Raw genomic sequence first — 72,089 nt, 5'->3', positions numbered from 1 at the left:
TGATAGCTATAGGATCCAAGGAAATGTTTGTTAATTGAATGAATATGTAGTAATTTACTGATCAAGTCTCTGAGGATTTATTTATTTAATACAATTTTAAAATATGTGGTATGGGATAATGTGCTAGACATCAAGAATACAGAGATAAGATATAGTCTGAGTCCTCAATGAACTTCCAGTAGAGTAGAAGAAATATCAAGGTAAGACAACTAAAAGCTATAACATTAGATGAGTACTGTGATAGAAGTCTGTGTAAAGTATAATAGGGGCCTGTAGGTACAGCAGAACTTGGCCAAAATGTCCATGCTTTTCCAACATTTCATTGACAAAATTTTCAAATATAGAGAAAAAATTTAAAGAATTATACAATAAGCATCTACATACTGGCGCTTATACTCTCCAATTAATATTTTGTTATATTTGCTTTATCACCTCTCTAGCATCTATTCATTCCTCGATCCAGTCACAAAATCTATCTTATTTTTAATGCATTTCAAAGTAAGTTGCAACTATCAGTACACTTTACTCTGCAAAATACATGTCATTAACTAAAGTTCAATATTGGCTTATGTCCTATTTTATGAGGTAAAATTTACATACTGAAATTTACACACCTTAAGTGTAATGCTTAAGGACTTTTGACAAAATGTAATACCTATGTAACCTAAGCCCTATTGAGATCAAGAACATTGCTATTACCCTATAAAGTTCCCTAAGGTAATTCCCAGTTAATCTCTTCCCATAATGCTAACTCGCCATTCCCCAACTCCAAATATGGTTCCGAATTTTATAGAGGAGAAAAGTAATATTTTTCCTTACCCATCACAAAGTTCTTGGCTGAGACCTCTATAACAAAAGACATATTAACAAGAGAAAAGCATACATATTTATTTGACATATATTTTATGTGACACAAGAGCCTTCATAAATGAAGACCTGAAGAAACAGGGAAATCTGTATATTTTTATGGACAGTCATGCAGAAGTATGATTGGAGAACAAAAGGATATGATGTAATGGTAATGAATTGGGCTGGGGGAGCGTGATTTAGCAAGGCCTATTTGTTCAGATTCTTCTCTGTGTCTCTGTGTCTTTATTACTTTCCTCTGGGTCTAGGGAGGACCTCTCTGGAATGAGAGTCCTGTGACCTGTTGCAGGGGTTTCATTTATTTATGATTTATTATTATTTTAATAGATTTGTGGGGTACAAGTGTTCTTAGTTACATAGATTCTTAGTTACATAGATTAATTGTATAATGGTGAAGTCAGGGCTTTCAGTGTAGCTGTCGCCAGAATAGTGTACATTGTACCCAATAAGTAATTTTGTTGGTGAGAATGTACAACCTCTGTGGAAAACAGTATGAAAATTCCTCAAAGAACTAAAAGTAGACCTGCCATTCAATCTGGCAGTTCTACTACTCAGTGTCTACCCAAAGGAAAAAAGGTTAGCTAGGTTTTATGGACCACTTTCAGGGGAAAAATAGTGAGGGGAATTACAGTTTCAGTGGCTCACTTCAGGAGAGGGAGGGTGGGAGAAGATCAGAGAGACCTTTCTGCTTTCTGTTTCTGGAGTTTTCTCAGTTTTTTTCAGCTTAAAATACTCAGTATGGCTTGAAGTCTGGTAAATCGATGGCTTCTAATTTTTTTTTTTGTTTGTTTAAGATTGCTTTTGCTATACATGTCTTCTCTGGTTCCATACGAAGCATAGAATTATTTTTTCTAGATCTGTGAAAAATGATGTTGGTATTTTAATAGGGATTGCAACCAGGGGAAAAAATGGCAGAGTAAAGGTAACCTCCTGGATTCTTGCTCTCAGAGATAGAGGCGTAGATCTTGGTCTGCTACACGTGAGTGGATTGCTTTCCTGCAAGAACAGCATTGTGAATCGGCAGAGAATCAGCGTGGAACACAGAAAACAGAGGGGAAAATGTGAACAGGAGATAGGATCATGAAATATGGACAATGTGAAACAAACAATAGAGAATGGAGCATAGTATGGCTGTGCTCACCTGGCTAGTGAGTGAAGTGGGATCAGACCCACAGGAGAACTTCTTGCTTCCCCACTGACTTCCACACCCACTCAGAAAGGGACCTGCCTAAAGTTGGTGCAAAATCACAGCAGGAGATGTGGGGCTCTGTGGAGAGGGGACAATAGTGGGAAGCATCTTGAACTCCCCAGAGCTCTGTGCCAGGACTGTGCTAGGTGGGGGAGTGACTGGTCTGAGCTACCCCTAGAGGTAGTTAGGAGACAGGAAGCTTGCCTCTGGCACTCAGCAGGTCCAGATCAACAGAGGTGATCACTAAGTAGAGGACTCTAACCTGGAAACCGCTGTGGACAAATAGGCCCACTCAGCGTGGGTTAGTAAGAGCGAGAGCTCCTGCTAGACAGGTGTGATATTGTGGGAGGGTGACATAAAAGAGACAATGGGGCATCCTGATGATTCAGCTCCCCAATCCGGCACCTGCGAACTCCTGAACAGTTGCCCCCAGTGCTAGAGCTCTGCTGGCCGGCCATAGTCAGGGGACAGAACCCAGCCCCTGCGGTGTGATATGCTTGAAGCTTTGACTCAGCGGGGGAAGGGGGGACAAGGGCAACATACATAACCTAAACGTTTGTACCCCCATAATATGGTGAAATAAAAAAATAGAGATTGGATTGAATCTGTAGATCACTTTGGGTCGTATAGACATTTTAACAATGTTGATTCTACGGACCCATGAGCATGATATGGTTTTCCACTTTTTTATGTTCTCTGCTATTTCCTTCCTCAACAGGTCTTTTGTCTCCTTAGTTAAATATATTCCTAGGTATTTTATTTTCTTTGTTGCTATTGTGAAGGGTAATGAGTCTTTGATTTTGTTCTCAGATTGACTGTTGTTGGCGTATAGGAATGCTACTGATTTGTGTACATTGATTTTGTAACCTGAGACTTTGCTGAATTTATTTATCAATTTCAGTAGTCTTATGGCAGAATCTTTGGGGTTTTCTAGATATAAGATCATATCGTCAGCAAAGAGTAATATTTTGACCTCTTCTGCCACCATTTGGATGCCCTTGATTTCTTTCTCTTGTCTGATTGCTCTGGCTAGGATTTCCAGCACTGTGTTGAATAGAAGCAGTGATAGAGGGCAACCTTTTTTGATTCCAGTTCTAAGTGGGAATACTTTCAATTTTTCCCCATTCAGTATGATGTTGGCAGTGTGAGATACTGCAAAGAGCAGCAAGTAGAACTACCATTTAATCCAACAATCCCATTACTAGGCATCTGCCCAAAAGAACAAAAGACATTCTATAAAAAAGACATCTGCATTTGTACCCCCATAATATGCTGAAATAAAAAGAAAAGAAAAGGAAAAAAACATCTGCAGTTGAATGTTTATAGCAGCAGAATTCACAATTGCAAACATGTGGAAACAACGCAAGTGCTCATCAATTCATGAGTGTATTAATAAAATGTGGTCTATGTATACTATGGAGTACTATTCATCTATAAGAAAGAATGGTGATTTAGCACCTCTTGTATTTTCCTGGATAGAGCTGGAAGCCAGTCTACTAAGCGAATTAACCCAAGAATGGAAAAAATAAGCACCACATGTACTCACCATCAAATTGGTATTAACTGATCAGCACTTAAATGCACATATAGTAATAACATTCATCAGGTTTCAGGCAGATGGGAGGAGGTTTTTTGGTGTTGAGTTGTAGCGGTTCTTTACGTATTCCGGATGTTAACCCCTAATCAGATACATGGTTTGCAGAGGTTTTCTTGTATTCCATAGGTTTCTTTTTCATTTCTTTGATTATGTCCTTTTATGCACAGAAGTTGTTTAATTTGTTGTAGTCTCATATATTTCTGCTTTTGTTGCTTGTGCTTTTTGTATCAGATCTAAGAAATCATTGCTAAATCCAATGTTATAAAGCTTTTCCTCTATGCTTTTTTTCTAGATTTAGAGTTTTAGCTTTTACATTTGGACTTTAATCTATTTTAGCTAACTTTTGTATGTGGTATAAGATAAGGACCCAACTTCATTCTTTCTTTTAGACATGGATGTTCAGTTTTCCCAGCACCATTTTTTTGAAAATACACCCCTTGACCATTGAATGGCTAGTAACAGCAACAATAATAATAGTTGCTTTTTTCTGTCATTGCTTTAAAAATCCATGCCTCCTGGTGAACTTAATGGAAGTTTGCATATGCCTTCCATCTGTCTAAAGGATTATTCATTTGTAACTCAGCTATGTGCTCAGTAGCACATAGCACCTGTGGGCACCTCTTGGGTATTAGTATTTGTTGTTCATTCATTTATTCTCTGTTCATCCACTTACAGATCCTCACTGAGCACCCACTATGTATCTTTGGACATAAAATGGTGACTAAAACATACCTCATGTCCTAAGCTTATATTCTAGTGAGAGAGATAGATATCAATCTAAGTAATTATACAAATATATAGTTACAGGCTGAACTAACAAAAGCCAAAAATACTGGGAACTGTTGTAATACATACCACTGGGACATAATTTTTTGGGGGAGGGGATTCAGAATAGATTTCACCAAAAAATTGACATTTCAGATGAAATTTGAATACTGAGTAGAAATTAAGCAGGTGAAGCAGAGGAAGGGTGCAGGAGTACAATCTAGGCAGAAAGAATAGCACAGGCAAAACCCCTGAGATATAAAGGAGCATGGGGTGTGCAAAAACTGACAGAAGCTCTTTGTGGCTGGAGCACAAAGAACTGTGGGAAGAGTAAGAAAGTCAGGCTGGTGAGCTAGGCAGACACATTTAGGGCCTTCATATGGCAGATTAAGGGTCTGGGTTTTATTCTAGGAACAACTAGAAGTCATTAAAGTATTTGTGTTTCTAAAATACCACTGTAGTTGTAATATGGGTATTAGATTGTAATGGACACATGTAGGTACAGGGAGAAGATTTAGGAGGCTGAGGCTGTGTTGCGGTTTGATCATGGATGGAGAAGTAGACAGAATCAGCATTTAATTGGAAAGTCAGACTGATGGGATTTGGTGTTGAGATGTGGCTATGGATTGTAGGGGGTGTTAAAGATTATCTCTAGGGTTTCGGCTTGCATGAATGCGCGGTGATAGCGCTGTTTACTTTCACACATGGTAACCACTGTTTGCATGGTATTGCACATACACTTATATATCCAATCCTGATGCAAGCAAACTTCATCCCAGATAGGCTTTCTATCTTTTAAAGTTGTGGGGAAAATTGTGCAAATGTACTATAAGGTTGTTAGACTCCTGGTTATGTGAGCTGGAACACTGCCAGGATGTAACAATGTACTTTATGTTGCCTTAACCCAAAGTCACTTTAGGAAGAACTGGACAAAAGACCCTGAGCCCTATCTTAGGGAGTTCAGGGAAGTGTCGCATGCATAATACTTTAAAGACTTTTTGTTTGTTTGTTTTTAAAGCCATAGCTTGGCTCTAGAGAGCCTTGAGCAATTTTGTAAAAGAGTAATTCCTTGAGATATCTGAGAAATTTGGTAGTTGCTCTACAGTTCAGCTGGGAGTTTGTTATGCATGAGCTGCCTCCTAGTGGTCTCTTAAGGAAATTGGCCAATTGTTTATGGGAAAGGGAATTTTATGCAGTGGAAGAGGTCAATCCTTCAAGAATAGCTGAACCAGAGACTGCATTTGGGAATTGTGAAAGAAGGTGGTGAATTCCAAACTAAAAGGAATATAAGGAACTACTAGATAAGTTATTAGGCTAAGGAAGCCCTTCACAGCCTGGAGGTTTAAGTCCTGTTCTATCACAGAAGTGATTACCTTCAAGGAAATAGATGTGTCATCTGGGGAAGCAAGTTAGCTTTAATTATAAGTGTCCAAATCAATATCCATGTTATACAATACATCGTCAAACTTTGTACCTGCAGAGACTTTGTTGGCAATGTATGAATGTCACCAAGATTCACTCTTTCTTATTTCACTATGATTCTTGCTTTCTTCTGGATTACTTTTTATCCTTTTTCTCAAGGGGAAAACGCATGATAGGAAAGATCATGAGGTTTCTGAAAAGCCCATCTGTTCTCTACTTTTTTTCCTTAGACAACCTGGTTACTTTCAAACTGATACTGAAACAAGACAGGCATCCAGGTTTACCTATGCCATCAGCCTCAACATTGTTAACATAAGTCAAAAGGTTATGAGTCACAGCAGGAAATTTATTCATCTGTTTAAAAAAACAGAGAATGCATTTGCAATTTATATCAGGGCTAGAAATTCAAGTTTAAGAGCAGTATTTGAAATTCTTATTATTTAAAATCAATAGGGGCAATAGTAATCAACCAGGTTCATTTTGCTAGCTCCCCCAAGGTGTTCAGATGCTTAAGGCAGATGCCAATTTAGTGCTACCTGAATCCAGGCAATGCCACAGGAATTAAAGATATCTTACAATCATGCACTAGTTAGTTCACTGAAAGAATTGATTCCCTAAGCATGTAACTTGCTACCAGGCAGGGTATAGAACACAGAATAGCTCATGGAAGAAACACTCTTAATGAGCTAAATAATCCCACTGCACAATTAATGGCCCTTTCCAGAGCTGCTCTTCTAATACATTTTCAGCAGGAAATGTCCCCATCACCTTGAACAACTGTCAAGAGAATTTGTTTGAGAATTATGATTTTGGACTTGATTGGTGCTTGTCTTTATTCATTGTAACTTCTTCGTATATTGGAAGGAGTCACCTTTAAAATCTAATCTTTTATGTTCTTCAGACACAAGAATATATAAATTATTCGAAAGGATATTTAGAAGTTGTTTTCTATGTTAAAATACGGTAAAATTTTCAAAATATTACAACTGTATTATCTATTCAGGAAATTTATATGAACAGTGGGTGAAAAACATGCCTTGAGGCATATTTCAAATGAAGCACATTCAGCACCTCTACAAGAGATATTGGGGTTACTTCAGCCAGCAGTGTGCCTAGTCTCACATTTTCCTCACAACTGGTCTTCTAAACGCCTGTTGCAAAGACACCTACATTTTCTCCCACACATAGAACTGTGACAGGTTTTAAAGCTCAGGGCACAAATGTCTATCCCTGTTTTATGATTCACATTTTTATCATCTTAATTAGCTAAGTTTCACTTTCACAGGTAAGGACTTCTTAGAATTGAAGACTCCCTGGCCATATGGCCATTCCCTCCACTGGAACCACAGAACAAAGTTGACAAGTGAAATGCACTTATTTCAATATAGGACTTCTATTTGTGACAGCTAGATTTTGCCTGCAGGTTGCCCTGTAGGGTGTTGGGAGTAGGTTGATAGATTTCCTTTTACCTTTGAATCAAAATCTTTTCTTCAAATAGACAGAACCCTTTTAAAATGGGAAAATCTTTCAGATAATAAATTTGATTTCACAAATGACCCTCTCTTCAGTGGAGATAGTGTATTTATAATATAATGTGATTACTGGAACAAAGAAGTGATTTTGTGCTATGTAATTATAATTTCATTCTCTGCAATGCAGGTACTTCTCTTTATTTTCCATGGGAATTAATAATTTTGATATCTGATACTGATGAGATGATATTTGCCATGGTTGAAGCCAACAACAGAATTGGTTCACCCACGATCTATCTTATTTCCCAATTTAAATTTCTTTCCATCCTATGGGAAAATTACTGAGTAATTCATAGGTATCACATCAGTATATTTCTTCCTTTTCTATTCTATAATATGATCACATATAGTAAATCTTGAGTTATAATGCAGGCAGTCTAATAGTTGCTGTGTGATAGGAGATATATACATCACCTTGAAAGAAGAATTCCAAGACATAAAAGCACTGGCATATATTGCTAGAGGAATAGCATTATGCAATAATGACAATTAATTTTCCTGTTTTAAAGGCTTCATAGAAATTCTCCAAAATCATAGAACTAAATAAAGTGACACTAGACCCACACCATGAAAACAAATGATTATTCTACTTAGAACACATTGAAAAAAGTTTGAGATGGTCACAAATACACTGTAAATTTAAGGCAGCTTATGTATTTGTGCCTCTGATTTGCTTTGTTTGATAAACTTAGTGTGCAATGTCTTCCCATGGGAGAAATTGAGGATTGGACAAACAGTGCTTCTATTGAACAATGGTTTGCCCTTGCCTAGTAGACAGTGTGAATCATGTAACTATATATCCTTCATGGTGCATGCCAGAAACCTGAGAACATTATGGCCCACCTTTTCCTATTTTATAGGACTTTATGGAATGCTTTTCCTAGCTTTCTTCACACATTTATTTCTCTCCTACTTCATTGCTTTAATTTCTCCTTTGCCTGGTAGTCTCACTTATTATCAATTGATATTATCTTACTGTATTGTATGCATCTTTATAAACTGCTAAACTGCCTTATAACATTTTTGGGAACAAGGTATGGTAGAGAGAGGGAAAAAGAAAGAGAGGGAGGGGGTGGGATGAGGGAGAAGTGGGGAAGATGGGGGGATAGAGAGGGAGAGAAAGAGAGATGGGGAAAAAGAGAAAGAGAAAATGAGGCTGATTGAGTGAAAGCAGCCTGTCTGATCAATACACTTTATCTGTGTGGTAAATTCAAATTGCTGAGAAGAAGACATTATGGCAATTACAGTAACACACAGACACACAGACACACACACACACACACACACACACACACACACACACACACACACACACAACCTGAATCAGGCCCACTGCTATTCAACCTGACACCCTAGTCAGTTGCAAATTCTTTAAAAAAACAAAATGTTGGGACATATTTTATGTACTGTTGTTAGATTCATCCATCCCCTGCTAATTCATTGTTGTTGCCTAAACCTTTAATTATTCAGACCCCTCAATTAATTGGCATTGTTCTTTATTTGACTTTTGGTGAAAATGGCAGATAATAAGAAAACAAGCTAATTTCCATTATTTGTTTCTCAAAACTTAGTTTCTACGCTATATGGTCTTATGTGTATCACCTTCAACCCAGTGTTCATGCCATCCCTGAGCTCTGCTTATTTACTCTGCTTTGAATAATCTACTCCCTTACCCAGCAGATTAGCAAACTACTAATCTTTCAAGCCTTGGCTCAAATTATTCTCTCTCAGGAAATCTTTGGGAATATCTCCAAGCTGGGTTGGATGCCTGCCTAAAGTATGAACTGTCATAAGATCTTGTGTCTATTCTATTGGCAAACACTATATTGAATCTAATTATATGTCTGTCCCCATACTAGATTCTAAGTGACTTGAGGAGGAAAAAATGTGTCTTATTTTTCATTGTTGTGTCCCCAGCACCTTTCATATTATTTCTTTGTAACAGGTATTTAATTGAATGAATTGATGAAAGAATTGTCTATATCCATTGTTTAGTAGTATAAATGACCAGAACTTCAGATGATCTGAACATATTGAGAAAACGATTGTCTCTTTGACCATTTTATGATTTGACTTATTTTGAAATGGAAACAGCTGGAATTTCACCTCTGTAAATATATCTGTCTATATGTCTCATTTAGTGGTTGTGCAGCTGGAAAAATAATGTGATAGCCCCTAGTTGTTAGGTAAGCTTACAAGGGCATTCTTCTGTGGGTGACAGCTGTCCCACAGAGCACTTGCTTTTGGTCTATCTTCACTAAGCTCCAAATCACTGGGTAATTTTCTCTCCTATGTCTGCCTACATTGAAAAACTCTCAGTAATTGTTTTCAACCCTGTGGAGGTAGTTAAACTCTTCAGATGGTAAGGACACAACCCAATTATACTGAGAACTGCTGAATCCTTCAGATAAAATCAGTAATGCAGAGACGAAGGCACTGGATGCTTCGATTCTGCACTACACTCCAGATGAATTTCTTGTTATCCTCAGCATAGTGTTATAAGATCATTTCTGAAATGCAAATGTCATGAGATGCCCTGATATATCAAGTACTCAAGTATCACTACGTTTTTAATGGAAATCTAAAATTCTAAATTTCTCATGCAAATGGACAAAAAGAAGCCATCATTATTTTAAAGCTAGCTCACATAGGCCAGGTGTCAGAGTTCATCTCCTTGGTGAATTTCAGAAAACACTTGTCATTTACTATGGTCACATAATTGTATAGCTAGAAAATAATTTTTCTGAACATGTGGCAGAGAAAATTATTACACAGGAGGGGGTTAATGAAATTGTCTGCCAGTGGAGTAAATAATTGAGGGACAGAGAGCTGGGTATTAGGTTGATTAGAGGTTTGGTGCCCTAAATTATGCCTTGTTAGAGGTAGGGAGTCTACACAATGTGTTTAAATGGAAATAGATGACTTGAATTTAAGCAACACTGCACACCTAATACTTTGATGACTATGAGATAGTTTGTGTTGTTTCTCTCTGAAATTGTGTGATTAAAGCTATAAACCTATAGTAACACTAAAACACTTTATTTCTGATCCTGTCATAAGCTATCCACCATGTAATGAGTGACAGCTTTTTAGAGCAAATTTTAAAAGCATCATGGCATATAGTCTGCTAAAGACCATATCTTCCGATTATGTATTCCATAATTTTCAAAACCAAAGTGAAAGAAAGCATGTGATTAAGAGTCAAAAAGTAGAGATTTTTGTAATTTAGAGCTTAAATGAACTTTAGAAGTCCTCTAGTATATTCTTTCCTCCCCTTCCTTTAGAAAATGGAGAGAATGAAGTTAAGTCCTTTTCACCAACTCACATACCTCACTGATCCCACACAGGCAGCCACAGAATAAATTTTTCTTTCTTGAAACACACAGATCTTAATTTTTTTCATATGTATTTATTTATTATTTGAAGTATCATCCTTCTATCCCTCTACTAATGTGGAGGCCTAAAATACAGGGGTAATATTTGTGAACACATGCAGCATTAAAATATATTTGGTTTATAATATCAGTCCATTCCTGAAGTGAAATTGAATTTTTAAAGGTTGAAATGAAATGAAAATTTTAAAGGTTGTTGGATTATTTCTAGAGAGAAAGGAAACTTGAGGGATGCTTTAACATCGGCCCTGTAATCTCCAAAGGTGTTTTAACATGAAGAACAGAGGCCAATTATTCTTATATTTTATTGAGGGAATGCATTTTTTCAAAGAAATTAGTTTAATTATCAGTATGACAATTAAAATGTGAAATATTTGCTGACAGTGAGTTATTAAACATTAGAATGAATTAATAAAGTGATATGTAATTTGAGAGGCTTTCAAATTAGAGAAAATTTTTATCTGTTTGGCAAAAATCTATTTACATGTTTAATTGAAATAATATTTTTTCATGCATCTACATAGAGAAACAACAATGACTCAACAATAATTTGGGCTAAGTATTTGACAAATAAATGAAACACTTTAGTGTCTTTATGAGGAAAAATCTCTATCTGTGACGTTAGAGGTCAATTAAAAGAGACAGTTAAGATAGAGAATATGACATAGGAAAGTAAATATGGGCTTTTGAGGAAGAAAGACCTGTGTTTGCTATCTTATTTGGATAAATAATAGCTCTATAATCCTGGACAAATCATTTAACCACCCTTGAATGTACGATCTCGTCTGTAAAATGGAGGTAATATGTCTACATTGCATTGCTATCTTCATGATTAGTGATAATGCTTGTAAATTACTTGACACATAGTAAATGATCAATAAATAGTAAATATTATTAATTTAGAAGTAATAGGAGCTATGGCCAAAGAAACAAGTTGATTATTAAACTTTATGAATGACAGTAGTCCTAAGAAAATATAATATTAGGAGATTCTGTCTTGGGGGAAGAGAGAAAGAGTAAGATTATAGAGAGAAGTCACTAGTTAAACTATATAGCTATTGCATAATTTATTTAGCCATTCAACAAATATTATATATTCAGTTTCTACTCAGAGTGGTATTCACTGTACTGAATTCTAGGAATTCAGCAGCAAACAATATAGAAAATGAGTCAATCAGCAAATAAGAGGCCTCTAAAGCATTTTTTTGATTCTTTTATTTCAGCATTGGTAAATCATGTAATCAGTATTTATTTAGTTTCAGTAAGAGATCTGTATTTAGCGGAATACACTTTTCAAAGTAGGAACCCATGTTTTATGTTTGAGAGTTAGCTATACCTGAAGTCTCTTTTATGTTTGAGAGTTAGCTAGACCAAAGTCTCTCAGTCATTATTTCATAAAATGATACCTCCACCAGCTCATGGCAAGTATCTTGAATTTTAGGTACTAAAATGGTAACTAAAAGTAAGTTATCCATGCATTGATATATTTAACCAAGTATTTTAAGTGGTTTTTAATGTTCAGGTTCTGGATTTATACTGACAAATAAAGATAACCTCTATTTTACCATGTAATGTGGAAAATAAACATTAACACATTAATGCATATGTTTATATGTGGGTAAAAATTTTATGAAATCATAGAAAGAAAGAAAATCAAAGGCTATGAAAAAGAATAGTAAGTGGGAGCTGATTTATAGTGTGATGATGAGCAGCATTCCTTCAGAGGAAGTGCTATTTAACTTGAGAACTAATGAATGAATAAGCATTAGCTCGGCAAACAGTGCATGTGTACTTGTGGGGCATATTCTGGGAGAGGGAAGAACATACATGTGAAGGTTTTGAGGCAGGAAAGAATATGAGCCATTTGAAGAACTCAAAGAAAATGAGCATTTTAGGCAGTACCAGAAGAACAAAGCTGATTGGCAATCAACACAACTTTAGTTACAAAACTATCATATGCTCCCTTAAGAAGAGCCTGAATAGCCAAAGCAACCTTAAACCATAGGAACAAATCTGGAGTCATCACGTTACCAGACTTTAATCTATACTACTAGGTACAGTAACTGAGATATAAAACCATCCACATATCGCTATCTGATTTTTGACAAAGCATACATGGGAGAAAAGAATCCCTATTCAATAAATGGTGCTGGGAAAATTGGATAGCCACATGTACAAGACTGAAACAGGATCCATATCTCTCACCACTCACTAAAATTAATTCAAGATGGATAATAGAATTAAACCTAAGATATGAAACCATAAGAATTTTAGAGGAAAATGTTGAGAAAACTCTCCTAGTTATTGGCCCAGGAAACAATTTATGAATAAGACCTCAATGGTAATCACAGCAACAAGAAAAATAAACAAATGGGACTTGATTAAATTAAAACACTTCTACCTAGCCAAGCAAACAGTCAACAGAGTGAATAGACAACCTACAGAATGGGAGAAAATATTCTCATGCTATACATCTAACACAGGGATAATAACCAGTACTTCTACAAAAAAGTCAAGCAATTCTGTAAGAAAAACTCAAATAATTCCATTAAAAAGTGGTTAAAGTCATGAACAGAAGCTTTTCAAATGAGGATAGACTAATGGCCAATAAATAAATATATCAAAACAGGCCTAATGTTATTAATCATCAGGGAAACACAAATCAAAACCACAATGAGATATAATTTTACCGCTGTCCCAATGGACACTATTAAAAAGTGAGAAAGCAATAGATGGTACTATTGATGCAGACAGAAAGGAACACTTGTACACTTGTTGCAACTGCAAACTGGTACAACCTCTATGGAAAATATTATGCAGATTCCTCAAAGAACTAAAAGTAGTCCCACTATTTGATCCAGCAATCCTACTACTGGATATGTACCCAAAGGAAAAGAAGTCATTTTATCAAAAAGACACCTGCACTTGAATGTTTATTGTAGCACAGTTCACAATTGCAAAGATGTGAAATGAACCTAAGTGCCCTTTTTTTTCATGAATAGAAAAAAAGGAATAAAATAATGTCTTTTGCAGCAACTTCAATGGAACTGGAGATCATTATTCTAAGTGGAGTATCTTAGGAATAGAAATACAAACACCACATGCACTCTCTAATAATTGAGAGCTAAACAGTGGGTTCGCATGTGCACAAAGAGATGTAAAGAACTTTGGAAACCAAGAAGGGCATGGAGTGTGGCAAGGGGTGAGTGGTAAAAACTTACCTGTTGGGTACAATGAGCACCATTCTGGTGATGAGCACTCTAAAAGGTACAAATTAAGCATTATTCATGGTATACGTGTAACAAAATTATTTGTACCCACCCCCTAGTATTTTGAAACAACAACAACAATAACAAATAAAATCTACATGATAAGACTGTAGTGGGCTGGGTACGGTGGCTCATGCCTGTAATCCTAGCACTCTAGGAGGCTGAGGCAGGAGGGTAGCTTGAGCTCAGGAGTTCGAAACCAGCATGAGGAAGATTGAGACCCCATCTCTTCTAAAATTAGAAAAAAAAAGCCACAATGTCACCTGCCTACCTTTACTTCCAGCTACACAGGTGGCTGAAGCAGGGGGATTGACTGCCTGAGCCCAGGAGTTTGAGGTTGCAGTTAGCTATCATGATGCCATTGCACTCTAGCTGAGGTGACAGAGTGAGAGGAAGGGAGGGAGGAAGGAAGGAAGGAAGGAAGGAAGGAAGGAAGGAAGGAAGGGAGGGAGGGAGGGAGGGAGGGAGGGAGGGAGGGAGGAAGGAAGGAAGGAAGGAAGGAAGGAAGGAAGGAAGGAAGGAAGGAAGGAAGGAAGGGAGGAAAGGAGGAAGGAAGGAAGGAAGGAAGGGAGGGAGGGAGGGAGGGAGGGAGGGAGGGAAGGAGGAAGGAAAGGAGGGAGGGAGGGAGGGAGGGAGGAAGGGAGGAAGGGAGGAAGGAAGGAAGGAAGGAAGGAAGGAAGGAAGGAAGGAAGGAAGGAGGGAGGGAGGGAGGGAGGGAGGGAGGGAGGAAGGAAGGAAGGAAGGAAGGAAGGAAGGAAGGAAGGAAGGAAGGAAGGAAGGAAGGAAGGAAGGAAGGAAGGAAGGAAGGGAGGGAGGGAGGGAGGGAAGACAGGCTGTAGGAATCCATTATCATACAAGACTTAATAAAAATGTAACGTCAACAGTCAATGAATATGGAACTTAGATAATAAGACACAGTGAGAGGTGCAGCACTTTATTAGATATTCTTCAGGATACTTTTTAGTTTTGACTGATGGAGCAAATTAAGGATATTGTCTGTATTCTGTTTATCATCTATTCACTGTGTTCTAATTGTAAAACTTTTATGCCTATTATTCTGCAGTCTACTTTCATTAAAATTTTATTTGTTTATCTACTATGAAACAACTGGCCTTTCTATTGAGCTTGGCTGCAGACTAGAAAAGTAATAGGACAAATATAATATTCCAAAAGGGAAAACCTACAGAACTATGCAGCTAGGGTTACCCACAGATGATACATATCTGGGGTAAACCTAGCAGATTATGAGATTCAGCATTTATGAAGCAAAAGGAAAACTTTTTGAAGCATTATCACCACTCCCTGAAATGCCCACCCATTCCCATAAGTTTAATTCATCACTGGATTATATAATGGTTAATATTTATTCCTGTTCTTCATTCCTTAACACTTTTAAGAATTACCAAATTATTAAACAATAAAGACTTTATATCAAAACATCTCCTAGGGTAGGTCAACTGAACATTTCCCAGAGCATATAAATCTATTTGAAGGAGCTAACGTAAATCACCAATATGTCTATCAGACCTCAAGGAGAGTGAAAAGTAAATCAAGTAATTCTATGAAATATGGACGTTTACTTTGCTGGCTTGACCTTCCTCTTTGCTATTTAACCTTTCTGCCCTTGAAAACTCAAAGAATATGTATGCAACAGAGGTTCTTATAAAATTCTACTCTGTTGCATCAAGCAAGGATAATGAGTTATGATTCTCCCAATAATAATGATTGGATATAAGGAAATGGGATGCAATTATAAACAATATTGCTTGAATATTTTTTATTTCACAGATGTAACTATTAAATCAGAGATATTAGGAATGCTTGAAATATAAACAGAAAAATGATGTTATAGAAAATATAAAAAGAGAAACTTTAACAGGAGAATGCTTTACAAAACATATTTATATTTATTGGAATATTAAAATGTGTTTCTTTGTCTTATAGTCTGGCAGTGTTTAGTTACCCTTTGCTGCTGTTTAATATTTTCAAATGTTTGTCTTAAGAAGATGAAGAAGAATTTCTTGCTTTATTATAATTATATACAACTGTATTTGTACTATATTCACAATCCTGCCAAAATATAGTGTATTCTGTATCTTTTTGTTGTTCTGAATGTTTTAAACATACAAAGCAAAAAAAGAGTAGGTGAACATGATTTAGTAACCATCTCCTGAAATTTGCATTAGACTTGAACTAAGGTCAAATCATGATTCTTTTTATAATTTCAGAATATTACAGGAGTACAAACGTTTAGTTTACATATATTACCTTTGCACGGCCGGAGTCAGAGCTACAAACATGTCAGTCTTCCAGACAGTGTGCACCACATCCATTAGGTGTGAATATACCCATCCCCTCCACCCTCTCCCACTTGAAGGACACCATGGTTCTTGATTTCAGGCAGTCTACAACCAAAGGGGTGTTTCAGCTTGTACTACCTCTACATTATTTTGGACAAATTGATGTGTATGAGATATAATTCCTCTGGGGCAGTAGAGAAGTCAATTCATATACATTAGAAAGCAATGATGGTAGTTTATTTTGAAAATAGGAAACAATTAGCTGATATAAGTTATTAGCGATGCAGACTATTTTTATTCCTAAATCACTGACTCACTGAATAGAAAAACAGCTAAGGCTGCATAGTCAGATGGCCCTGGGTGAAAATTCAAGCTTTCAAATATCACTGGCTATGTGATCTTGGGCAGATACTTGACTTTCATGATCTGAATTGTCTTGTATACCTTCCTCTCCCCCAAATTTGTGTGTTGAAGTTCTAACCCCTAGTACCTCAGAATGTGGTTGTATTTGGAGATAAGGTCTTTAAAGATGTAATTAAAATTAGGGCATTAGGGTGGGTACTAACCCAATATGATTGATGTCCTCATAAGAAGAGGAAATTTGGACACAGGAAAATACAAAGGGAAGACCATGTGAAGACAAGGAGAGGATGGCCACCTGCAAGCGAAGGAAAAAGGCCACAGAAGAAACCAACCCTGCTGACATACTGATCTCAGACTTCTAGCCTCCAAAATTAATGAGAAAATAAATTTCTGTTGTTAAAACCACCTAGTCTATGTTACTTTGTTATGCCAGCCCTAGCAACTAATATAGATTTTATACTTGTGAGCTTCAATTTTCTATATTAAATAAGGATTATAAAGCACCTGGCCCACAGTAGGTACTCAACAAATGTTTGTTGTTTTCTCACTATGTATGCTTTTTCTTGTTTTGTTTTTACCAACTCAAAAGGGATGGTATGCTTATTGGTAATAAATTTGTAAGATTGTTCTTTGAAAGTCATAAAAGAAACTCCAATCAGGATATTTCCACTACAATTGGGTTATTGGAGCCAAATAACCTTTACCTCTTCTATACTGCTTGCTCCTATACCTTTAATTGCCAGTTTACTGGGATGCTCCAGATCCCAATAGAGCAAACTCTTTAATAGTATAGCAGAATTGTTTCATAAGTTAGCGAATTGTGGCAAAACAACCTCACAAAAATTATAAGCTCTTGAGACTTGAAATATATGGTTAGAACATAAACAAATTATATGGTTAGAACAGAAATATATGGTTAGAACATAAACAGATTACCAAATAGTAAAAGCCATTCCATATCTTTCCTTTTAGCTTGGAACAGACTGAGGAAATAAGAAGAAAAAAGAAAGTTATGTTTTTTCCCATCTTATATTTACCCTGAAGTAACCACTACTTTTTTCACCTGAAATGAGCTTTTGGTACTCAGTTAAGTGGAAAATCAGACATTAAATCCAGTCAAGTTCAATAATTTTCCACAGTGCAAGAGAAAGGATAGAAACTTGGGCAGATCAGAAGAGATGCTCTGGAAAGAGTCCAATATAAATCATACCACAACCCTGAGATATGATACTACCAGGGCATTAATCTGATATAATGCATTGAGAGCTACCTCAGTTCTATTTGAACCTTATGTTTGTAGTAAATAATTTCTTATGGGAAATGGCTTACATTTTTTGATTTATCTATGCTTTAGATAAATGAAGAGAAAGAGAAGGCTAGCATGTTACCCAAAAAGCCAAGTTATGTTTTAGTACAGAGTCTGTAACAGTAACCAGTAGTGTTCTGAACTGAGTGTTCTCTCAACAAACATTTATGTAAAGAAAAAAGAGGAAAAGAGTGAAGCAAAGTAGGTTACTTTCAAAAGGATTTACCTGACAAATTAAATTCATATACAGTGACCTCATATTCATACTCTAATCTTTAGGCCATTTGGTTGTAGATTCTGGGATCTGAAGTGGAGGGATTCAATTATTACTACACTTGAAGAATACACCATTGGCATTAATGCTAGTGTTCCCTTGACAGTGGCTAGTCCTGCATTACAATTAGTGATCAAGAAGGTTTGCTGGCCGGGCACAGTGGCTCATTCTTGTAATCCCAGCACTTTGGGAGGCCAAGGCTGAAGGATTGCTTGAGGCCAGGAGTTCAAGACCAGCCTGGGCAACATAGGGAGATCCTATCTCTACAAAAAACAACAACAAAAAATTAGCTGGGCACAGTGGTGCATGTAGTCTCAGCTACTTGGTAGGCAAAGATGGGAGGATTGATTGAGTCCAGAAGTTTGAAGTTACAGTGAGCTATGATCATGCCATTGTACTCCAGCCTGGGTAACAAAGTGAAATCCTATCTCAAAAAGAAAACAAACAAACAAACAAAAACCAAAGAAATATTTGTTGATAATGTGAGGATGAATTTAGGAAAATATATTCACCTTAAAGATCAATATAAATCATAGTATAAGGTGCTCTATAATCAATGTTTGGTTAATTAAAAACATGAAAAAACACAGCTTCCACATTTTTTTCTGCTTTCATGAGGCTACTCTTTTCTTCACAGTACTTCAAGACTCAGCTACTGCTTTGTGATATTTAATTCATATTCTTTTTTTTTGTTAAGAAATATTAGTTTATTTAACCAGTTTTCACAGCTGAATATTTATTCTATAAAAACTTTACAGATTGTACAGTTTATATATACTTCAAACTACTGTAATTCATATTCTTTATCAACATATTCCTTCCTATAAACAAAATAATCAAATATGTGTAGTGTTATACTTAATATTAATTACAATTTTCAATCTTTTTAAAAGAAAATACGTAAGTACAGGTAATTTTGGGGGTTATACATTTGGTAGATGTTTCATCAAGGGAACTATAAGTATTTTCAACTTCTCACAAAAATAGAAATGTAAACTCTCCCCTTCTTTAATGCATAATGCTGTTTTAGAATGGAGGGGCAAAGTGTTGTAGCTTTAAGTATCTTTATTTAAAAAGAAGCTAAAAAGATGAATAAATGTTAGTTGATTTGAAATATATCTCTTTGAAACATGGCTTTATTTTGTCTCCAGTGTGCTTTTTATTCAACTTCCATTTTCATTTCTACAACCAATTAGAAAAACAAACCATCCTGGTTATAATTATTTAACATAGATTTCATAGCTTCACATTGTGATTGGTGTTTTTGATGATGTGGATTATAGTGGGAACACACTGAAAGATAAATTCAGAGAAGATAAATGACTCAGGTTGTATCTATATATACAAAATACACCAGTTGAAGGTTAAAAGGCTACCAAGCAGAGCCACTAAACCAAATTATTATTCCGACTCATTTTTTCACTAAATTGTGTGATTTATTTAACTTTATTGAAATCTCCAAATCAATCATGCCTTGGCATCATATAGACACAGTCATATAATATTTTCCTGGAGAAACGAGACCACTTTAATAGCTTCATTTTTCCACATTCAGTAAAAAGCACTCATTTGGACTGTGAAAGAGATATTTTCCTCTTACAAATCCATGAGAATTCAAAATATTGGAATGCTCAACTGTCACAATGTCATTTCCGTTCACACTTTTCACTATTGTGGTGCTTCTCATTGCCAAGTAAAGATTAGCACTAGATATTCTACAGAATTATTATCTTTTCTGATCTTTTGTGAATGTAAAGAGACATTTTCAAGTGTATTTTCCCAGAAATACATTGAAATAAGACCTAAGAGGAATTTAGTAACTCTCTTCAAGAATTTGGTGTATATTATCACAAATGGCCGGTCTAAAAAGGCATTCTGTTATCACTTTGAGATGACTGAAAGCAAAGAGACTCACTTTAACAATTCTGTAAATAAAAAAATTTTGTATATTAAATGGAATTGTTAAAGTTTAATGGAAAATATATACATCTGTTGGAATAGCTTTTTAAATAATTTCATCACAGTGAGAAATTATTTTTAGATTTATGAATAAAAGATCTCCAAACCAATTCCTGTAAAAGTGGATGCCTCTAGTGTGGTAAAAGCTTTAAAGAGTGACTTTTATTTGAAATTTTAGAATAATGAAAGATCAATGAATTTACCATCATTAATAGATCCAAAGAAAATAATGCTATTTACCAGTAACAAAAAACAAAAGTGCCTGCAAATTATAAATATGTAACACAACATAGCAGTAAAGAGCACAAACTTTAGATTAAACAGGCCTAGAATGAATGCAAAAGTTGTGTAGTTTCTCTTAGTCTCAGCTTCTTTATCTGCAAAATAAGGATAATAGTTTCCATTTTAAAGTATTGTATACAATTATGTGTATTATGAGATACTGTATATATGATAGGTTTCAGATTAAGAGCTCAACAAGAATTAGATATTATGAGCACCATGGTTTCTTGTTTGCTTGTCTTCCTCAAATTTATGTTAATATGAAGATGTAGAATATATAAAGTAAAATGGAAAGTTCATATGAATTTGAAAGATAAGAGATGTGTATGTGTTTATGTTTGTATGTGTGTGTTCATGTCCTTTGGCTGGCTATTTTTAGGCTACACCTGTTAGATTCCTAGGGATAGGTGCTTACTTTCTTTTGCTATTAAGGATGTATTGATAGAAAAAAATGTGTCACTCACAGGTCTGATATTTAACAAATTTGATAGTTGATTTTTGGATTCTCAGCATCCATTCACTCTTCTTAAATGATCCCTATTTTCTTTTGAAGTATTACTTCCCGACTGGATACAGTCTGTTGGTACTCTAATTGGGTCCCACTTTTCCAGACTCAAGGGCAGCCATATAAACCAAGCTAGACACATCAGATGCTTTCTTCCTAGAATTTGAATTTTGAATAGAGGGTAACAGAAATGAAAGTCAGTTGACGTTCACTCACTCCTAACAGTGGTGAGGCCCTGACTGGATTGTTTCTGCAGTTTGCTTCCACGCTGTCAAGAGCAACCCTTGTTCCCAGTTCTTTCCTGCTCCTGCTCTCTTCCCAAGAAAATTTCCTTTTGCTTAAATTACCCACAGTAATTTTCTATTACCAAATAATTGTAACAGATAGAGGATAATGACTAGATTATTGAAGGGACCGTGGTGTCACTAGCACATTATCACTAACTTGCTCATTAGAACCTAAACAACGTGACTGGCATAAGAGGGGTTTGATAAATATTTATTAACTCATTAATTGCCCTGAGAGCAAAAAAAACAAAATATTAGTGGCTTTGTGGTTTTAATGACGTAAGTGTTAACTATGTGCATGTGTACCCATATTTGGTTTGAGTTGGGTACTATGTGGAACACTTGCAGCACTCCTTATATGAATGAGGCCAGGTAGGCATGAAGGTTCTCCACATGCACTCCAGCACTGTTTTGAATTACTTTCAGATGGATATGATGTTTGATAACCCTAGTTTGCATTACTTCCCAAGACATCACCCTGTTTCAGGAAATCCATTCTCCTCCCTATTCTTCAAACACAATATTCTCATTCACAAACTAATACATACCAGTTTCCTATATTGATCTCTTCTGCTTCTTGAATAAGCAGAAAAGTTGTCATGTCTATCAGCATAGCAGAGTACTTAAGAAACAGAATACTTGAACCAGTTTCCCTAGGGTTTATATCCTAATTAAAAACCATTTACTAGACATATGTCTTTGGACAAGCTACTTAACGTTGCTATGTCTGTTTCTGCATCTGTAATATAGGACTAACAATAGTGCCTAACTCATTAGGTCTTTTGTAAGTATTAAAGAAGTTAATATTTACAAAAGACTTAGCTTAGTGCTTGGCATGTAATGTTGTAGATATTACAGCTATTCACCAATATTTGGTTCCTTTACACTTTGGGGCATCCAGAAGAACCACAGTTCTCTGATGTTGCCCACACTACCACCATCTCAAAGTCAACTTCCTGACTTTCTCTTCTAGGAAAGAGGAAGTACCCTAAGACAAACATTATCAAAATATAGACATCCTGTTGAAGGCATCATTCTGGAGAGTTGAATAGACCTGCAGCAGAAGTTTATTGGGTTAAGTCACAGCGTCAGATAGCCTATCCAGACTAAAACAGTTTGAATATCCCTTATCCAAAATGCTTGGGTTAAAAAATGCTTTGGACTTTGGATTTTATCAGATTTTGGAATATTTGCATAGACATAATGAGGTATCTTAGGGAAGAGACCTTATGCATATAGACTGAAGGTAATTTTACATGATAGTTTAAATAATTTGTGCATGAAACAAAGTTTTGACAGTGTTTTGACTGTGACTTGCTAGATGAAGTCAAGTGTGGAATTTTTCAGTTGTGGAGTCATGTCGCTGCTCCAGTTTTGGATTTTAGTGCATTTTGTATTTCAGATTTTTAGAAAAGAGACACTCAACCTGTATATATACTAATATGCTACTACACTGTAAAAGTGTTAGCTGATTTTGCTATATATTTGCATATTCTGGCAATCACTACTGTTATGTATTTTTAGGTTTTTATCTTTTGTCCTCACTGTTAGAGGGGAGATGCCATAGTTTATACTTCTTTTTCTTATCCTTCCCCAATGCCTAACACCATATGGGAACAATGCACCCTGTGAATGTTAATCAAATGAAAAAGGTATTCCAATATTCTATCTCTATAGGAGACTTTGTAGTTTCCCCATGGGATGTTTTAAAAAGGCCAATAGCAGTTCACCAAAGAGGAATACAGCAGGTATGTATAAATCCATAAGCTCCAAAATCTTTCTCTCAATATCAATTTTTGTACTCACCAGGGGTCTGAGCCAGAGACCTAAAAGTCATACTTGAATTTTTCCTCTTCTCCACCCCCTCATATTCAGTTTCCAAGACCTGTCATTTCTATAATAAGTTTCAAATATCTCTCAAATCTGTTTCTTTCTCTGCATATTCACAGTAACTCTTTTAATAACTATAATTGCTTGCTTCTATGGATAATCCAAACAGCCTCCTAACTATTCTTATTTCAAGTCTTGCTCCTCTCCAATCTATTTTGTCCTTTTGATCCAGAGTAGATTTTATCTAAAACATAAATCTGATCATGTCACTCCCATGCTTAATATGGGTTTGTCATTTTCTTCTTGATAAATTTTGAATTCTCTAACTTGGCAAATAAGGTTTTCCATGATCTCTTAATCTTTTCATGATGATTTCCCCTCACTACATCTCATGCATTAAGCTTCACTCATATTGAATTATTCACAGTTCTTAAAAGAAACCCTATTTTTTTCTTTATGCCTTCTTATAGTTTTCCTTTAGCCTAGAACATTCTTATTCCTGCATTGCTTGACTAACTCCCATTTGTCCTTCAGATCTCGGCTTAGATGATAATCTCTTCTGGGAAGTTCTGCAGATCTCTCCAAAACTGTTCATCCATAGGACCTCCTGCTTGCCTTCATATGATGATTGTCAGATTGACCTAGGTTTGAGTATCTGCTCAGCCAATTATTAAGGGACTGACCTTGGGCAAGTTATATGGTGATAATAGTAAGGTCAAAAGCTTTTAGCACAGTGCTTAGAATGTAGTAAGTGCTTAATAAATGCTAGCTACCATTGTTGTTGTGTCACTTAACAGAGACTACCCTCCCCAGAGTCCTAAGTAATCCACTCCACTCTTAGGTCTAAGAAACAAGTTTATCCTCTTTTGTAAAATCCAACTCTTTAAAATGAATAAAAGGATCCCGATTTTTTTAATGACATATAAAGTCTTTTTCCTAAAACCACTGGAGTTTTCACTCAATTCCTTTGGGAGAATGGTTAGTGAAACTGAGTGAGAATAACTTTGAATAAAATTTTCTAAAAATATAATTATTAAATTCAACTCGTACATTTTGAGGGGATCAGATCATTGACACATCATTTAAATAGGGAAGACATTATTTTTTCTTATGCAGGGATGTCAGGATACCACACTGAGTGATTGTCTTGATGCATTACGTCTGTTTGTTCTTTAAAGGGTAATTTTCCTGTGCTTAAGAAAATCCACAGAAGCTCTGTTACTGGATATATAGAGACCACCTGGTTAGTCAACACTCAGGGAAAATCTGTACCTAAAAGAGTCAAGGATGTTTGTCTTACTTTAAGAGATCTAAAGTGGAAGGGAATTCCTTTTAAGATGTCCTTTTAAGGGGATGATTCCTTTTAAGAATTCTTTTTAAGACTTCCATTGCTGACAGTTAAACACATGTCCCAAGTGTGCTAGTTCTTTCCAACATCCATGTAATGAATAATTTTAATGGTGACAGTGAGTTATTGACATTATCCTATGCTCTCAGCCTTCTGAAAACCATATCATGTAAGTTCTTTTGATTGTTTATCATCCACCATTTCTTTTCTGAATATAAGCATATGGTTCAATACTACAGAATAAGAGATATACTTGTACACATATGTAGCATTTTTACCTTTTAAAAACTTAATAGATTCTTATTTTTCAGTATTTCATTATTAATATATCATAAAAGAACTATGATTAATGCTGTTGGGATAAGACAAGATTGTAAATAAGTGACTGTTCCTAGCTAGATTTCAGGGACTCAGAAATTTCTCTTACATTCAGTGTATCCTCTTTCTCAATTTATTTTCAATTTGGATTTAATGCTTGACACAGATATGAAGAATCCTAATGCAAATTCTCTCTCTCTCTCAACAGGCAATTCAGGCTTTATTCACTGCTTTGAAATCATCAAATGGCAAGAAGTGAACCCCCTATACTCATTGATGGAGATAGTATAGTTTCCTTAAGTTATTCATATTACAGCTCATGTCTCACAACTCTAGTGAAAGGGAGCAAACTTGGAGAGGTCACATTCAAATTACCCAGATGCCACGGTGGGGCCCAGCCCTGCACTCAGGTCCAGAGTGAAAGAGTTACCCCTATAGAGATGAGGGCTATAGATAGCTCTAGAGCAAAATCTCTATAGTTACCACCTGGTAGCCCCTCCATACACTCCTTCAGCTTCATTTCATGATATATAAAAATCTATCAAATGGGGCTCTTCAAAAAATATATGCTGATTTGGTATGTCCTTGGGAAGGACATAGTTGCTTTGTAAAAGCTTTATCATGGACAGAGAAGAAAAATGTCTCGTCTCATTCTCCCTCTAAAACAGCAAAATCTAATATAGAAGCTCAAATCATCCACTTTTATTTTTACTGTGGTTTCATAGATCTAGGGGGATGGACTTACTAAATAACTGCTATCAAAAGCACCTAGATGAAATAGTCTGGAGGAAACACTAGTGCAAATGGTTACATATTGCTTTTCCCCCTAGAAACTAATAATTGTAAGGGCAAAAGCAAGGATTTTGCACTGCTGTCCATCAAAACTTCACTACCAGTTTGCAGTCCAACCAGCAGCGTAGGAGTGTTCCTATCTCTCCGCATCCACACCAACATTTATTGTTTTGGGACTTTGTGATAAAGGCCATTCTCACTAGAGATAAGTGATACCTTATTGTGGTTTTAATTTGCATTTCACTGGTAATTAGAGATGGTGAGCATTTTTTCATGTTTCTTGGCCATTAGTTTATCTTCTTTTGAAAACTTTCTGCTCATGTCCTTTGCCCACTTTTTGATAGGGTTGTTTGATTTTTTTCTTGGTGATTTTTCTGAGTTCCATATAGATTGTAGTTATCAGCAGTCTCTGTGGAAAGTAATACAGAGATACCTCAAAGAGCTACAAGAAGATTACTACAAGTTGATCCAGCAATCCCATTACTGGGCATCTACTGAAAAGAACAAAAGTCATTCTATAGAAAAGACACTTGCACTAGAATGTTTACAGCAGCACAATTCACAATTGCAAAGATATGGAAACAGCCCAAGTGCCCATCAATACCTGAATGGATTAATAAAATGTGGTATATGTATACCATGGAGTTCTATTCAGCTACAAGAAACGATGGTGATATAGCATCTCTTCTATTATCCTAGATAGAGCTGGAGCTCATTCTATACTAAGTGAAGTATCGCAAGAATGGAACAACAAGCACCCCATGTACTCACCACCAAATTTTTATTAACTGACTTAATTGACCAACACTTATGTGTACATATAGCAGTAACATTCATCAGGTGTCGCGAGGTAGATGGGATTGGGAAGGAGGGGATGGGTATATTCACACCTAAAGGGTGTGGTGTGCACTGTCTGGGAGATGGACATGCTTGAAGCTCTGACTCGGGTGGCGAAAGGGAAATATATGTAACCTAAACATTTGCACCCCTGCAATATGCTGAAATAAATAAAAATAAATTTTAAAAAAGTCACTTCTAAAGTGAAATGAGCTTTAGGAACATTTCTATCCTTGTTTGCGTTTTAAAACCGGCAATGTTTCAGATTTACCAATAGGTGGCACCGTAAGATAAGGAAGATGAATTAGCTTCCACCAAGAAACAAAAAATTATTATGGAAAATAACCTAAGTAAAAATATCAGAAATATAAAGGTGAACTCTGTATTTAAATCTTATTATTTTCCTACTAGATAAAGCAAAAATATTTTTCAAGGTAAACTTCCGAAGCTATGAGGACATACACATTTCTTTCAGAAATTAACAGCAGTGCTAGTCAGTACAGAAATCCCCTATTCTGTGAGTCATTTAACTTTATACCCAGGATTATATTATTAAGAGCTCTGTGTAGAATTTTAGCAATTTGGAACATGTTGAGCTTTTGAAAATGTGAAACTATCAAATGAACATGCACAGACACATGCACACACACATTATGTCAAAGATGACCTTGGCAGCTTTGACATTCAAAGAAATGACTTACAAGCTAAGAGATACAGGCAGGAAGATGTGTTACTTAGTCATCCATTTCAGAAGGACATCTTTTCTTCCTTTATAATTTGGGACATGAGATTTTTTTCTAGGGTCAGACTTGCCCACATTTATATTCTACATCTTCTTGCTTTTTCCACAAATTTGTTATTCACTTGTAATCATTCTTTAACCAGTCAGCTTTGTGTATGAGTTTGATGCTATTTCACAGAAATATGTAATCAATAAAATGGAATGGGCTACATATTTTTAAAATTTGTTTCTTACACACATTCTTAGCAATAATGCCATTTAATTGAAAAGAATATGTACAAAACACACTTCATGCTGGATGCACACAGCCAGCTATCAGAACTGAAAAAATATATTTATTCACGAGGAATACTACTGGAAAAGTACCCTTAGTTTAAAAACCACTTTGTAAGTATTTTGGTTCCATGGTCTCATGGCTATGAGAGAACTCCCCCTGATACCTTTTTCTGCTATGCCTTTTGAAATAGTTCTTTCTCTCTCTTTTTCTTTCTTTCTTTCTTTCTTTCTTTCTTTCTTTCTTTCTTTCTTTCTTTCTTTCTTTCTTTCTTTCTTTCTTTCTTTCTTTCTCTCTTTCTTTCTCTCTTTCTTTCTCTCTTTCTTTCTCTCTTTCTTTCTCTCTCTCTTTCTCTCCTTCCTTCCTTCCTTCCTTCCTTCCTTCCTTCCTTCCTTCCTTCCTTCCTTCCTTCCTTCCTTCCTTCCTTCTCTCTCTCTCTCTCTCTCTCTCTCTCTCTCTCTCTCTCTCTCTCTCTCTGTCTTTCTGTCTTTTTCTGTTGTGTTCGGGAAAACTGGCATGTGAGAAAAAAGTTAAAACAACTTAAATAATTAAGTATTAATCCGTCTTAAACTTCTAAAAATAAACTCAGTTTATTTCTTTATATGAAGGAACTTTTACAAAGGGAACATTTCATACAGTTTTGGAAAGGCATGTCAGAATGTTAAGCCCTCCTATATTTTTATAATCCCAATTCTTCAGGAACTGGATCTTGAGAAATTACTCCCCTGGAAGTTGAATGGAAGTGGATTGGGGCAACCATTTTAGCTGGTTTTCTTTGTCTTATGGTACCAATTTCTGGAAGTATCATTCTTCTCTTGGAGCTAAAAAGAAAAAAAAATAAAATTATGATGTGTAGCAATGGATTCCCTTTGCCTATTCGTTCTCCACATGTCATAATGCAATAGCCCTTTAAGGGCAGTTGCTGCTTCTGTTTTGCTTTATGCTTTTTGGGTTCTTTTTAATTCTTTTTCTTCCTCCTGCTTGCTTGTCTGTCTGTCTGTCTGTCTGTCTGTCTCTTTCTTTTGTTTCATTCAAGCCCTGTCTTCTCAGCATCTAACATAGTTCCTGGCACATAGAAGTGACTCAGTAAATATCTGATGAATTAATATGTAAATGGATTAAAAATTGTCTATTCCACTATCAAATCTATTATTTTTCTTTTTTATTTCAAAATATTAAGGGGATACAAATATTTTTGTTACTGGATAGCCACCTGTAGAAGGCTAAAACAGGACCCACACCTTTCACCTCTCACAAAAACCAACTCACGCTGGATAACAGACTTAAACCTAAGGTATGAAACTATTAGAACTCTAGAGGAAAAAGTTGGAAACACTTTCCTAGACATTGGCCTGGGCAAAGAGTTTATGAAGAAGTCCCCAAAGGCAATCACAGCAGCAACAAAAATAAATAAATGGGACATGATAAAACTACAAAGCTTCTGCACAGCCAAAGAAATAGTCATGAAAGTAAACAGACAACCTACAGAATGGGAGAAAATTTTTGCATCCTATGCATCGATAAGGGATTGATAACTAGAATATACTTAGAACTCACGAAAATCAGGAAGAAAAAAATCAAATAACCCCATTAAAAAGTGGGCAAAGGACTTGAACAGAAATTTTTCTAAAGAAGACAGAAGCATGGCCAACAAACATATGAAAAAATGCTCAACATCTCTAATCATCAGGGAAATGCAAATCAAAACCACAATGAGATATCACTTAACCCCAGTGAGAATGGCCTTTATCAAAAAATCTCCAAACAATAAATGCTGGCGTGGTTGCGAAGAGAGAGGAACACTCCTACACTGCTGGTGGGACTGCAAACTAGTTCAACCTCTGTGGAAAGCAATATGGAGATACCTTAAAGCGATACAAGTGAATCTACCATTTGATCCAGCAATCCCATTGCTGGGCATCTACCCAAATGATCCAATGACACTCTACAAAAAAGACACCTGCACTCGAATGTTTATAGCAGCACAATTCATAATCGCAAGGCTGTGGAAACAGCCCAAGTGCCCATCAATCCAAGAATGGATTAATAAAATGTGGTATATGTATACCATGGAGTACTATTCAGCTCTAAGAAACAGTGGTGATATAGCACATCTTATATTTTCCTGGTTAGAGCTGGAACCCATACTACTAAGTGAAGTATCCCAAGAATGGAAAAACAAGCACCAGATATATTCTCCAGCAAACTGGTATTAACTGAGTAGCACCTAAGTGGACACATAGGTACTACAGTAATAGGGTATTGGGCAGGTGGGAGGGGGGCGGGTATATACATACATAATGAGTGAGATGTGCACCATCTGGGGGATGGTCATGATGGAGACTCAGACTTTTGGGGGGAAGGGGGGAAATGGGCATTTATTGAAACCTTAAAATCTGTACCCCCATAATATGCCTAAATAAAAAAAAAATTAAAGGCCGGGCGCTGTGGCTCACGCCTGTAATCCTAGCTCTTGGGAGGCCGAGGCGGGCGGATTGCTCAAGGTCAGGAGTTCGAAACCAGCCTGAGCAAGAGCGAGACCCCGTCTCTACTATAAATAGAAAGAAATTAATTGGCCAACTGATATATATATAAAAAATTAGCCGGGCATGGTGGCGCATGCCTGTAGTCCCAGCTACCCGGGAGGCTGAGGCAGAAGGATCACTCGAGCCCAGGAGTTTGAGGTTGCTGTGAGCTAGGCTGACGCCACGGCACTCACTCTAGCCTGGGCAACAAAGCGAGACTCTGTCTCAAAAAAAAAAAAAAATATTTTTGTTACATGGATACACTGTATAATGCTGAAATCATGGCTTTCAGTGTGTCTGTCACCTGGACATTTTTCTATTGCAAAGAGCTGATGTTGTACATGTTGCTAACTGAGACAAGAGAAAATAAACTTACCTGGAGTACAGTGGATATGTATGGAACATATCTTGCCCCCAAACAACCAGAAACAGAAATTTAAATGACCAATCCTCAGCAAAATTGTGAATATAATCAAATTGATCTTTGTCACTCCATCTTCCCTATCAGTATCCATTTCTCTTCACCTAAGAAACAAAGTAGTATATTTGGAAGGTGCATGGGCTTTGGCCACTTACTAACCTGTATCCTTGAGTAACTCACTTATCTCTGAACTTCAGTTTCTTCATTTGTAAAATAAGGATACAAATACTTATTTTACAGGGTTGGCAAGAGGACTCAATGAGAATCTAAGTACCTGGTACAGTACCTAGCATATAGATATTCAATAAATGCTTTTTCTTTCCTGTACTTGCTGCTAGTTTCTCTCAAAACAACTTTATAAGGTAAATATTATTATTATTATTACCATATTATAGCAGGAGAAATGGAGGCTTACTGAGGTTAATTAACTTGGCCAGGTATATAAAAGTAAAAGATGGAAGAGCTGGGACTCCATCCTTGACAATCCAGAGTCTATACTTCTAACCACTGCATTGTATTAATTCAGAATTTTATTTTGCATTAGTGTTAGGAAAAAAAGCCATGACATATTTGTTGTCATGGTAACTTTTAAATTTGTCACATACATATATGTATAGCCAGTAAAGGAGACAATACTTAAAGGTGCAAGTTGTTTAGTAGAGTCACATGGCATACTACTTGGATTAAAAATATGGATGTTACTTATTATCTGTGAATTTAGCTAAGTTACTGACTCTCTGTGCTTCTATACCCTCAACTATAAAATCAGGGATATTAACTGTTCTTATTTCTTAGGGAAGTTGTGAAGATTCTATAAAAACATATGCAAGGTGTTATCCCTGGCACATAGTGTTCCATAAATGTTTTAACTATTATGATTATTGTTAGGAATAGACATGTGAATGAAAAGAGGTAGATAGCGAGGAAAAAATTCAGTTATTTTCCAAAAAAAGCTTGGGGAAATTTTTATAAATATTATCACATCATTTAATACATTTAAATTTATGTATTGTTTTCAAGAAGCCCTCCCAATAATATTTTTCCCACTTTGTTAGGCAACTATTATATCAACCTAGCCTGAAGTATTGGAGATTCAAAAGCTGTTAGAATATCATTAATGTTTTCTAGCTTGACTCCATTGCTAACATCTTTTAACCCAGTAACTTAATGCACATTCCTTGCATAAATTTAATGAGGACAGACTTCTGTAAACTAAAATTACATCACATTTGTTTACTGGAGTGTAAGGTAGCCATTAGGCAAACCAATCTAATTTAAAGAATGTAGAAAGACCCAAAGTTTAGAACTGAGGATAAGTGTGAGTCAGCAAATGTAAAGACTCTAATACAGAAAAAATATTTTAGAAATAACAGATGCATGCAGTATGAAATCTTGAATTTTTTAAAAGTTCTGTTAATACCTAAGCTTCCAGATTATCATTAGAAAAAATGGAACAGTGCATTAGAAAATAAACACAATGATTCAGTGAATATAATTTTGGGCTATGAATATTTTTATTAATAGTTCTCTGAAAGACCAGACCAGTGAGCTCCAAAAGAATAAATATATAGGGCAAATTTTTGGACTGTCCAAGTGGTTTTATAGTATAATTCCATTATACTATGCTTCCAGAAATTGTATTTCTAGTTAGAATTTCTAGAGATAAGCATATAAAACATCTCCATCAATAATAAATTAGTGAGCTAAAAGAAAAACTTTTTGGACACTTCATAGGGCAGTTGGCAAGATTCTATGAAATATATGTGAGTTAAAGTAGGATATGTGCAAAGTAAGTTGGGTTAGAGTAAGATGTTCAAGAAAGAAGGAGTGTTTGAGGTGACATTCACTTTTCTTTGCCAAACCCTACATTAAGTAACTGACTCTTATTTATAAGGCAGAAGGTGATAGATTTAAAACTCCAAGAAACAGGTATCAGTCAAATGGTATTTTCAAAGAAAGCCCTTTATTTTTCTACTCAAGCTTTCAAATTAATATAAAATAGTAAGTATTAATCAGATAACATCTGTCTTGGTTTCTCAGTTTTCTCCTAATAACTTATCTTTCTTTGAACTATTTCAGAAGTTCAATCACTGAACACACTCCCACTATGCTCCATCCTTTCTGTCTTAGGTTGGGAAGACAAAGGGATTGTTAGTGGACACAACCTAGTCACTGCTTTTTTTGGGAACAAGGTCATCTGCTTCCCTCATGCTTGAGAAAATTGACAGTGATACTAACAGCACAGAGTACTAACAGCACTCTCTTTCTCACTTGGGGTACAGATCTTTCTTTGGTCTTCCTACGGTGTCTAAGAAATATAACGAAGTAGGAAGAGTGCAAATATTCTCAGAACCTAGAACAAGATATCAAGATTTTGAAGACCATGTTAGGTTTATTTCTTTCATGCTTATAATATTAAATTGTCAACTGTGAGTGAAACGGCCTATGTACAAAGCTCCCTTACTAACACTTTATATCAAGATTAGTTATTAGGTTATTAAATATGAAATGTCCAATTTCCTTAAGTACTAAGTTTGACAATTGATATCTCTGACATTTCACTTTGACATTTATTGTTTTATGTTTATTGTGAAGATACATTCTACGTCTTTTTGTTTATTTTATTTTATTTTTTTATTTCAGTATGTTATGGGGGTATAAACATTTTGGTTATACATGAAATGAATTTGGCCCTGCCCTGCCTTGCCTTGCCTTGCCTTGCCTTGCCTTTTTCCCTTTCCTATTTCCTTTCCTTTCCTATTTCCTTTCCTTTCCTTTCCTTTCCTTTCCTTTCCTTTCCTTTCCTTTCCTTTCCTTTCCTTTCCTTTCCTTTCCTTTTTCCTTTCCTTTTTCTTTTCCTTTTTCCTTTCCTTTCTTTTCCTTTCCTGCCTCCCTCCCTCCCCTCATGGTTTAACTCTGTCATCCAGGCTGGAGTACAGAAGTGCAGAGGCAGAGGCATGCTCACAGGTCACTGCAACCTCAAACTCCTGGGCTCAAGTGATTTTCCTGCCTCAGCCTCCCAAGTAGCTGGGACTACAGAATCCTGCTTCTCTCTGAAATGCAGTTAACACATCAGCTGGACCTATTTCCTGAAGGCAGGATGACCCTCCTGTTATTTAAAGATGTAAAAAATGCAGGAGACTTGAGGAAAAAGGCCATGGAAGGCACCATTGATTGTTCGTTGATAAATCCAGTAGTGATTGTTGATCCGTTTCAGATACTTGTGGCAGCAAACAAAGCAGTTGACCTCTACAAACCAGGAAAAATGAAGACTCTATCTACTGAAATTATTTTCAACCTTTCCCCAAATAACAATATTTCTGAGGCTTTGAAAAAAATTGGTATCTCAGCCAATGACACCTCAGTTCTAATTGTTTACATTGAAGAGGGAGAAAAACGAATAAATCAAGAATCCCTGATATCTCAAGTGGAAGGTCCTCAGGTTTCTCTGAGAAATCTTCCTGAAATAACAAATATTACAGAAGTCAAAAAGATATATAAACTCTCTTCACAAGAAGAATGTATTGGGACTTTATTGAATGGTAACATTTGTAGGATGTCAACAAAAGATGTTTTGTGATATGTTGGAAATAGTAACAGAAATTTCAGCATTGAAGAAGCCATTGCTTTTATTTGTATGTAATTGGAATAAAAATTGCAAAAACTTAAAAAAAAAAAAAAAAAGAAACGAATTTGCCCTGCTCAAGCCAGGGCCACAAGTATGACCTTTCCCCTATACAGTGCTCCCCATCTCCATTAGCTGTGGGTTTACCCACCCCACCTGCTCTATCCCCCACCCTCCCACTCCCCCTACCTGAATGGCACCCAGTGAGTATTATCCTGAATCTTTCAAAGGCACGTTCTGGCTTGTGATTATCTTTCAAATTTTTTTAGAGCAACTTTTTTAAAACCATGGATAAGTAAAAATTCATGTTATTTTAAAATATGAGTTCCGTCATGAAACCAATGCAGTGGACAGTTTGATGTATCAACAAAGTGTTCAGGAAGAATAAGGCTAATGAACGCACAGTACATTGATGGTTTCAGAAGTTCTGTTCTGGTGATTTTTATCTTGAAAATCAGCCAAGTGGGCAACCTGAGACCAAGGTGGAAAATGATGAGCTAAAAGCTCTAGTGAAAGTGAGTCCATCTCAACCTACCCATGAATTAGCAGCAAGGTTTGACATTACTATTCCAACAATATTGGACCATTTGAAACTAATTAGCAAGGTAAAGAAGTTGGATAGATGTGTATCATGTGAATTAAATGAGCGTCAGAAGAGAAGTTGTCTGGAAGCTTGCCTTTCTTTGCTGTCAACAACATAAATGTGAACCATTTCTACACCATATTGTTACGTGTGATGAAAAATGGATTCTTTTTGACAATGGTTGGATAACGATGAAGTGCTGAAACATAGTCTAAAACTGAATATTCATCAGAAAAAGCTAATGGTGTCTGTTTGGTAGTCCAGCACTGGTATTATCCATACAGCTACATGAATCCTGGTCAATCAATTACAGCAGATGTCTACTGCAACCAATTGGATGAAATGATGAGGATGAATGCAATTAAGCTGCCAAGATTAATTGAGAGAGACAGGCCAATCTTCTTGCAAGGCAATGCTCGACCACACGTCACATAAACAATGCTGTTCAAACTTCACAAGCTGGACTTGGAAACTCTCTGTCATCCACTGTATTCACCAGACCTTATACCAACTGTAGTACTACATTTACCAACTTTCTCTTGAAATTTAATCTGTCATAATATATTATATTCTGAAGAGCACCTAGTTTCATAGGATCAATGAGGTAACATCCTGGAAACAGAGACGTAGTAAAAAATAAATAACCCCTGGAGAACTAACCTTGCCTTTTCAAAATGAACCATTCAAAGTTTCAGAGCAGTGGTTCTCAGTGAGCAAAACTGTCATTTGGAAACTTGCTAAAAATGTCCCAACCCTTGATTTAGTAAGTGTGAGGTGGGATCCAGGATTTTGCATTTTTAATAAATACTCCAGGCGATTCTGATACAGGTGGTCCAGAGATGACGGAGTGAGAAGCAATGTTTAATGGGCGGTTTTCAACTGTGGCTTCACATTAGAATCATCTGACGATAGGCACCGGTTCTTCCTTGTAGGTCTGGTAAAATTCGGGTGTGAAACTATCTAATCTGGAACTTTTCTTTTTAGGAAGTTTTTTTTTTTTTTTTTTTTTTTTATTGCTGTTTCAGTTTGGGGCATCCGGCAGATGGGAGGGGTGAGGAGGGGATGGGTATATTCACACATAATGGGTGAGGGGTGCACCGTCTGGGGGATGGACACGCCTTAAGCTCTGACTCAGGTGGGGCAAAGACAATATAGGTAACGTAAACATTTGTGCCCCTGTAATATGCTGAAATTAAAAAAAATAAAAAAAGAATCATCTGAGGAGATTAAAAATCATAAAGTTTGAGCCCCATCCCAGGCCAATGAAGTAAAATCTCTGGGGGTGAGGAACAGGAATTGGTATTTTTAGAAGCTCTCCAGGTTATTTCAAAGTGCAACTATGATTGAAAACCAAGAGCATAAAGGTGGATAGTGCCTTTATCTTCTGATTCTGAAGGATATGAAAGACAATGGGACAGGAACAAAAAAAGAAAATGTTTCTGTCTATCTCTGCATTGGCTATGCTTTGTTAGCAAGAGGCAAAGTGTGATGCTTTTGAAAACTCTAGGATGATTACATTTTCCAAATTTTCTTTCTTGGGAGCTTATAAAAATAAGCTGTAAAGATCTATACCCCAACTGGTCCCAGATGATTTAGACTATTATGTTGTGCATGCAGTTGCGTAATATTTCCTCCTAATCTAACTGTAATGTTGAGCTTGGTTCCCAGCCCATGCAGCCCTTCTAGCATTTCAGGGTCACTTATGAACATATATAGTCAGAATTGTGGACTTAACTTGTCACTAGGCAGAAGCACTATACAGAACCTTACAATAGTAATTTACTTTCTCATCACTGAATTAACTCTGCTGCTGGTTTTCTTTTGACTTTACACTATGGTTTTGTCAATTGAGTTCTTGCTTTGTTCCTTGCTAACTGGTCTTTATTTTATACCCTGATTCTAAAAACTTGGTTTCTTTATCATCCACTGCAGGCCTGGGCACCTAGATTCTAGATTCAGTGCCCTCATATACACTGGATGTTGAAAAGCATTCAAGCTTCCAAGATGGAATTCCAAGAATCTTGCTTGAGGTTTTTTGTTTGTTTTGATGTAAATTCATATTTACAGAAAAGTTGCAAGAATAGTACAAGGAACTCTCATATATCCTATATCCAGATTCACCAATTGTTTATATATTGCTTTTCTCTCTCTTTCTGTGTCTGTAAACACACACACACACACACACACACACACACACACACACACACACAATCTCAGATCAAAAATATTTGAAAAAATAGTTTCACTTGTCCTGAACATTACAGACTATTTTCCTTGTCATTCTTCCCTAAACAACACAGTATAATAATTATTTATATAGCATTTATATTGTATGTAGGTTATATGCAAATACTATGCCATTTTATATCAGGGACTTGAGCATCCATGGCTTTGGTATCCCAGGGAGGTCTTAGAACCAATCCTCTTCAGATACCAAGGGGTGCATATATAAACACATGTATATGCATATATATATATACACATACATTTTATTTACATATATACACACAGAGAGTATATATAGTTTCTCAATCTATCTCACATGAGTTCATACTGATACTTTCAATTCCACTTTAGTGCCACAGGGTATATTTTAGTATCACCCCCTTTCTATATTTGTAAGTCCCCCAAGAGTGAGAAACTTAGCTCCCATCTTCCTCAATATATTTACTCATTTGATCAAGCCCGGAATATACAAAAGATAGTTTCAAAATTGCTCAACCATGCCACTGTATAAAACCTTGCTTGGGTTTTAAATTGAAGTTTCAAGCCTCTAAAAGTGGGGCCGAGGTGAACAACATTCAAGTTTGCTCTCCTAGAGTCTTTCCTGAGATTGGAGTCTTCTTAAATATAGTGTTCAAGTCCTAACTCCCACCATTTGCTGATAGATTTGTCTGAAGTTGAAGATTTGTTTCCTTGAATCTTTGACTACTGCTTATTTTCAATAGCACTCTCAATCCTCTAGCACCATATTCCAGATTATATTTGTTAGGGCCTCTCCATATCTTCAGTAAGTTTGAGCCATCTCCGACCCAGTTCACTTCCAACCTAGCCTTGATTTAGACCAATACATGGAAAAATTGCCAGTCTACACTTACGTGCTTAAAAGTTAAATTGTAGCACGTGTGTGCATGTGCTCACGCGCCTGCACATAGAGAGAAGGGATGGTGAATGTATACAGACATGATATGTTGACAGGCATTTATGAAAGTCAGAGTTAGCAACTATTGTCAAACCATTCATTTTTCTCAGCATTACAAATGTATACTATATTCAGGTGATTTTCAAAATATGAGGCTTTTTTTCTTGGAAAAAATTACATTCTTTTGCAGCATCATAAATTGTATCTTTTTTTTTAAACCAACTGTATGTAGCCTTCTAATGCTCCCTCTCACTTTGAAACGTCAAAATCATCCTTCTGAAAAGTCACACCATTGGGTCAAATATATTGTCTAATAAAAATATTTCAGTTTCTCAATGACCACTCAGACAAAGATAAGAGGCCTTTTAAGAACCACTTACATAGGATATGGCCTGGGTCTTCTAATTTGAATATGCAGAGTCTTATTGATTCAAAATCTACTTTAAAAACCAAACACTACTCTTGGGGAAGACATTGAGAAGAGACTACGTAGCATTAAATATTATGAATCTGGAGTCAGACTGAGGTAGGCGTAAGTTACTTTACTAAGATTCAATTTCTTCATCTGTAAAATGAGTATAATAATAGTATTTCACTAGCAAGGTTGCTGCATTAAATAATATATTGCAATAAAACATTTAATTTAATATATATAATACCTAGGAAATAATAAATATTAGCTCTTTTTATGAATATTATTCAGATCCATAATTCTCTTCTGTGCTTTTAGTTCTTGGTTGCATTTCCTTTCCCCTTGTAAACTTTTTACGATTCTGCTCCTTACCCTTCTTTGAAGGGAGATTGTTTGGTGATTTGTATGCTGCACCTGTTTCTGTTGTGTTGCTTGTGCACAAGGTATTGGCTTGAGGGTTATTGACTTTTCTAATATAGCTCAGGTTGTGCCCACAGAGATGCCAGGTCTTCAAAGGCACTGTATTGAGGCATTAGTATGCATTTACCTGCTTCTCATAGCTAATGTGATATTAGTGAGGTGCAGGGCACTGTCAACCATTATTCCTCCCCTAACTATTCTGCCAAGAAGTTTTGTCTTTGTTTATTTATTGTTGGCTATCACATTTCTAATATTTGTTGTTTCTGTTACTTGCACCTCCCAACTGCTTCAAGTCTGTGCCACATTCTGTTCTATTTCTTCCTTTACTTGGTTCTCTAATATTTCCTTCTTTCTTTTTTATTTGCATGAAAAGTCTTAGGCTGATATTTTATATAAATCACCAACCAAGAGAATATTCTTCATATTGTATGGTAAATTGACCAATCATCATATACTAGTTGTTATCTTTGGGTCTCTGGCATTTGCCTTTATTCATTTGTTGATGGCTATTCAGAGGCTACTCCTTTGATCTTTAATATGATTTTGTTTTATTTGTATAACTTTTAATATATGTATTTATTGCAATAGATGGAAGCTGTTAGACAGCTAGTCTTACCATACCTTGAACCAAGAAAATATTTCCTATAACATATTTAAAAAACCAGGATCTGCTCTTTCTGAGAAGACATCAGGAAAAGGTAATACAGGATTTAAGAGTGTGGCTTCTGGAGTCAGACAGAGTTGTCCTTGGGAAGGGACAGATACTACCTTTTAAAATCTATATTATTTTCTTAAATTTTATATCTAAAGAAGTTATTCATGTAGAACCACAGACTTCTGAAATCAAGTAGAGCCATAATAGCTTTATTTTTCTGTTCCTAAAAAAGCTTAGAAATGTTTCAGAAGCAAGAATATCATATTGGCTACAACACTGGTTTCTGCCCCTCTTCAGAGCTGAGCTATCTACCTAGGTTTGCACAGGTCATCAGGCATGTGCTTGAATCATGAAGAATAACATGAGAACCTGCAGAGGGCTTCCTCTAATGATTTTTATAACTATATAGGAATAAAGATAATAAATATTCCTACAAAAGCAGCATTTATTGAGAGTTGACCATGTACCAGGCATTCATAAGCACATTTAGTTCTGCAAAAATTTTGAGTTAATATTATCCTCATTTTTATAATTGAGGGAACTGAAGTCCAGAGAGTCTAATGAACTTGTCCCAAGTCACAAAGGTACAAAATTGCAGAGCAGGATTCAAATTCATCTCCATCTCACTATAAAGCCCATGCTTCTCATCACACTAGGCTGCTTCCCTTAGAGACTTACATGAGCCTTGCATATTCTGTCCTACCCTATATTCACACACAGAGAAAGAATCAGACTGGCTCTTGTTTACAGAAGGAAAGTTCCAGATGACTAGCTGAAAAAAACACATTTATTATCCATTCATGTTCAGAACCAATTAAATAAAAATAGTGGCCAGAAGATAGAGACCAAAAGATCACATTTATAGCTAAGTTATATTCGAGGCAGTGGCTTATCATCCCCTCCCCCTGGGCAATCTTGAAACTGCCCGTCTGTGGGAAAATTTGTGTCTGTAGAGAATACTACTTACCCAGAGTTGCTGCCTCACACTGGTCGGGTCTAATGTGAAGAGGGAAGAATGCTTACAGATTTAGATTATTGGCCCACTGATATATATTTAGACCAATAGCTATAACCTACTGCCAGGTAACTCACTACACCTCAGTGGAATGGAGTAAGGAGTGAGGCAAGAGCCATAGAAGTTTAAACCCTCCTCAGGGAAACCAAAGGATTAGGGAATAAGCCTTCCCCTTAATATCACTAAAGTTTAGAGATTTTTACCCAGTAACTGATACATTTAAAATGACAGATTGAGACCATAGTCAATCTGTAGCTTTGTTTGAAAGAAAAATAAAGGCTATGTGGAAAGAGGTCAAAGATTTTCTTCTTTTGAGAAATATAACATTTTCTATGGTCCATGCAGATATGATTTGAGGTCAATTTTCTTTTCAAATCAATGAAACTTACCTAAGTGTTTCTCAGCTGAATTTTTTGTTTATTTTACAGGATTAATCCATTTTCACGAGAGTCATATTTTAGAAACGCATCCTGTTATTCTTCTCAAAGTATATATGATCAAGCCCATGGAGTTACGGAGGACAAACAGGGCAAATAGCAGCAGAACAACAATGAGAATGTACATAAAGCTCTTTTGTCCATCATCACAGAAGTGAATGGATGTATTTGTACAAATAAATGGAAATCAAACTCAATAGGTTTCAGTGAATGACAATTTTTATGAAGTACAAAAGGAATGGAGATTTTAATCTTGTCTGTACAGCTTTTGAAAGGAATTTCATGACTTTAGCACTTGTATACTAAATCAAATGTTGGCACTACAACATCAATAGTAGTGATGACATCATTGATAATAATGCTGACAGTAACTATATTAGGTACCATGCCCCAATTTTTTCATATATTATCTTATTTAATACTCTCAACAACCTTGTAATGTATATACTATTGTTATGCACATTGTACCTAGAAAACTAAGGGTCAGAGAGTTTAAGTGGATTTCCTAAGGTTACTAATCTAAGTGACTTACTGGTAAGTCATTCAAGTCTTTCTCATTTTCAAAGCCTGTACTCTAGAGCACTATGCTCTGCGTCTTCATATTTTGTGATATACAATTATCATCTTCTAATGTTTCTCCACTTTAAAAATCTGGAAAGTTTAGGTATAATTTGTTTTGTATTTATTTATTCTAGAGATTTATTCATATTTTTCTAGAACTTACTATGCTCAGCCCTAGCAAAACCAGAACAGTCTGTGCCTTTATGTACCTCACAGTCTAGTGCACTATGATACTCATTCTGCTAGGAAAGTTTATTTGTCCTGATCCACCTATGGATTGGGAGGAGGAGGGGGCTTTATGAAATACTATAAATGAACTAATTCTTTGAGACACACTTTCCCTTTATTGTTTGCCCAAATTTATATGAATTAGCCAGATTCTTTGACTTGAAAGCAAGTGATTCTGCACAGGAAAATCATACCCAGGTGATGTTGCAGGTGAGAGTGGGATGATGAATACAGAGAGAAGAACTCCTGCCAACTCTGGTTTAGCAATGGATGGAGAAGCACAGTATGTGGTGGCTCGATGCTGTTTTTTGCCAAGGGTACAGCCAGATCACTGGCATCATCATCAGGAATTTCCTTAGGAGCAGACTGGCAGCTGCCACACAGCAGTGGCACTCCTCAGTGCTGGCTTGGGGAAGTATCTGGGCCAGTCCCAACAATCAGAGAGCGTGGAGGAACAAGGTGGTTTTTGGCTGTTGGGTGCTGGATTTGAAGTGTCAGAAGTATGGAGGGCGAATAGAATACAACAAATAAATATGGAGGTCATGTATTAACATAGCCCAACTTTCATCCAAGTGGACTGTAGCTTCTGTTCTGCCTTTTTACCTCACTGAGGCAAAATTGCACTGATACTTATGCTTCCCACCACCTGCCTTTATTTATTATTATATAAACATTATCCTATGGCTGGTCCTACTAGTTTTCCTTTCAATGCAGTAATTTCAAAATGAGATCTAAAATTTTAATTTTGAATATTTAAAGAATAGCATAGGCTAAAGTGATTTTCTGTTAATACATAGGCTATAATATTAAATAATCTATTCTTTTAGTAGATGTTAATAGTTCTGTTACCATGGAACATTTCCTTTAATTTCATGTAAATTTAAATTTTATGATGTTTGCTTCTCCAAGATTATATAATCCTTTTTTACTATTGAAAAGAATCACAATTGTATAAATGATTATATCTAAGGAGACAAGCAGCAATTAACTGTGAAAGACAGCATGTTACTGTAAGAATTGTATTCACACTGAATGGATTTAGACTTTTCTGAAAATAAACCTTTAATAAGAAAACTCAGTTGGTACAGATTTTAAAGGCAAGCAGTTCATTGCGATGAGTTTGTACTCTTGCCATAATTTTTGCATTTTAATATTTATAGTTTTCTTTTACTCTAGTATGCTTTTAGCTCTTGACATAAAAAAATGACTGCCTCAGCAAGTAAGAAATATGTGTGGGAAAAATCTCACTCAGGTTTATATTACTTTACTCTATTCACTATTATTATTAAGAAAACTGGGCAATAATAACCATTTAAAATGTTTTTGAAACCTAAATGTGCTTCATTTTTATTTATGGCTTTTCTAAAATTAAAACTCATTTTCATTATGATTCTTCAACTTGTATTGAGCCAGAATTTCCTTTGGGATTACTCTTTGGTAGTAAATTGGGCATAGAGGGAAAGGCTTTTACTGCTTTAAGTGGTACAGCTCCATTTACAGCATTTCTTTGGCTGCCATCACTATTCACAAGTGTTCAACAAGACTCTAAGGTGATGTAGCATGCTTCTTAAAAGCACAGATTGCTATTTTAGAATCTGACAAACCTGGGTTCAAATCCTGGTACTTTCACTTGTTAATTATGTGGCCTTGAGCAAATTTCTTAACCTCTTGGGTCTCCGTGTCCCTATTTGCACAAAAGTTTTAATAATAGAATCTGCTTTAATAAAATTAACTAAGTCAATCCAAGTTTAGCACAGTGTCAGGCACAGAGTAAATACTCATCATGGTAACTGCTATTATTGTTATGACCTACTTTACTGAGTAATGTGCATTTGGAGAATTCTGTCTAATATGGCACATTCTAGTAGCTCTCTTTGGTGAAAAGCAGAGATGAGATGATGAACCAAAGTTTGTAGTCAGACTGAACTTCTTAGTGAATCTATTTGCTTACATTCAGACAGTGATTTTTCAGGTTTGCAAGGGAGGGAAGGAGAACAAAAAGAAAATATGATGAAGAAATCTGTCATCTATTGCATCAAGTCACCCTAAGTAAAACAAGATGACTGCGTATGTTGATTAGTACAAGCAAATCATACAGCACTGATCAGCGCACTTGAATTGGCATTTAAATACTCATTGGTCCTGGGTAGCTTAACTGGAAGGAATTGCAAAGGTAGGCACATATGGTGATAATTTAGTTCAGAGGCTTCTTTTTAAATTGAGAGCTCTCAGGTTTTCATGAGTCTCAGGTTAGGGGATATCAGTTTTAGAATGACATGTATCAGGACAAAAGCCACTGTGTGTGTGCTTTCCCCCCCTTTTATTCCTAATCTTTTATATCTTGACGCCTGGGTTCTAGTCCCAGCTCTGCCACTAACTAACTCTGCCCATGGGCAAGTCAATCACGACACCGCTTAGTTCCCTCTTCTATAGACTGACAGGGCAGAATCTTTAAGGTCCCTCCCAGTCCTGACAGGTTTTGATTCTAGAAGATTAAGATGAAAAAAAGAAACATGAGATTAGAAAGAAAGAGTTGGTGTATGAATGTGGATAGCTCTCTAAAATGGCTTCTAGGGGTATGATAGTGACTCTTCTTCCCCAAAGAGGATTATTCTCACTTGACAACTGTATTGACATCTGTACTGGCAATGGTGGTGTGTATGCATGAAAAGAAAGAAAGAGACAGAGAGGTGGAGAGAGAGAGAAACAATGGAGAAACACAGTGAAAAGGTGAGAGAAGAGAAAGAGCACACAAATGTACATATTGGAGGAAAATGGGGGCTGGGGAAATTCAGGCTGAGAATCTTTTGAAATGTTTCCTCTTACACTGCTATTCCTTCTGGGTCCCTCTAGCAGCTCTAATTTTAGAATCACGCGCAAATTTAATTAGTTTTTTCCAAATTATTAATAAATTATTCAAATCAAACCAGATCGTCAAGCCCAGTGAGCTTCCCCAGACAACTGCTACTTCAGAAGAGTCCTCCAGCCTAATCAAAGAGAAGCAACAGAAGTACTCCAGGGCTTCTGCCCCTCATCCACGAATGGACCTATCTGTGTGCTTTTAAACAAGACCAATTCATTAACAGAGAAAACTGTTAACAGCACTGGATTAGCTACCTGAGATAGCATCTGAGTCTCTTAATGCTGAGGCAACTGAAAATGGCTGAGTTGGGAGAGCTTTATCATTTTTATATAGGTGAGAGTCAAGGCCTAAGAAAATTAAATACTTGAGACTGCTCTTCCTCAATATTTACTTAAGATTACCTTTGTCTCTCTCAAGTCAGCAGTCTTAAAATCATATACTCTTTCAAAGTATTTGCTTTCATAGCTGTTGACTGAACTCTCATAAACTGTGACATGGCTACAAAAGATGGTATGCTTATTTGTAGGAATGTCTTTAGACATTCGTATCTTAGGATAATTACAGTCAGATTATATTATGCTTTAGCTGACTCCAACTCTCTTTGATATGAGGTCTCAAAAGCCAAAAATGTCAAACCCATCCTCATCCCATGTTGTTGGGAGGCACTTTAGTATACTGGTTATATACAGTACTTGGAGTGTTTAATCCTTGGAGTCAGACAGACATGGGTTCAAATTCTATCTTAGTTACTGAATTTGGAGCCTGTTCCTTTATCTGTAAAATGGTATAATAACAATATCAGACTTATAAGGATGAAATAAGATGTAAGAATTCAATAAGATAATATTCATGAAGAACTTAATAATGTATTGGTCATAATATAATAATACATCAGCTTTTATTATTACTGCCATAAATTATTTGTAGTGAACCTATAATTTAAAAATATGTTGGAATATTTTAAACATAAAAAAATAAGATTGTTGGATATGAGATGGCAGGGCCTTCAAATGAGCTTTTTAAATATTTTATTTTCTTATTTATTTAATGTTTGTTTTTAATTAAACTTTTATTTAATTAAACAAACAGATGCAAAGGACTTCCATTACTATAAGGATCCCCCATGTTGGCCTTTTATAGCCATGCCCATCTCCCTCAACATTCCATGTCCCTAACCCCTGACAACCAATAATCTCTTCACCCTTTCTATAATTTTGTCAATTCAAGAATATTATGTAAATGAGATCACATAGTAGGTAACCTTTTGGCATTAGCTTTTTACTCTCAGACTAATTCCCTAGAGATTAATTTATTGAGTGTATCAACTTTTGGTTTTTTGTACTGCTGAGTAGTATTCCATGATATGGATATACAAACATTTTCTAACCATCCACCGTTTCAGGAACACCTAGGCTGTTTCTAGTTTTTGGCTATCATAAATAAAGTTGCTTGAACATTATTGAATAAGTTTTCATGTAAACATAGTTTTCATTTCTCTGGGATGAATGCCCAAATGTGCAATTGCTGGATCATATGCTGGTTGCATATTTAGTTTTATATGAAATTGCCAAACTGTTTTTCAAAGTGGCTGTACCATTTTACTTTCCCACAATGTGTCAGTGATCCAGTTTATCTGTATCTTTGTCATCATTTGTATTTTCATTATTTTTAATTTTAGCCATTCCAATAGTTGTGTAATAATATTTCATTGCAGTTTTAATTTACATTTCCCTAGTGGCTAATGATGAACATCTTTTCATGTACCTATTTGCCATCTGTATATCTTTTCTGGTGAACTCTGTACATATCTTTAGCCCATTTTCAAATTGGATCATTTTCTTATTATTGAATTTTAGAATTCTTTATATATTCTGGATACAAATCCTGTTGTTGGATATGTAAATGTTTTTCTCACTCTGTACATTATCTTTTTATCATCTTAAGAGAGTCTTTCACAAAGGAAGAGGATTAGATTTTGATTATACCCAATTTACCAGTTTTTTCTTTCATCAATGTTGCTTTTGGTGTCAAGTCAAAGAACTCTTTGCTTAGCCTTAGATCCTGACAATTGTCTCCTATTTTCCCTAAAAGTTTTTAAAGTTTTATGTTTTACATTTAAGTCTGTGACCTATTTTGAAATAGTTTGTTCATTTATACATAACATATGAAGTTTAGGGCAAAGCTTGCTTGCTTTCTTTCTTTCTTTCTTTCTTTCTTTCTTTCTCTCTCTCTCTTTTCTTTTTTCTCTCTCTCTTCTCTTTCTTTCTCCTTTCTTCTTTTCGTTCTTTTCTTTCTCTCATTTTTTTTTACTTAGTCGATGTACACTTGCTCCAGAAACATTTGTTGAAAGGCTATCCCTCCTCCATTAAATTTCTTTTGTCCCCTTTAAGAAAATCAGTTGAGCATATTTGTTTCACATGGGTCTATTTCTGAATCCTCTATTCTGTTCAATTGATCTATATGTTTATCCCTCCACCAATAGCATACTGTTTTGAATGCTATAGATATATAATATGTCTTAATATCCCACTTGATTCCTCTTTTTTCAAGATTGTTTTAGCTATTCTGGGGACTGTGATTTAAGAAAAATATTATCTATGTCTACAAAATACCTTGCTGGGATTTTGATAGGGATTGCATTAACACAATACCCGATTAACACTTTAGGCCATGAGGATTCTGCCCTCATGTATGCATTAATGCTTTTATTTATTGAAAGAGTGGGTTTCTAATAAATGAATGAGTTGTCCCCCCTGCCACCCTCCTTCATGCTCTCTTGCCCTTCCACTTTCTGCCATGGGATGATGCATTAAGAAGACCCTTGCCAGATGAAGACCCCTTGGCCTTGGACTTCCCAGTCTCCCTAACTGTAAGAAATAAACTTCTGTTCCTTATAAATTATCCAGTCTCAGGTTTTATATTATAGCAGCACAAAACAAACTAAGACAATACATAATTACATACTTTGATAAATTCAATGAGAAAAAAAATGCAAGGTGCAATGAGAGAATTTAATAGATGGGCCTAAGATTAGGAGACCAAAGAAGATACCTTTTGGGCAAGCTCATGTACTCTGAGATTTGAGGAAAAGGAGGGAAATAATAAGGCTAAGAGTGATAAGGTATGGAGTCAGCACTGAGGGGCTGAGCGTTGCAGGCAGAAGGATTAGCAGGCACAAAGGCTATGTGGTAGGAAGAGCTTGGGGGTTTTAGTAAACAGAGAGAAAGCTAGTGAGCCTGAAGGGTTTTACTTTCAATTAATAGAGTCCTCTCTATTAATGAGGTGAAAATCCTGCCTATAGCTACTTGTTCTCCTGTATGATACACTGGGTATTATCCCACTACATACATCTTTTTCCTAATAGAGTTTATTAGGGCTATATTTTTCTTAATGCAGACTACTTTCAACTAGGCCTACCTGGCACCATGTTAATCTTGGGGCATTTAGGCAGTGCTTTCTATGTGAGAACTCTAAAAAAAAAAAAATGATTGTCTTTGATTTTCATATCAGTCCTAGGAGATATTATTGTCACAGTCATTTTACAGAGGAGGAAACCAAGGTTCAGGAATTAAATGACTTGCCCAAGATAAAAAAGGATTCACATTTGGCACCATGTGTATTCTTTCCACCTCTCTGCTATAATGTATGCTTTAAACTGGAATTCAATTTCAAAGCCAAATTTCATCCAATTAGGTCTCTATACAACAACATATAAGAATACATCTTCAGTTTATAGAGTTTAACAGAGTAGTCTTAGTCTTTTAGTGGTTGACATTTTATTGGTGAAACAGTGGCTGAACTCTCATGTTTTAAGAAAATGCCAACCTTGCTGACAAATAATAATATTGGGAAATTATCAAGGAAGATGTGACAGTGTCTCATTTAAAATGTTAATCATCCCAGTGATATCAGCAAGAGGTCCCCCACTGTTAACCTTACACAGCAACAATAATTTTCCAGCTATCCTTGAACAAAAGGGCCTCTGTGTCAGTTCTGAGGTTTAAGTAGGAGGTTGTGAAGACTTGGTGAAGTCCAGGATGTAGGCAGGCCATTTTAAGGCACAGATCCACACTCAGAAAACTTGTTGACTGTGGCACAAGCCTAAGACCTGAGAATGGCCTTATTTCCCTATCTACTCAATTACAGCCCATTTAGTCTTGTTCCTGCTACCAGAAACAACTGCCAAGGGACCCAGGAGAAGTCACATCTGCTCTTTGCTTGAGTGAGAGGCCTGATGATCTCCATCCTGGTTGCAAACTCTGAAATTGCCCTGAAACTTAACTCTACTCCCTCTCAGTTTCAGTCTAGAACAGGCCTACATGCAAAGGGGCCTGCTAGGGGACACATATATCTGAGTTCTTGGGGAAGGCTACTGACTTTGGACCCAAAACATCCCAGAGATAGCTCTAGCCCATGTAGGGACCCATAGGAAGACATGCCTATTAGAATCCCCAGAATAAGCTTGCTGACCTCACTCTTGGCTGTGGACCCTGAAGCAGCTGTGAAACTTGGCTTCAGGTCTTCTCAGATGCCATCTGAGAACAATCCTTCCTGCATAGAAATCCAGAGGAAGACACATCTGTTTGAATCCCCAAGATAGGCCTCTGTACTTAATCCTATGGCAGATCCTAAAAATACCCAGAAACTTGGCTCCAGTCTCTCTCAGCTGCTCACACAGGGACCCAGAGGAAGACATGCCCACCAGTGTCCCAGCAGAGAGGCCCATTGGCCATGATCCCACTGAGGATTTTGAAATGGGCCTGTAAGTAGGCTCCAGCCCATCTTAACAGTAGTATGAGAGCAGTCCTGCCTACCCAGGGATCTGCTAAGTGAAACACCTGTTTGTGACTTAGAGGCAGTCACTCAGATATTGGTCTTGGCTATGCAACCTGAAATAGACCTGTGACTCATTTCTAGTTGCTTTCATATAAGGCCTGGAGCCAGTATTTTCCACCTAGCAATCAACCCAGTGATGCTGTGGGAGATCTCACAAAGACCTAAAGGAAGTTACATCTGTTTATGCACCTGTTAAAAGGCCCACTATTTGCAACCCCCTGAAACAAACCCTCATCCCAGTGCCAGACCTACTGACCAAGAGGGCTGTAGGCAGTACAATCCACCCAGGGACAATACTGTATCCACACTTGCTAGAGTCCTTTGTAACAGGCCCACTAACTGTAGACCCCATTGTGGACCAGTAGTAGCCACATGACCCCACTCCAACCCCCGCTTGACTGTGATCTCAGTCAGATCCATTAGCACAGGGTGGTAACAGGAGAAGGCCTTTACCTGCTGAAACCAATTTTTAAACACTGAAAGAATTATTTGCTTCTTTAATGCACAGATACCAACAAAAGATTACACAAATTACAAAGAATTAGGCAAACATTACACCATGAAAGTAAGTCAATAATGCTCTAGTAACTCACTCCAAATAAATGAATACCTAAAAATTGCCTGAAAAATAATTTAAAATAATTATTATAGTGAAGCTCAATGAAATAAAACACAGATGTACAACTAAATGAAATTAAGAAAACAAAGAATGAACAAAATTAAAAGTTTAATAAAAAACTAGGAACCATAAAAAACAGAAATTCTGTAGTTGACAGAAATAAAAAAAATCAATAGAGAGCTCCAACAGCAAACTTGATCACAAAAAAGAAAGAATTAGCAAACTCAAAAACTGATAATGTGAAATTAGCCAATTAGAGAAACAAAAATTTAAAAAATGGAAAAATAATGAGAAGAAAGCATAATGGTCAGATGGGATATCATCAAGCATAAAAATACACAAATTATGGGAGTTCCAAAAGGAGAAGAGAGAGAAAAAAGTGTCAAATTCTTATTTTAAAAACTACTGCCCCCAAACTTTCCAGATTTTGAAAGGGATATGGACATTCAGATCCATGAAACTAAAAGGGCTACTTCAATTTAAAGAAGGATACTACAAGACATTACCATGAAATTACCAAAAGTCAAAACAAAGAGAGAATCATGATAGAAGCAAGAGGGAATAGACTGATCACATACAAGAAAACCTTCATGTGGCTATCAGTGGACTTCTCAACAGAAAATTCTTAAAAGCTATAAAGGAGAGGGATGATATAGTCAAAATGCTGAAAGAAAAAAAATAAACTGCAAACAGAGAATATTATACCCATAAAAGTTGTCCTTCAGAAATGAAGAGGAGATAAAGGCATCAGCAGACAAACAAAAGCTGAGGGATTTCATACCCACTAGGCATACCTTACAAGAAATACTAAAGGGAGTTTTTCATTTGAAATGAAAGGATGTTAAGTAACAACTTGAAAACATATGAAAGTATTAAACTCACCTGGTAATGGTAAATATATAGTCAAATTTAGAATACTCTAACACTGTAATATTGGTATGTAAGTGAGGTTTAACACTAGTTTAAAGTTGAAAGACAAAAGCTTTAAAAACTAGAGCTATAATAATATGTGAATGGATGCACAAAATAAAAATTGCAAAGTGTGACATAAATGGCATAAATGTGTATGGGGAGGGAGAAGTAAAATAATAGGATGTTTTGTATACAACTGAAGTTAAGGTATTATCAGCTTAAAATAGAAAGTCATAACTATAAGATGTAATTTTGATGCACCATGATAACCACAAAGAAAAAAATATCTCTGGTAGATACACGAATATGAACAGAAAGGATTCAAAACATATAATGATAAACATTCATGAAATCACACAGAAAGACAGGATTGAAATAAAGGTAAAAGAAATTGCAAATCAATCAGTGAATAATTAACAAAATGGCAATAGTAAGTAATTATGTATCAATAATTACTTTACATTTAAATAGATTAAATTTTCCAATTAAAAGATGTAGTAGCTGAATAGATTAAAAAAAAGATCTAACTACCTAAAACAGATTCACTTTTGCTATAAGGACATACATACAATGAAAGTGAAGAGATAGAAAATTATATTCCTTGCAAATGATAATTAAAAGAGAACATGAGTGGTTATGCTTATATCAGATAAAATAGACGTTCAGCCAAAATATGTAACAAGAGACAAATAATGTCTCTATATTATGATAAAAAGTTCAATTAATCAAGAGGATTTAACAATTATAGATACATATGCATCCAACAAAGGAACACCTAAATTTATAAAGCAAATATTAACAGAACTGAAGGGAGAAGCAGACAGAAATACAGTTATAGTAGGGGACTTCAATACCCCAGTTTCAACAATGGATAGATCATCCAGATAGAAAATAAATAGAGAAATATTGAACTTGAACTGCACTTTAGAACAAATGGACCCAAAAGATATATATAGGACATTATATCAATGGTGGCAGAATACACATTTTTTTTTCTCAAGTGCACACAGAACAGTCTATAGGATAGATTATATATTGGGTCAAAAAACAAACCTCAACCAATTTTAGAAGAAAAACCAAACTAATACACAAATCATCAAAAAGAAGGAAATAATAAACACCTGAATCAAACTTAATAAAGTAGAGACTAGAGAGGAGTAAAGAGCAACAAAGCTAAGAACTGGGTTTTTGTTTTTCTTATTTCAAAAATATAGGGGCACAAGAGTTTTTTTATTATGTGGATGAATTGTATCATTCTGAAGTCAGGGTGTTCATCACAAGAATATTTTACATTGTACTCCATAGGTGGATTTTTATCCCTCACTCCCTCCCACCCTTTCACTTTCTTAGTTTTCAATGTACAATAAAGCTATTTATGATGATATATATCCTTTGTTTAGCTCCAATTTATAAGTGAGAACATGTGGTATCTGTTTTTATATGCTTCATATACTTCACTTAGGATACTGGTTTCCAGTCCCATCCAATCTTCTGCAAAATACATTATTTCATTCTTTTTTATGGCTGAGTAGTACTCCATTAAAAAACATTTACTATCAATGTTAGTATTGGTATGTGAGATACTGTTTAGTGAATAATGTTTAATGATATCTTGTTGCTTTGTTTTTTCCCTTGTGTTACCATGTTATAAGAGTTTTGAGCTTTAACTTTCTGGTATTTTTTACACTGATGGATATGGATTGGTTTGTTCCATATATAGAATACTTTTAAGCATTTCCTGTAGGGCAGGTCTTCCAGTGACAAATTCTCTTAGTGTTTGTCTTGGAAATACTTTATTTCTCCTTCATTTATAAAACTTAGTATTGTAGGATATAACACTCTCCACTGAGAGTTATTCTACTTAAGAAGACCAAAAATGTGACCCCAATCCTTTCTGGCTTGAAAAGTCTGTGTGGAGAAGTCTGCTGTTTGTGTGATGGTTTTCCTTTGTAAGTAACTTGTTGCATTTGTCTTGCAGCTTGTAGGATTTTCTCCTTCACTTTCACGTTTGTCAGGCTGATGACTGTATATCTTGGTGACATCCTATTTTCTATGAATCTTCCAGGTGTTCAATGACTATTTTGTATCTGGATATCTAAATCTCTATTGATACCAGGGAATTTATCCTCAATTATTCTCTCATATAAATTTTATATGCTATTGCTTTTTCTTCTTCTTCCCCAGGGATACCTATGATACTTATATTACCTCACTTTCAATAGTCCTATATTTCTTGCAGTGATTGCTCATTCTTCTTTGATCTTTCGTCTACATTTTTTTTTTTACTGACTGTGTTATTTCAAAATCCTTGTCTTCAACTGTGACATTCATTCTTCTGCTTGGTCTAGTCTGTTGTTAAAGCTTTCTGTTATATTTTGTAATTCTCTAAATGAATATTTCATTTGTTTAAGTTTTTTATTATCTCTTTTCTAATGTTATCTATCCCATTAGTGATTTTTTTCTCATGCCATGCATTACTTTTTTTGCTTTCTTTGATATGATATTCTACCATCTCCTTAATTTTATTCATCTTACTTGCCATCCATAATCTGTGTTCCATATCTCTCATTTCAACCACCTCTTTTTTGTTGTATTTCATTACTGAAGTGCTATTGTGATCTTTTGGGTGTGTTGAGATAGTCTATTTTTTATGATGCCAGGTATTTTATGCAGGTTCCTTCTCATAGGTCAGCACACATAACTGACACAAAGCACTTTTTCTCCTCTGTTGGGACCTCTGTTGCTTGTTGAAGATAGGGATGGGTCCATGGATGACATGCTTGGGTCCTATTCCTGACGCTTGATCAGGCAGGAGAGGTATGGATACACTGTGACCTTTTAACACTGCTGATTTCCAACATGTTCTCTATTCCCCTATGCTTGTCCCTGGACCACTGTGGCAGGGCCCATCATAATGCAAGGTGCTCACATGAATTGGGGCTGCTCTGTGAGACAGGACTTGCACATGGGATGGATGATGTTCACCAGGTGTGGCATGCATGCACATGAGCCTTGGAAATTGAAGTGCAATGTGAATGCTTGGGGCAATGTGCACACAGGGTAAGACACATGTGCAATGTGTGGTGAGCATGAAAGACATAGTGGGCCCACAAAGCAGAACTGGCCCATGGGGCAGAATGGTCCCTGATGCAGAGTGGTTGGCCGGTCACAGCACATGTATGGTGGAGTGGGCCCATGGGGTATGGTGCTCACACTCTTGGCTTATGAGAGTCATGATGCCAGGCATGTGGACAGGGAAATTCATGCACAGAGCACGGTATTCAGGTTGTCTGCCCAGGATGGTGTTGGTCTGTGGCATGCAGTCTTCCCAGATTCAATGGTGGCTGCTGTGCTGGTCCTTTCCTAACACAGGGCCTCTGAGGTAGTGGCAGCAATGGTGGCAGTAGTTTAGCTGTCCTGACAATAGGCAGTGAGCACCAAGATCTATAGGCATATGCACCCCCTAGGTCCTGTGGGAGGTGTGGTTGAGTGTGATCACCCAGGCCACAGTAGTGGGTACTGGGCTTTTGATCTCCTGTTCTGCCTGGTCCCCCAGCAGCGGCAGCAGCAGAGGTACATGTCACCTTCCCATGAGGTGTACATAAGACTGGGATTACCCACTCTGCCTTCAAGGGCATGGGGGAGGCAACAGTCACAAATACGACCCCTGGGCAGAAGTAAAAGTAATGTTCCAGGGTTGGGGTGTCACAATGGCCCCAGCCACAGTGCCCAGGGGTGGCACTGTCCAAGCATTGGATTGCCAGCCAGCTATGACATTTCTTCATAGCAATGCAGATGCACAGCCTTCAGTGAGGTCTCTGTATCAGTCTGGAGGACTGCTGCAGTTGATGGTCCCTTCCAACCTTCAATTGCAATACCCTCAGGGGAAGAGTGGAGCTTGGAATTTCTCCTCTGTCCCTTCTCCATGTGTGGGCACCTTCCCTAAGTACTTCCAGTCAAGCTGGGCTGGTTGTCCCAGTTCTTTATTCTTCACTTCACTCTTGCCTCCTCTCTATGGATTCCCAGTGCTTTTGCTCGGATGATTTATCCAAAGGTAGATATGTATTCATCACCACCAATCCTCTCTGCAAGAGCAGCATTGTGCAGACTTCTTATAGTCTACCATCTAAGCCCCCCATCCAAGGGTTTTTTTTTTTATTGGAAGATCAACAAACTTACAAAATTTCTAGCTAGACCAACAAAGATAAAAGGAGGACTCAAATAAATAAAATTATAATAATAATAATGCTGTATAATCTCATCTAAAAATGAAATAGGAGACATTACAACTGATGACACAGAAATAAAAAGGATCATAAGAGAATGTTATAAGCAATTATATACCGTCAAATTGGATAATAGAAAAATTTGTAAATTCCTAGACATATACAACCTAACAAAGAAAATCATGAAGAAACAAAAAATCTTAATAGACTAGTAATGAGTAAGGGGATTAAATTATCAATCAAAAAGCTCTCAACAAAGAAGAGCACAGGTCCAGATGGCTTCATGGGTAAATTATGCCCAACATTTAAGCAAGAATTAAGGGTAATCCTTTTCAAATTATTCCAAAATTTTAAGAGAAACACTTCTGAACTTATTTTATGAGGCTATAATTGCCATCATCATACAAAAGATGAAAAAAGACACTATAAGACAAAAAACCATCAGGCCAATATATCTGATAAATATAGGTGAGTAAATATTAAATGAAATACTGGCAAACTGAATTCAACAGCACAATAAAAGGACTTTACACCATGATAAAGTGGTATTTATCTCTGATATTTAAGAACACTTCAACATATGCAAATAAATAAATATGATACACCAAACTAAAAGAATGAAGGATAAAAATCATATGATCATGTTAATAAATGCAGAAAAAGCATGTGACACAATTCAACCTCCTTTCGTAATAATAACTGCCAACAAATTAGCTATACTAGGAATGTACCTAAACATAATAAAGAACATATATGAGAAGCCCAAAGCTAACACCAAAAAAGCTTTTCCTTTAAGGTCAGCAACAAGGTAAAGATGCCTACTCTTGCCACTTCTACTTTAATATAGACCTAAAAGTTTTAGCCATAGTAATTAGGCAAAAATAGGCAATAAAAGGCATCCAAATTGGAAAGGAAGAAATTAAATTGTCCTGCTTGAAGATGACATGCTTTTATATAGAGAGATCTTTATATATTCTATCAAAGAAAAACTAGTAGAACTAATAAACAAATTCTGTACAGTTGAAAGATACAAAATCAATGTACAAAAATCAGTTGCATTTCTATACACTAACAAAAAATATCTGCAAAAGAAATTAAGAAAATGATTCTGTTTTCAATAGCATCACATGTAATAAAATATGTAGGAATAAATTTAACCAAGGATGTGAAAGATCTGTACACTGAAAACTATGAAATTTTTGAAATAGATTGTATAAGACACAAGTAAACGGAAAGAACATCTTGTGTTTATGGATTTGACAAATTAACACATTGTTAAAATGTCCATATTACCTAAACCTATCTAGAGATTCAATACAATCCCTATCAAAAGTCCAATGCCATCTTTCACAGAAATAGAAAAAATAATCCTAAAATTTGTATGGAACCAAAAAGACACTGGATAGGCAAAGTGATTTTGAGAAAGAAGAATGAAGCTGGAGGCAACACAGTTCTTGATTTCAAACTATACTAAAGTGATATCACGGACAAAAAAATATGATACTGGCATAAAAACAGGCTTATATACCAATGGAATAGAATAGAGAGCCCAGAAATAAACTCTTCCAAATACGTAAACTAATATTTGAGAAATTAACAAAAATACACCATGAGTAAAGAAACATCTTTTCAACAAATGGTGCTCAAAAACTGGATATTCTCATGCAAAAGAATAAAATCAAACCCTTGTCTTATATCCTATAGAAAAATTAGCTTAAAATGGATTAAGTATGTAAATGTAAGGTCTGCAAACATAGAGACTCCTAGAAGAACATATAGGGAAAATGATCTTTGACACTGGTTTGGGGAATGATTTTTTGAATAACATAGTAAAATAAAAAATGAAACTGTTTTAACATATTAATGTTCCAAATTTGTTGACCTTTGCTGGGAAGACAAGTGGCTTTTAGTTTGTTGGTCACCTGACATATATTTTAGAATAATAAACATGATGTGTCCCCTAACAATGCCTTTCTCAGAAAGCAATTTTTAAAAAAGAAATGAATGGGCAGAGAGAATGTTTTGAAAAGAGTTGTTGAAAATATTTCTATAATTGGTGATTTTCATCTAAAAATTATTTAAGTGTATTTTTAAATGTCATATCCATATATTTAACCTGGAAAAAGAACTTCTAACTCCTTTCATATCTTCCAAATAAAAAGTACAAGGAGGCTTTAACACTAAAATATAGAACTGTAGCCTATTCCAATTAGTTTGTAAGAACAAAAGGTGGACATAAGAGAAAATTAAAATATACTGGTCAAATTGCAACAAAAATAGTTGCATTATTGGTTGGTGAGAATGAAAAATGATTATCACCTAGTGATTTATTTCTTCAATGTGTATTTACATATGTTAAATGATTATCTTTTCAGCTATGAGAGTCTTTAAACTCAAGTATTGAAATAAATTAAAATTTCACTAGACCTTTGAATCATTGTACTTCATAGGGTCACACCAAGATTTTCAAAATCATAAAGTCTGTCAATCATATTGTTCTTACTAAAAAAACAAAACAAAAAACCCTCTGGTCAATTATAATTTTTATACTGTAAAGAAAGTAAAATAAAAACTAGTTTTAAAATAAAAACAGAAAAATACACAAATGGGACTACATTAAACTAAAATGCTTCTTCATAGCAAAGGACACAATCATCAAAATAAAATGGCAACCCATGGATTGGAAGAAAATATTTGAAAACCACAGATCTGTTAAGGGCCAAAATATGTAAGGAATCACATAACTCAATAGCAAGAAAATAAATATCTTAATTAAAAACTGGGCAAAAGATCTGAATAGACCTTCTTCCAAAGAAGATATACAAATAGTCAATAGTTATATAAAAAAGTGCGACACATCACTAATCATCAGATAAATGCAAATCAACATCACAATGAAATATCACCTCACATCAGTTAGGATCACTACCATCAAAATGACAAGAGATAAGAATTGGTGAAAGTGTGCAGAAGTTTTAACCCTTGTGCACTGTAGGTAGGAATGCAAATTGGTCCAGCTGCTATGGAAAACATTATGGAGTTTCTTCAAAAAATTAAAACTAGTGCAGATGTTGTTTTATAGAATATCTTTTGTTCCTTTGGGTAGATGTCCATTAATGGGATTGTTGCTTCAAATGGTAGTTCTACTTGTAGCTCTTTGAGGTATCTCCATATTACTTTACACAGTGGTTGTAGTAATTTGCAGCCCAACCGGAAGTGTATGAGTGTTCCTATCTCCTTGCATCTACACTAACATTTATTGTTTTGGGATTTTTTGATAAAGGCCATTCTCATTGGAGATAAGTGATATCTCATTATGGTTTTGATTTGCCTGATGATTAGAGATGTTGAGCCTTTTTTCATATGTTTGTTGGCCAGTAGTCTATCTTCTTTGAAAAGTTTTATTGATTGGGTTGTTTGATTTTTTCTTGCTGATTTTCCTGAGTTCTCCATAGATTCTTGTTATCATCCCTTTAACAGATGTGTACCATATGAATATTTTCTCCAATGATTTAGGTTGCCTGTTTGCTCTAATGATAGTTTCCTTGGCTATGCAGAAGTTTTTTTAAATTTCATCAGGTACCATTTATTTATTTTATTGTTGCTGTGATTGCCTTTGGGTTCTTTTTCATAACTTGTTTGCATCAATACATGAGTGGATTAATAAAATGTGGTATATGCATACCATGGATTTCTACTCAGCCATAAAAAACAATGGTGACATAGCTCCTCTTATATTATCCTGGATAGAGCAGGAGCCCATTCTACTAATGAACTATTGCGAGAATGGATAAACAAGCACCACATGTACTCACCATCAGATTGGTATTAACTGATCAACACTTAAGTGCACATATAGTAATAACATTCATCGGGTGTCAGGCAGATAGATGGGGAAGGGAATGGGTATCTACACACCTAATGTGCATGGTGCGTACTGCCTGGGGGATAGACATGTTTGAAGCTCTCTTGTGGGGCAAAGGCAATACATGTAATATAACCATTTGTACCCCCATGATATGATGAAATAAATATTAAAATAATAAAACTTGAACTACTGTATTATCTAGAAATTGTACTTCTGAGTATATATCCAAAGTAAATGAAATAAGTAACTCAAAGGGATATCTTTACTCCCATGTTCATTGCAGCATTATTTACAGTAGCCATAATATGGAAATAACCGAAGTTATTTGTCCATCCATGGACAAATAAAGAAAATGTGGTAGATATGTACAATGGCATATTATTAATCATTTAAAAATAAGGAAACCTTGCCATTTGAGACTACCAATCAACCTGGTTTACATTATGCTAAATGAAATAAGCCAGATACACAAAGATAATGCTGTATAATCTCATCTAAAAATGTAAAACTCATAGAAGCAGAGAATAAAATGGTAACTACCAGGGGATGAGTTGTGGGAAGATGTTGATGAAAGAATACAGAGTGTTTTTTTATAAGATGAACAATTTCTAGGGATCTAAGTTACAGCATGAGTGGTAATATGGTTTGAATGTGGTTTGAATGTATCCCCCAAATTTCATGTGTGGCAATATTGACAAGTGGGGCCTTTAAGAAGTGAATGGATCATGAGGGCTCTGCTCTTATGAATGTATTAATCCATTTCTGGATTAATGGATTAATGGGTTAATGGATTAATGTTTTACCATGGGACAGGAAGTAGTCACTTTATAAGAAGAGGAAGAGAGACCTGAACAAGCATGTTAGCATGCTCATCCCCCACACCATGTGATATTCTGTGCCACTTTAGGACTCTTTAGAAAATCTACACCAGTGGCCCCTCAAGCTTATATTTCTCAGCCTCTGATACTATAAGAAATAAATTGCTCTTCTTTATAAACTGCCTGGTTTCAGGTATTCTGTTATAAGCAACAAAAATTGGACAAAGACAGGTGCTTATGGATGTGTTAGTTTGATTTTGATAATCATTACACGGTGTATATGTACATCAACTCATAGTATCATATAAATTATACAAAATTTTCTGTCAATTAAATATTTTAAAATAAAAATATTAATTATCCCCAGAGATTTATAATTTATTGTTATGCAAATCCTTGAATAACACCTTCTGGAACTAGATTTAGTTTGTTTGTTGACTCATTTATTAAAATATTCAATGAAACATAAGTTAAAGCTTATCTAAAGATACCAGAGATATAAGACTACCATTCAAGCTTCAGTTGTCAGAAAATATTCCCATTCAGGTCATACCCTCCATTTAAAGTCATATTACACTATAATAGGTAAACATGACACAAGACAAAAGGCACAAGTAGACTAACACAAGGTGATGATATGAAAAATTTGGGGCATGGTACCTAATATAGTAAAGCCTGGCCAGTGTGAGTAGGGTTTGGTGCAGAGGCATGTTTAGGTTATAGAAGTGAGAGGGCTATGGCTGGAGGGCCATTATTGGAAGGCAAGGTTGAGTCTTCAAATATCAGTGGATGAAGACTTGCTAAAATAACAGAGAAGGTTGTGGTGGTATCAATTACAGAGATTACAAGAAGTCAGGTGAGTGGAAAAGGCTGGGGTACAGCTAAGGAGCAGAGATTAGACAAAGAAGGGGCATCAGCAGAAGCTAAGGACAAAATTTTTTTTAATTTTTTATTATGGGGGTACAAATGATTGGTTACATATATTGCCTTTGCACTGTCCAAGTCAGAGCTAGAAGTATGATCATTCCCCAGGCAGCATGCACCACATCCGTTAGGAGTGAATTTACCCATTCCTTCCTCCCCCTCCTACCTGCCCAACACCTGATGAATGTTATTTCCATATATGCACATAAGTGTTGATCAATTAGTACCAATTTAATGGTGAATACATATGGTGCTTGTTTTTCCATTCTTGTGATACGTCACTTAGAAGAATGGGCTCCAGCTCCATCCAAGATAGTACAACAGGTATTTCACCATTTTTTAGGGCTGAGTAGTACAACATGGTATACATACACTACATTTTATTAATCCACTCATATATCGATGGGCATTTGGGTTATTTCCACATGTTTGCAATTGTGAATTGTGCTGCTATAAACATTCTAGTGCAGATGTCTTTATTACAGAATGTCTTAATCTTAGCAAACCAAACTCAACTGCATATCAAAAAAAGAATTCATCATGACCTGGTGGGTTTCATCCCAGAGATGCATCGATGGTTCAACATACGCAAATCTATAAATATAATTTAACAAGTAAATAAAAGCAAAAACAACAACCCTATGATCCTATCCATAGACATAGAAAAGGCATTTAACAAAATTCAGCAATCTTTTATGATAAGAACTATTAACAAAATCGGCATAGACCAGACATAGCTCTAAACTATTAAAGTCATATACAATAAACCCACAGCCAACATTGTACCGAACAGGGAAAACCTGAAAGCATTTCTGCTTAGAACTTGAACCAGACAAGAACTCCCACTATCATTACTGCTATTCAACATAGTTCAGGAAGTCTTAGAGCAATCAGATAAGAGAAGGAAATCAAGGGTATTTGAATGGAGAAAGAACAGATCAAACTATCACTCTTTGCTGATGATATGATTTTATGTCTAGAAAACCCTAACGATTCAACCACGAGACACTTAGAATTAATAAATGAATCCAGCAAAGTTTCGGGCTACAAAATCAATGCACTACAATCAGTAGATTTTATATATGCCAATAACCGTTAAGCTGAGAATCAAAGACACACTACCTCTCAAAATAGCATCAAAGAAAATAAAACATTTAGGAATATATTTAACTAAAGAGGGGAGGGACCTATATAGGGAGAACTATAAAACATTGAAAATAGAAATTGCAGAGGATGTAGACAGATGGAAAACCATACCATGTTCATGGATCAGCAAAATCCATATTGTTAAAATGTCTATGCTACCCAAAGTGATCTACAGATTCAATACAATCCTTATTAAAATACCAAAATCGTTTTTCACAGATCTAGAAAAAATGCTTCTATGATACATATGGAACCAGAGAATACCCCATATAGCCAAAGCAACCTTAAACAAAAAGAAGAAATTGAGAGACATCAATTTACCAGACTTCAAGCTATACTACAAGGTTATAGTAACAAAAATGGAATAGTATTGGAACAAGAACAAAGACATAGACCAATGAAATACGACTGGAAACTCAGATATAAAACCATCCTCATATTTTCATCTGATCTTTGACAAAGGAGACAAAAACATACAATCAGGAAAAGAATCCCTATTCAATAAATGGTGCTGGGAAAATTGGATAGCCACATGTAGAACACTGAAACAGGATCTGTGTCTCTCGCCTCTCTTAAAAATCAACTCACAATGGATAATGGACTTAAACCTAAGTAATGAAATCGAATATTAAAAAAAAAAATGTTGGAAAACTCTTGTAGACATCAGCATAATCAAAGAATTTATGATGAAGACCCCCAAAACAATTGCAGCAACAACAAAATTAAATGAATGGGACCTGATGAAATTAAAAAGCTTCTGCACAGCCAAGGAAATTATCATTAGAGTGAATAGACAACCTACAGAATGGGAGAAAATATTTACATGTTACACATCCAATAAATGGCTGATAAGTAGAATCTCTATTGAACTCAGGATAATCAGCAAGAAAAAATCAATCAACGCCATTAAAAAGTGGGCAAAGGACATGAACAGACACTTTTCAAAAGAAAATCCACTAATGGACATCAAACATATGAAAAATTGCTCAACATCTCTAATCATCAAGGAAATGCACGTCAAACCACAATGAGATATCACTTAATTCCAGTGAGATTGTATTTTATCAAAACGTCACAAAACAACAAATGTTGGTGTGGATGCAGAGAGATAGGAACACTCTTATACTGCTGGTGGGACTGCAAATTACTACAACTTCTGTGGAAAGCAATATGGAGATACCTCAAAGAACTAAAAGTAGAACTACCATTTGATCTTATAATCCCACTTCTAAGGACAGAATTTTTAGATAACTGTGAATGGGTCTTATTAATATCACAGGATGGTTTTATAGGTTATCTGAGCCAGAAGTTAGGAACTAGGTTTCTGCAGCATAGGTCCATGCAAGGTGTGCTTTGTGTGGCCTGCACAGTATTGTAAAATAAGTTAAACTGGTTGTTAATATTAAAAAGGGGTTGCACACAAATCTGTATATCCAGTTTCTCTTGAAGAATTAGAAGATTTGGTAAAATGGGACCTGTATTCTCACAAAGCAGTGATCAGCTAAGAGCTCAGCAGTGGCTCCTGTCTTTAAATTGAACTGGGGCTCTCCAGTTTACCTCAATTCCCAATACTCCTTATTTTTTCCCTGATCCTAATGCAGGGCATCAACTGCCATAACCCTCCTACTTGTACTATTGCTTTTCTCACTCTCGACATATTTACATTATCTGATTTGCATTGCCTGTCTGGTCTTTTCAGGCATTTGAGTTTGTTAACACCTGCTTTAGGTCAAAACCTCTATTTTAGTGACATTAGGGTCCAGGTTTGTCATGTGATTTGCTCATGGTCTTATAGTTTGTAAACATTAAAATCTAGACTAAAATCTGACTCCTAGTTCATTGTACTTATTTCGACTACATTCCATTTTGCAGTTAGGCATGTGAAGCACATTGTTGTCTTTTGATTGGGAGAAGTTTTATCTTTCCTCATTAGTGATTTCTCCTTTTTTCCTCTTACTCCTCCAGATGGGGGAAACAAAGTGTTCTTAGTTGTTGATTATTATAGTCTGTCTAGATAAATCTTATTTGTTTAAGTGTTCTATTATATATGAACATCTCATAGCTTCTGTGAAGAAAAAAAAGTACTAGTTTTTTTATGTTAGAGTGAGCTAACTAGGTAGTCTTTGGAGGTAGAGATTGAGTTGTTGCAGTATCTATGATCATCTACACTGGATTTGTGCTCCTGAGCCCTGCTGTAGCCTGAGACCCAAATCCTAACAGTTGTGATTTGACTAGCATTCTGACACTTTCCCCTCATGAAATCACAGGGAAAATGTCCCAGGTCATTTTTCATAATAATACTTCTAAAAATAAAGGTTCCCTATTTAAAATTCTATAGCATCTATTCCAATGCACTAAGATTGATGTTGCATTCCTTTTCAGGACAAGTTGAAGGATCTTGTGCAATTAACATTTCATATATATTTTGTTTGTCCATTAGTTGTTAATATTTTCTAATTCATCAAGTTGGTTCAATAAAGCAGAAAATGGAGAGGAAATTTTTAGTTGTTCCATATTATCAAATTCAGCTGTCTACCCAGAACACATTTACCAGTACTGGTCAATATTCAAAGTAATATAGATCAGGATTTTGAGGTACAACTAATTCTGAAGTGTTCATTAGTTTTATATCAACAAAGAAACAAATGTGAAACTTAAGTTGTTAGAATTACTCCTTAACTTGGGGATCTATAAAGGCTTGGGATTTAGACCTTCAATTCAAAGACTTATATTGCTGTTCTGAGCTGTTTGTGTACTGCAACAGAGATTGAACAAAGGGCCCTTATTAGGCATTGGGGAAAAAGAATCCGCTAACATTTAGGCTACATAATTATCTTGTTTCATTTTTATAAATACCAAAAGTTTTACTGTCAAAAACACATGTGCATTTCAGATATCTCTTAATCACATAAGGAAAAAATAAAATTGGCACATGTCAGGAAAGCTACTGGGTCTTGTAGAAATTTGTTAAATAGGAAACAGAAACTCTTATCCTATTTAACTTAAATATAATAACCTACATAAAACATAAAAGTGTCTATGCTTATAAGGTGGCTACTAATCAATGAGGCAGTCGATTCAACATGTATTAGCCAATTCATATAGGATTCTACCTGTTGGATATTGACATTAAACTTTACCATTTTAAATTGCCTACTACTAAACCAAATGATGAATTAGCCATAGATTTAGAATAATGGAATTTAGGTTGCTAGAAACATAATTTCTAAACTCCTGGGGGATGAGCTGATATTGTCAGAAATAGAGCTTGAAAAATACCCAAATGGTAATGAAAATTGTGAACATCATTTCTCCAACATAGAGCTGGTTAAGGTAGACCTCTGTATACTTGAAATTATGTGGTTGCTTTGACATCAAGATGATTATGTTCAGTCTCCTATCTTTGACTCTTAACCTCACTGAGCTGACCATAAGATATAATACTTTTATTTTTGTTCTGCTTGAGTTTTTTTGTGAATTATAGTTTCTTTTGTTGTCATGAAAATTAGTCAAATATGAAGATGCTTAGTTGTTTTTCTCTTTATACACACAGACACATAAACACACAAATCAGGCTTAAAAATGGTTATGGCAATTTTCCTAGCTGTTTTGCATTAAAGGATTAATGTGTAGGTTTTATTGCTAAAAGTATTCCAGAAGAGAAGTATCACTGTTCACATCAATGGTTAATCACTTATCTGAAGACAAGACACAAAATCAGATTACTTGAAAAACCTAGGCAAGAGAAATTTCTCTTGATAGTACTAATCCATCTTCTCTCTTTGGAAGGAAAGTTATTTGATACATTGGAAGACCATGATAAGGTCTAATATCCTGACATCACAAATATTAAGGATGGGTTTGCAACATTCAAATAACAATTTCCTGTACATTTCCACTGTTAATCTGGAATATCATGCCACGATAATGATTTTTCGTGTGTTTTATGTGAGTTGGTAAGCTGCAAGTTGATTCATTTTAAAAATAATCGAAAAAATGGTAAGCGAGAATATTTTTAAAAAACATAATTTCATCATTTATTATGTGATCACTGTCTTTAACCTTAGTTTATTGGTTTGTTTCCTTCCATATTGTTCTATGTATACAGTGTGTGTGTGTGTACTACAGTTTAACAAAAATGAGATCATGATATGTAGGCTTGTATCTTGGTGTTTTCATTTAAGAATATACCATAAAGATTTTCCATGGCACAAGTAAATATGTTTTTTTACAGCTGCATAATATTTCATCACCATACTTTATTTATCCACCCCTCTTATTGTTGGAGGTTTAGGTTGTTTGCAATTTATCAGCATTATAAATAATGCTGCAGTGAAGTTCCATGTACATACATTTTCGTCCATGAATGATTTGTTCCTGAGGATACATTTTAGAAGAAATATTACTGGATTAAGGGTATAGACAATTTTAAGGCTTTTGATATATAAAGCCACATTGCCCTTCAGGAACATAATTTGATTTAACTCTACTACCAGCAATGTCTTTTCTCTTAACTGTGTCCAGTACTAGAATATGAATGTGTATATATGTACGCACACACTCACATAGTCTTTGTCAGTGTGGGAAAGTGTGATAGGCAAAAATAATGTTTTATAACTTTAGCATCTTATTATTTATTGTTATTATCCACTAGGACATTAAACTTTAGGTAAGTTCTCCATTAATAAAGGTGGCTTCTGTGAGAATAGCCAAACAATGCATCTTCTTGATTGAGGAGTAAAAATTCCATTGCCTCATTCTCTGACATGTGTTTAAAAGTGTAGGGTTAGGGGGAAGAGATAATAATAATTACTGTCATGACTCAGATAACCATTAATATATGCAAAATGTTTTATTTGTTTCTGATTTTACCACAAGATTTTGAAGGACCTTTCTCATTATATTTATGAGAAAAATTAAGCTCAGGAAGCATAGTAGTATAATAAGAGAGGTTGAAAGTATCAATGATAGAGTCAAATAAAACTGAAAACCCAGCTCCATAATTTACTGGCTGTATGACTGTGTAAGCATGTGTAAAATGTGTATCGTTATACATACTTCATAGGGTTTTTATGCAGATTAATGAAATAATGAATAACAAGTACCTGCAACTTAATAAAGGTTCATTTAAGAACATTGATTTTTTCTGTTTTTAAACATAATGATGGAGATTATTGTGGTGATTAAATTTTCCCAAATCATATCACTAATAACAACTATATCTGAGATTTGAACTAGGTGTAACTCCAATCCCATGTTCTTTTCATTGAATCTTAGTGGTCAAAGCCATTATAACACTGCTTGCTGATTTGCAGCTAATAGAATGGCATCAATGTGAGCTCAAAATAAAGTGATAAATGTCCTATCAAAGGAAAAAAAGACGTTCTATAATAAAGACATCTGCACTCAAATGTTTATAGAAGAACAATTTACAATTGCAAAGATGTGGAAACAACCTAAACGTCCATCAATACATGAGTGGATTAATAAAATGTGGTATATGTATACCATGGAGTACTATTCAACTACAAAAAACAATGGTGATCTAGCACATCTTATATTATCCTGGATAGAAACTGAGTCTATCCTTTGAAGTGAGGTATCACAAGGATGGAAAAACATGCACCACATGTACTCACCATGAAACTGGTACTAATTGGCCAACACTAAGGTGCTCACATGGTAGTAATACTCACTGGGTGCCGGTCAGATGGGGGGATGGAGGGTAGGGGATAGAGGGGTTGGGGGTAAACCCACAGCTAATGGAAATGGGGCACACTGTATGGGGGAAGAACACGCTTGTAGCCCTGGCTTGAGTGAGGCAAATGCATTTCATGTAACCTAAATGTTTGTATCTCCATAGTATCATGAATTTTTAAAAAATACAGTGATAGATGTCTTTATGCGATTTCCAGCTCTGCTTCTCATCAGACTCTTCAACCTAGACACATGTCCTGGTAGAACCGCACAGGCCCTGAAATACAATGATAGAAACATCATGGTGAGACTTTCTTCAGAAGACTCATTCTTTCTTTCCTTTGTGTTGGATACAAAGGCTTTAGCAGCAATTATGTATTAGGTACACCATTATAATTCGGTAGCAATTTTCTTACTCTGAAATGTTCACTTGCTTTAACATGTTCTTAAATGGTATGTTGGACTCAGAATCATAGATTTTTAGAGTGATAAGATACTTAAATGTCATATAGTACAACCTCTAACCCCCTATGGGAAAGTTCTTTACAATATCCCTGACAGTTAATCCTGCTCTAATTCACAAAATTTCACCACCTCATAGAAAAGCACATTTATATGATGATAATATTTAGATTAGAAGGGACCTTGGAGATTGTATAGTCTCTCATGCTGTATTTCACAAAGTTACACAATAATTTTACTTAGGGTAAAAGCTAGAATAGGAAGCCAACCCTCTTGATTTCCATCAGGGCTGCTATGTACAGTTGCTCAGGCTACAATGTAAATAGCGTCCCCTGCCATTGTAAAACATGGTGGACCTGGTTCCTAGTCTCCATTATATCTCGCTTTATTTTTAACCTCCTTTTGCAATATTGGCCATCCTTTTTTTGATATTGCTTTGTCATATTCCTCCTTAAAATGCCGTGGCCTGAATTTAGTGTAACATTGAGGAAGTGTGCTCACCAGAGAGTAAAGGAATATTATTTCCTGTTGTCCTTGTAGTGGAATCTATGCTTTGGGTACTGAAGCCTAAAGCATTCACTTCTAGACAGCCACATCACATTTTACTGTAAGTCAATCAGTCTTTTAGTAAACCAAAATGGCTAGATCATTTTTTTTTTTAAAGGGAGTATTAAGCATGTCTCCCTATCTTTCTTATCTCAGGATGACATAGCGGAATAACATAGACTTGGTGGATAAAACAACAGAAATTTGTTTCTCACGGTCTTAAGGCTGAAAGTCCAAGATCAAGGTGCCAGCATTGTTGGTTTCTGGTGAGCACTGTCTTCCTGGCATACAAATGACGGCCTTCTCACTTTGTACTCACATGGCAGGGAAAGAGGAGACAGCAAGATCCCTGGTGTCTCTTCTTATAAGGTCACTAATTTCAAAGGAGGGCTCCACACTTATGATCCCTCTAAACCTAATTTACTTCCCAAAGGCTCCATTTCCAAATATTGTAACAATGGGGATTAGGGCTTCAACATATGAATTTTGGAAAGACACAATTCAGTCCATAGCACTATCCTATCATATGAAGTAGTTTTCTTTACCTAGGTACTAGACTTTATATATAGCTCTATTAATTTAACCTTGGTAATTTTACCCCCTTCTTTCTGGAACAGGACAGAAATCATCTGAGCTTGGGAATTTATAACTTAGTTAAGATAAACTCATTGCTCTTTCACAATAACCTCCTTGATCATTGGGTTCCAATTTCCTCTCCTGGATTTTTTTCTGACTTCTCCAGTTTGAAAACTACTCTCCGTAATACAATATTTGTTCTTTAGTTCACTTGGCTGAATCTGATTTACTTCTACAAATGCTATTATATTCAATTAATTCTACCTACCCAATGATTGTAATTCTCCTTCAGCAGAGCTTAAGTTATATACCACAGTTAATAGGGTCAAAGAATGTTAAAAGACGTTCTTGTTACACAGAATGCAGCAGAATATTTCCTTTTAGCCACTGGAGATCAAAATAGATCCAAACCTTTTACACTATTAAAGGTTCAAGTGCAAAATGGGAGATATTGACATGCAGCACAGCCACCAATCTGTACATACAGGTGTTAAGTTACACTTTTATCTTATTTTCTTTAAATTCTTCCAGCATCTACCTCAAACCTTTATTTTCTTCCTTACATTTTGTTCAATTTCAGAATATGAGAGGAGTACAAACATTTTGGTTACATAAATTACTTTTGTACCATGTGAGTAGAAGTTATACGTGTGCCCAAAACCCAGATAGTGTCCATTGTACCTGTTAGGTGTGAATTTACACTTCTCCTACTCCCCCCTGCCACCTGCTTGATTTCCATTCAATAGTGCCCATAAATACATAAGTAGATTGATCAAATGTGGCATATCTCAAGCTTTTAATATATGAAACTGTGTTGTCCATTTATAAGCCTCCTGTGTTTCTAGCCTGGTTACAAAATTGCTTTGTTCTAAAATCTTTCTGCCAATTATCAGTACTTATATGCTGCATGATTTTCAGTGTAGGACTTTTTAAAAAAAAATCATGCACCCATACACACATATATGTGTTCAGACACATATGCACACACACACACGATTTAAATTACTTTTACTTTGAAGCTGGTGTTTCCTATTGTGAAGGCTAAAGCTGGTTCCAAGCTACCTTTTGAGGGATATCTTTGATTCCCATCTGCTTCCCATTTTCACAAACCTCTCTTCTTACTTTTACTTGTCTTACCTGGTTATCTTTGTCCTCATATTACCCACAGATTCTCACAGGATATTTTAATATAAATCTTCTGTTTTGGTGCCTAAATGTGATTCACTAATTAATGTCTATCTCCAGATCTACCATGCTCACTTTCACTACAGTAAAAAACACTCCATGGTAATTTAAGAAAGTTGGAAAGGGAAGGTTTTAAAATTAGTATTATTGATAAGAGATGATGATAGCATATTTATAGAAGGAAAATGCTCTCAAATGTAAGTTTCACAGATATGTAACCCTCTCAGTTATTAGTGATTTGTTTGGTTCCCATGGGCATTTGCAACAGAGTTGGGATCAAGAAAACATCACTTTTTAGATTCTCTGACTGGTATGACTGTCTCTGTGGTTTCAGTCCTAGAAGAAACAGTGACTCTTGGCTTGGACTTTTTTTTCCTCAATAAATAAGAAAAAATGTGGTAGCATCTCCGGAAATAGAAATGGGAACATTAGAATATGATCACTAAATATTTCCTGATGAATAACAGATAAGAAACACTTATGCCCTTCAGTCATATTTTACATCGAGATTTAACAACTGAAATGTAAAAGTAAAGGTAACTTAAATTGACCAAAGAAAATATTTAGTGGCTAATTAAAATAAATACCAAAAAAACTTACTTGGTCATAATGTGTTTACTATTAAAATGTTAATAACACAAAGTAGCACTGATCAAAGAAATCAAATCCAAATCATATGTTACTATTTTAGTTGTCCAAAAATTATCTCCTGTCTATGAAAAGCTGAGTCTTAAATAAGGTTTTAGCTTTTGATAAATTCATGAAAATAAGCACTGGGACAAATGTGTATATCAACTAGAAATTAGGCAGTGGGTCTTTCCACAATCTGGTGCTCTTTCCTAGCCTACTCTGCCATTCTTCTTAGGTGATATATACAGTCTAATTTAGAGGAAATATAAAGAAAATATTTCCTCGCATCAGAGTAGGCACTTGCTTAATAAATGTTTATGAAAGGTGAAAAGGAATGAAGAATGGATAGAAAGATGGAGCAAAGGAAGACAGGAAAGAATGACAGAAGGAAGGCAGGCACACAATGCAATCTAATAAGCACTAAATCTTTAGTCTTTTTCTTTTCCTTCAACATTTGTATTGACAATGTGAAGATAAAACTTCAGAGGGGCGGAGCAAGATGGCGGACGAATAACACCACCAGACAGAGTGTCTCTGCAGAAAAGACAGATTCTAGCAGAAATTAGAGGAAAGAAGCAAGAAGACGAGCATACAGCGGACAAGGGCTGTAAGGAGGGGTACCTGAGACCCCAGGAGACTCCAAGGGAGGAGGCTGCAGAGGAGAACTGGAGGCTGAGACCACCGGAGCAGCCCGGAGACCAGCGGCAAGGGTAGGTGGATTTGCTGTTTCCCCTCCCCTGCATTTGGGACTGCTGGTGGGCTCCCCAGCAGGTGGAGAGACCTGCGGACACCAGCCCAGAGATAGCTGCCGCCTGCCAACAGTGAGCCTGTAGCAGACGTGGCACCAGGTTCCCAACTTCCTCCGGGCACCTCCGTGTGCACAGACCCGAGCCGCGCGGCAGGCGCCATATTGCCTCCTCCTCCCCTCCGCCGAGCCTACCCGCGGCTGCCCAGAGAGACAATACAGCCACCAGCCAGAGGCACCTCCAGGGAACGGGACATTCCCGTTTGGGACCCCGCACGCCCTCCCAGGTGCTGCTGGCACCGTGTTCCCAGGAAAACGGTGCCGACTCAGAGGCTGAGAGACATAGACCCAGCTTGGGCTCCCTGTGGGTGAATTAGGACCGGAAATCCTCTCCCTGGTGGGAATACAGTTTGAACTCTGGGACCCAGAGGTCGGACCTGCAGATCAGATCCCCTGCACCAAGGGCTAGCATTGCCCGGGGCACAGAAGGGTTATACATGAACAGCCTACTGAGGTCTGTGTGCCTCCAGGGGCGGATCAGCATCCTAGAGGGCAACCCTCC

General features: G+C 35.9%; 1 pseudogene across 1 annotated transcript; it reads left to right on the top strand.

Moving 5' to 3' along the window:
• Positions 1–33,433: 33,433 nt before the first annotated feature.
• On the top strand, positions 33,434–34,078 carry LOC142865872 (EKC/KEOPS complex subunit TPRKB pseudogene; annotated as a pseudogene). Its single transcript, XR_012915959.1, has one exon. The product of XR_012915959.1 is annotated as an EKC/KEOPS complex subunit TPRKB pseudogene (transcript).
• Positions 34,079–72,089: the final 38,011 nt, after the last annotated feature.

This window comes from Microcebus murinus, chromosome X (assembly GCF_040939455.1).
Source record: "Microcebus murinus isolate Inina chromosome X, M.murinus_Inina_mat1.0, whole genome shotgun sequence".
Lineage (NCBI taxonomy): Eukaryota > Metazoa > Chordata > Mammalia > Primates > Cheirogaleidae > Microcebus > Microcebus murinus.
This window is presented reverse-complemented; position numbering and strand designations above follow the sequence as displayed.